Below are 72,089 nucleotides of genomic sequence, written 5' to 3'. Positions count from 1 at the left end.
AAGGGAAGTTTTTTTGCTGGAGTCTTTCTAACTCTTGCCCCGTTTCCTTCTGTAATTGCTGTGTATTGGTGTTTGCTGAATGACCACCTGTATGTATTTTGTTTCTACTGTATATTTGTAGATAGTGTATCATATAAACCACATTTAATTACAAACCATGGTTTATCATAAATATTTTCTCCTGGGTTACCTCAGCACAATAAGACCATGCATGCTCTTGACAGATTACCATGATAAATTACCAAAAAAACTGAACAGCCTGGTATGTCCCACCCCATCACACGGCTGAATTGGCTTCATGGATTTTCATTTCCATATTTAATCTCAGTCATTGCCAAGCGGAGGGTGACTTCAGATGGAAGGTTCTGGATGTTAGTTGTCAAGTTGACACTGAGACACATGAGAACTTCAAAGTCTTAACAGGATAATAATAAAAAAGTTAGTTCATTTTCTTTCAACCAGAAGAATATCTTAACTAGGGACCGGGCCAAAAAAAACATCTCTAAACAGACTGAAATTTGAGTTCCTGGATTCTGTGGTCAAACCTGAGCCATTTCATTGCCAAGTATGTTATTGAGAGGGTCCCAATAGAAGATATCACTCATCCCATCTTTGATTGCCCATTAGATGCTTCGGTCAGAGCACAGCCTTTGTAGCTGATAACTGATAGGCCAGGCCATTGTGACTTTGAATCAATGTTTGATAATAGTTAACACCTTGGACGAGAAAACGGAGGACTGTGAGTTCTAGTTCCACCTTAGGCTCAAAGGCAACCGGGTGCCTTTTGGCTAGTCACTTTATTCAGCCCGAGGAAAGCAGCAATCAAAACTAAAATAATGATGTATTACAGCAATGCGGAGTAATGTTCTGTACCAGCCTGCTACCGGCCCTGCAGCAAAAGCAGGGACAACCCCTTTACAAATGGCAAGAGGCTGGAATAAAGCCTGCCAAATTTATTCAAATAAAACAGAGCAAGACAAGACATGAACCAAGAAACAGGAGCTTTAAGAAACAGGAACTATCCAAGCGGTTGCCTTCAGCAAACCAGCCCTCCCCACACATTCCCCTTATATAGAGTTCAGGGCGTGGCTTCTTTCTGCCTCCTTCCGAGGAGCCCCATTGCCTTCCTCTGTTTACTCCTGATTGACTGCCTCCTGCGTCGGGCGTCCTTGAACAGGGCCAGCTGTGGGTCATCTTCATCCACGCTGTCAGGCTCACACAGCTGGGTCTCCGTGGTGACCAAGTGGGAGGGGCCTGGCTGAGGGCTCTCATCAGCAAGATCTTCAACCCCCTCAGCAAGGTCTTCAAGACCCCCCTCCTCCTCCTCTGAGTCATCCGACCCAACTGCCGAACCCACAGGCTGACCCTGAATCACAACAAGTAATGTGTTTATGGAGCTTCTCCGTCATCCAGGACTTGGTTGTCCCAAAGGTGCTTTTTCAGGAGGCCACTGGACTTTCTCGTTTTTCTTTGAAGACCTTTTGCTTCTCATCCAAGAAGCTTCTTCAGCTCTGACAGAGGAAGAATGTGGTAGTTTTGTGGTGCCTGCTGTATACAAAACCATGGGCTGAAAATAAAAATATGGAGTCACCTCAGGAAAGACATGTGGCAAAGCTTGAAATTAACAGGGGCGAACGTGGCAGATAAGGACAAAGATTTTATCCTAACGGCTTTGAAGTCTTTCCTGCAAACTGCATCCTGCTATCCAACTTGGATGACTAATTCCCCGCATTTATATTCAGGCATCTGACTGAGTTTAATCCCAGATACATGGTTAGAAGCCTGAAGCCTCTTTTTTTTTCTTTTTTCTTTTGGATTTTGGAAGACGAAACGGAGAGAAGAACAAACAAGAGACCGCCAAATATGGATTTTTCTTTTGGCGTTTTGCTGACATTTATATGTCTCTTTTCTAATTCGTGCTTTTATCTCCCTGAGGTCCTTCTCCCAAGCTGCAAACGCGGGACTCTGTGACTCTAACGTTTATTTTCCTTTCCAAATTATTACTTTTCATTTGAAAGGCGCAGGACTCTTTATTACATTGTGGTATTTGGTAGCCAAGCTACGTATTTTGGATGGTTTTTTTTTTTTGCATGCAGTTTCAGAGGCTTATTTTTCTTTTTAAAAAATGTTTATAAAAGTCTTCTGTGCTGAAACCTTGAGTCAAAAAGTCATCTGCTAATTTTTGTAGATAACTGGGAGGACCTTTTTTTTTTAACACCACCCCCTCCTCCTTATTTACATTGTATTAACTCATTTAAATGTCTCCAAAGTAGGCAAACCTTGCCTTAGGCTTTTCAATTAGAACTCAGATCCTGTTTGATGACTCTTATCCTTTGATTATTTACATGGGACCCTTCAGTCCTTGGCGATAAGGAAGATGTCAGTTGGGGGGGGGAGGATAAGGGCCGACATGAAAAAAGGAGGAAAAGCTCCTTTATTCTCTCTTGAGAGATCTTTTTTCACTTTTCAGACTTTATTTAAGATAGCTGTGATGCTTCCAGGAAAGGGAGAGAGAATACCACCTTGCTCAAGCTTAACAGGTTCACCACAAGGATATTATCCTGTCTGTAGTTTGCCTGTGGTTATTCCGAGACTGAAATCTATATTTTAATGACGTTATGGTGCTCAGCAGTTTGTGGAGACTAAAATATTTCACTTGCTGTGTTGTTTGAAGACGGTACAGATCTGAAATATTCATGAATATGCATTGAGCATTTAAAAGCTGGAGAAGCGGTACAGTTAGTTTCTCAAGCTTTATATATATATATTTGGAATACCTTGCTAGGCCCCTAACATGGGACAAATCTTATTTCCTGTTTCGGTCTAACCCAAGGCCATCCACAGGCAATAGTCACAGCAGTGACAGCTCATATTTGTGTAAATTGTTTGGATTGCTAACAAAGAATTAAAGGGAGACAGATAGGATCATTTCAAACTTATTTGTTCTCATCAGTCAGCCATACCCTTCTGAGATTTGAACCTGGGTCGATTGCACCTTAGGCAATTGTTCTAACCTTTAGGCCACTGGCTCTTTCTCGCTTTGTTAGCTGAGAAGCAAGGGAGATATGTTTTAAATGTTTGTTAAGTATTTAGATTACCTTACTGGGCCCCAAACACGGGACAAATCTTATTTTGTATATATATATATATATATACACACACACACACATATATACACACACACATACACACACATATACATACACACAAACATATATATATGTGTGTGTGTGTGTGTGTGTGTGTGTGTGTGTGTGTGTGTATGTGATGGCAAAAAAGAGTTGGAAGAACAATCATTCTTGAACTATATTTAGGCAAGAAAAGCCAAACACACAGGAGTATGTGGTACCCGGCTGAATAGTAGTAACTGTGAGAGGGATCTCGGAGTCCTAGTGGACAATCACTTAAATATGAGCCAGCCGTGTGCTGCTGCTGCCAAAAAAGTCAACACAGTGCTAGGCTGCATTAACAGGGGGATCGAATCAAGATCACTTGAAGTGTTAGTACCACATTACAATGCCTTGGTAAGGCCACACTTGGAATACGGCATCCAGTTTTGGTCACCACAATGTAAAAAAGATGTTGAGACTCTAGAAAGAGTGCAGAGAAGAGCAGCAAAGATGATCAGGGGGCTGGAGGCTAACACATACAAGGAACAGTTGCAGAAATTGGGAATGTCTAGCTTAATGAAGAGAAGGATTATGGCGACATGATAGAGGCGTTCCAATATCTCAGGGGGCTGTCCCAAAGAAGAGGGAGTCAAGCTATTCTCCAAAGCACCTGAAGGCAGGACAAGAAGAAACGGATGGAAACTAATCAAGGAGAGAAGCAACCTGGAACTAAGGAGAAACTTCCTGACAGTGAGAACAATTGATCAGTGGAACAACCTGCCTGCAGAAGCGGTGAATGCTCCAAAACTGGAAGTTTTTAAGAAAAGATTGGACAGCCATTTGTCTGAAATGGTATAGGGTTTCCTGCCTGAGCAGGGGGCTGGACTAGATGACCTCCAAGGTCCCTTCCAACTCTGTTATTTTGTTTCTCAAATCTCGCTTTTTTTCCTACTTTTTTTGATGCCATGGACCGGTTCTGTGGACAGCAGTTTTTCCACGGAGTGGGTGGGGGCGTGGTTTTGTGGTTCTGTATGTGCACGGATGGGGCTTCGCTTTCTTTTGTGGACTGGTTCCTGGCAGGCTCTAGACCAGTGTCGGTCCACGGACTGGGGGCTGGGCTTCTTCAGTTCTGACTGGACTTCCTTTATTTTCCTTGAAGATGTTTCGCTTCTCATCCAAGAAGCTTCTTCGGTTCTGACTGGACTTCCTTTGTTTTTCCTTGAAGATGTTTTGCTTCTCAGCCAAGAAGCTTCTCTGGTTCTGACTAGACTTTCTTTGTTTTTCTTTGAAGACATTTCACTTCTCAGCCAAGAAGCTTCTTCAGTTCTGACTGGACTTTCTTTGTTTTTCCTTGAAGACATTTCGCTTCTCATCCAAGAAGCTTCTTCAGTTCTGAACTGTTGGCCAAAGATTGGGAAGTTGGACCTGTGCTTCACCATTGTCATGTCAAACTTCAAATCCAAGGAAATTTATCGGTTCCTGGCACCTAACATGTTTAAAAACTGTTGTAATAGAGAAGATTGAATGAAGTCCATCACTTCATATGACATGCAGTTTAAGACATGCTATCTTAAGGTCCCATTTCCTTGCCTTTCTGCAACATGAATGAAAATGGTAAGCATCTTATAAGCTTAGGGTAAAAGGAAGGCTTTCTTTAAAATATTACAAAATAAAAGTATCACTGTGATCTTTTTAATGTCATTTGAGGGACCTTCAAGCCAGACACTCCTAAGTAAATATTTCAGCTGGAAAGGAATCATTTTATGTCTTCTTGAAGTCACATGAAGTCTGACCAAAAAATAAAATAAAAAAAAAGTTTTTTTGGAGGGCTTGGAAGCTAACTGTGTTGGATCAGAAGAAATGCTAGGCTATTTTAACTTTTTAAGAAGGAAAAAAAAAACCACCCAGAATTTTAATTGTGCTATTTTAGAGAACTTTGAAGTCTCAAGAGCTTCAAAATTATTCCCGCTGTTATTGTTATTGTATCATTTGTATACTTGGCATGTTATAATTTAATCAATGGATTTCTGTCACTGGAAGTTTATGATCTAAATGCTGATGGGTAGAAAAGAAAAATTAAAAATGAAGCAATATGTACCGTACAGCTTATCAGCCTTCAGCAGCTTTTGTCGCCGAGGAGCGTTCAGTGAGGGAGACAATTCTATAAAAACTATAGTAAAAATAAAAATAGGATATGACTTATAATATTCTATAAATTAATGTAATTTGTAATGTTATAAATAGAATATTATTAAACTTGCCCTCAGAGCTTGTAGGTGCTTCACCACTGCAGGTTTTTAAGAAGAATCTGGACAGCCCCTTGTCTAGGGTCTCCTGCTTGAGCATTGGGTTCGACTAGATGACCTCCAAGCCCCCTTCCGGCTCTATTCTGATTGGTTGGTTGATTGATTGAAATGGACTAGAGTCTCCTGCTTGAGCAGGGAGCTGGACTAGAAGACCTCCAAGGTCCCTCCCAGCTCTATTCTGATTGATATTAGGTGGCATAGTGAAAAGAAACAATGCTGAACTGAAAATACTATTATATAAACACCCAGATCACCACCATGTTTGAAGCAGAATACCCTCGGCTGCTTTAAGTTTTGTTAAAGGATGCTCTATTTGTTTTTCTGAATTACCTCTCATATTTTCAGAGACCTCGGCCTAATTGTTTGGTATCCCAGCACATAAGAGTCATGACTCATCAATGCTCCTACCGTTTTCCAAACGGTGGGTTGTGTAGCCAGGACCGGGATTGTATTTTGCGCAGACTAAAAGCTGGGTTTTCAACTCTGGATGACCGAAAATATGAGGGTTGTTTGTTTTGCAAAAAGCAGAATTTTGGAGTGCAAGAACGAGGAGAGAGTCGACAAGATGGGAAGGCATCCCGTTAGACCTGATTGCCGAGAAAGGAATAACATTTTAACGCAATGGATTGTCACACAACCTGGCAGCAAAAGCCGCTGCCATTGAACATGCCTGAGGCAAGATTGAAAGCCAACCTTTCTGGAAATACAAGAATTACTGAGAGCGAATATTTCTACTACGGAGTTGAGGCGAACCTGCAATCACAGGGTATTGGAAGGAATTCTTGGGGTAGAGTGAAAAGAGGCATCAGCCTAGAATCCCTACGTAGCCACAACAGTACTAAATCCAATTTCCCTTGAATTCTGTTGACGCATATCTCACTCTAAGCAGGTGCTGAGCTTACGTGAGGAGATTCCTGTGCTTAGGCTTTTAAGCAATAAATCTGATTAACTGAACCTGTGGGCTGACACGACATTTGTGCCTGACACGACATTTTGTATGATCGTAAAGTGGCTGGCTGGGGAATTCTGGGAATTGAAGTCCACAAGTCTCAAAGTTGCCAAGTTTGGAGACTCTTGATTAAGACAATTTGAGCAAAATCTGCAATGAGAGGGCATTATGACCTTCTTACATGATAGTATCTAATGACTATGGCCCTCACAGTTTAAGGATTGATCTTATATTATAGTTAGGCCATTCTGTGTTTAGCTTGTTGGCAACTGTCAGATTGCATACCAATTTGTGGTTTAAAAATAAATTTTATTATTGTTTATTCTAGAATTCTAAACTGGATATTCATTGACTGTTTTTAAGTTGCTCTGGTCTTTGACTGTAATGAGCGTTGACTTGAGTTGAGTTGACTTGACTTGACTTGGGTTGACTTGATTTGAGTTGAGTTGACATGAGTTGACTTGACTTGACTTGAATGGGAGGGGATGAATAGAGAGTCACGTCCATTCCTGCCTTCCAAAAATGGTTGCTGGGTCATTCTTTGACTGTACTTCTGGGCAGCATAGATAAGTTCTTTTTGTTGTTGTTGTTGTCGTCCCAATAACAAGGAAATTTTAAAAAATGGCAAGAGAATTCCCAGTGTATACCACTTTGAATCTCTAGGCAGATGGATTAAAAAAAACCCTCATAAAGAAGTCCAGTCAAATAACTTGAATTTATCTAAAGGACTATTGTTCACATGGATGCTTTTTCCCCCCCAAGCAATAGTCAATTTCTGTAAGCAGAGAAATAAAACTGTGTACACGAAGAAGGTGTTCTCACGTGTACTCAGAAGAATTAGATTTGTAGCAGGAATAAAGAAATGCAATATTCTGGACTTAAAGGCACAATGGTGTCAAGTTTATAAATATCCTTGGGGTGCTACAAGGCAATAGAATGACATTTGCAACTGCTAAAATTAAAATTAATTTTGTTAATAAAATATTTTTCTTTTTTTTTATTTCTTATTTTGTAACTTTCCCAATAGGGGACTTTTGAAGCAACTTGGTAGAAAATGGTGCTTTCAACCTGTATAGATTTATCTTGCATTTTAAAATCCAATAGACGTCTTTTGGGACTAGGACCAGTATGCATTAAGAAAGAAAAGAAAAAGAAAAAAAATCAGGGTAGCAGTGATAGTTTGAAGAGTTAATTGCTAAACCACCTAAAGTGTACAAAGAATGTCATTTTATGCAGCCTAATCCATCATATTTCAGAGAGTTGGGTGATGGATTAATAAACACTGTAAATCTTACATGCAGACAAAATATTTATAATAAATGGACTGCAGGCTAAACAGCCCTTGCCTTAAATTAATATAAGCCGTATCCAGGATGGGAGAGGCAGAAGGGCTACAGGATCACAGTAGCATGGATCTTACTGTCCAGGAAATCAGAGTAATTTCCTGACTTGAAAATGTCTAACCTGTATTGTGGGCTCTTCTCTTTGATTACAATTCCCATCTCACAAGCCAGAGAAGTGTGTCTCTTCGAAGTGGCTCTGTGGTCTCAGAAAGCGCCAATTTCTTCTGTTTCTCCTTGTTCCTCTTTTCTCCCTAAAAGGAAACTAGTTAGAAGGAAAGTCCATGAAACGTATGGAGAACAATCGTTGTGTATGTGTAACAAGTGGGAGAAAGAAAGAAAGAAAGAAAGAAAGAAAGAAAGAAAGAAAGAAAGAAAGAGAAAGAAAGAAAGAAAGAAAGAAAGAGAAAGAAAGAAAGAAAGAGAAAGAAAGAAAGAAAGAAAAAGAAAGAAAGAAAAAGAAAGAAAGAGAAAGAAAGAAAGAAAGAAAGAAAGAGAAAGAAAGAAAGAAAGAAAGAAAGAAAGAAAGAAAAAGAAAGAAAGAAAGAAAAAGAAAGAAGGAAGGAAAAGAAAGGGAGGGAAGGAAAAGAGAGGGAAGGAAGGAAGGAAGGAAAGAAAGGGAGGGAGGGAAGGAAGGAAGAAAGGCTTTCATCTTCTACAATAATCCGCCATGAATGTTCTCACTTTATTCATGGTGAAATCACAGAAACCTTCTGTTAGCATTCCACATGCACGACCTAGTTAGACAACTCCTCATTCTTTGCCAAACAGAGCGTGTGTCTTCCCTGAAAAATCTGGCTTGATTTCCCCCCCCCTCAAATTTCCAAAGAAGTGCAAGGAGAGAGTAGTCCAGGAGAAGAAAGGGGTTTTCCTGCTTTGTTGGTAGAACCCCAGCCATCTCTTCCTTTCCCGGGCGAGCCCAAAGCAGAAAAGACCACCCCTCAAATTCGGGGGCAGCCTGGTATCCCAGGAGGCTACATCCTCCTAGCACGTCAGAGCAGCAAGATCTCCATAATCCCGTCTTACGGGCATCGGGGCAAGACATTTTGGTGCACCAAAGACTCAGCAAATCCTCTGGGGCTGAATGAATCTGAGTGACACAGAATCGGCAATAAAAGAAAGACAGGGTCAAAAATGCTCAAGAGTGCACGATGCAAGGATGAAGAACCAAATTTAGATTCCAGGGGCTGAAAAGCAAGAGCAGAGGAGGTTGAGGTTGACAGATCCGGAGAAGGGAGAAGGCAGGATGGCAGCTGACTACATTCCAGCATCCTGGTCAAAGGGTTTGTTTTTTTTTTAAATCACAAAAGCTTCTCGGCCCTCAGCCATGCCTCGTTGGTGCTGGCTGAACCTGGGTGCAGAGTCAACTTATTCTGAGACTCAGTTTGGCTTATTTTCAATCATCTAAAATAGGATAGGGTAGGGTAGGGTAGGGTAGGGTAGGGTAGAGTAGAATAGAATAGAATAGAATAGAATAGAATAGAATAGAATAGAATAGAATAGAATAGAATAGAATAGAATAGAATAGAATAGAATAGAATAGAATAGAATAGAATAATTGGAGTGGAGTAGAGTAGAGTAGAGTAAAGTGTAGAATAGCATAGCATAGCATAGAAAGAATAGAGTAGAGTTAGAATAGAGTGGAGTAAAGTATAGAGTTAGAGTTAGAGTAGAATAGAATAGAATAGGCACTTCTAGCTACAGCTTGTCATCCTGATTTGTCACTTTCTCCATGGAAGGTCATTTTGCACTCCGTTGCAGAACTGTCTGCTTCTCTATTTGGTTAACGTGGTGAGGTCAATGCCATTGAAACAAAAAATGAACAGTAAAGGGATTAATTCAGGAATTCAGAATTAAGCACTCCAGAACTATGTATTTGAACAGAATATACAAAAGCTGTCCCTCTATTTTTGCAGATGTCCAAAAGCTAGCTTTTTTTTGCATCTATTTCAACTGTCTAGCAGCCTCAAATGTTATATTTGGGACATCTGTCTGCAAAAACCGATATATGATATTTGCAAAGAGAATGCACGTTTCTATTGGACATCCGTGTGTTTAGTGTCTGCCATAGACTTACTTACACATAATATTCTTCATTCAAAGACATAGCGGTATCATTCAGATCAGGATGGTTATTGCGGGTCCCACTTCAGCAGTTAAGCCTCTGCTCTGCTGATGGATCCAACAGAAATATTTGCAAATCTGCTGCTTGTTGTAAGAATATTTGCAGATATACACACTTGCAGGAATGGAAAATGACAACCTGGCTTCCCTAAGCAAAGTCATTGGGAAAGCCAGATTCAGTTAACAACTGCAGTGATTCACTTAACCACTGTGAATAGAGTAGAGTAGAGTAGAGGAATGTAGAGTAGAGTAGAGTAGAGTAGAGTAGAGTAGAGTAGAGTAGTGAGGAATGGAATGGAATGGAATAGAGTAGAGTAGAGTCGAATAGAATAGAAAATAGAAAATAGAGTAGGGTAGGATAGGATAGGGTAGAATAGAATGGAACGGAAGAGAACAGAATAGAAAATAGAAAATAGAGTAGGATAGGGTAGGGTAGAATGGAATAGAATAGAAATAGAATAGAATAGAATAGAATAGAATAGAATAGAATAGAATAGAATAGAATAGAATAGAGTAGAGTAGAGTAGAGTAGAGTAGAGTAGGGTAGGGTAGGGTGGGGTAGGGTAGGGTAGGATAGTGTGGAGTAGAATAGAATAGAAAATAGAAAATAGAGTAGGGTAGGGTAGGGTAGGGTAGAATAGAACAGAACGGAACAGAACAGAATAGAAAATAGAGTAGGATAGGGTAGGGTAGAATTGAATAGAATAGAATAGAACGGAACGGAACGGAATGGAATAGGGAAGGGAAGGGAAGGGAAGGGAAGAAGAGGAGAGGAGAGGAGAGAGTAGGATAGGGTAGGGTAGAACAGAACAGAATAGACACACAAGGAATTTGTTTCCGATGCAGTAGCTCTCAGTGCACATGCAAGCAACACAATCATCCTTATTGTCACCCCAATAATAGCGGGGAGAAAAGAAGATAATTAGAAGGATAAATGCTAATATTACGGCTGTACAACCTGGCTGAGGAAGATTTTGGACCTAAGACAATGCCGTGAGGATTCGGTGTTCAGCAGAGTGAAGGCACGAGGGGGGAAAAAACGTCTCTGTGTCTCATTTTGGGCTGCAGTGACCCGCAACGGCGTCCCTCGGGCAGGTGGTGTTGAAATGCCTTTGATGCAGCTACACCCACAACGAGTCCTGTCGGTCTAGTCGAGGCAAATATCTAGTGACGGATTTGCCAAACTTTGAAGCTGGCCTGTGGACGCCCAGCTGGGCTTTACGCTTTCTCCTTTTTCTCTCGTGTGGGGGGAAAAAAACCCACAAAAAACTGTCCATATTCTGGATGGGCAGATGGGCATCTTGGACTCACCAACCAGCTTGAGTAACAGACTTGTTTGCTCGGCGTAACTCTGCGTAACGCTTCTGGCGTCGTTTCCCTCTCGCAGAACAAACCATAAATAATGCACTGGCATAAAAATCTCCAGAGTTTTTAAAAACTGTAAAATACAAAGAGCTCTATTAACAGCCACTATGACACTATTATTATTATTTTTTAAAGGAGTTGTAAAAATAAATAAATAGTAAGACCAAAAACAAATATGCAGCCTCCTGTACCATCATGTTATTTTACCAATAAATTTTACAAATAAATAAATAGGCTAGGGACCAACTTATTAACATGGAAAGCGTTTTGTTTCATTTTTTTAATTTATTTTAAAAAAGATCTTCTGGCTGGCTCAGGAATTCTGGGAGTAGGGGGATGGAGTAGAAGACCTCCAAGGTCCCTTCCAGCTTCTATTCTATTCTGTTCTGTTCTGTTCTGTTCTGTTCTGTTCCGTTCCGTTCCGTTCCATTCCATTCCATTCCATTCCATTCCATTCCATTCCATTCCATTCCATTCCATTCCATTCCATTCCATTCCATTCTATTCTATTCTATTCTATTCTATTCTATTCTATTCTATTCTATTCTATTCTATTCTATTCTATTCTATTCTATTCTATTCTATTCTATTCTATTCTATTCCATTCTATTCTATTCTTTAAAAAACCTCCAGCGATGGAGCACCCACAACTTCTGGAGGCCAGCTGTTCCACTGGCTGATTGTCCTCACTGACAGGAAGTTTCTCCTTAGTTCCAGGTTGCTTCTCTCCTTGATGAGTTACTTGCCTGGCCTTCCGGTGCTTTGGAAAATACGTTGACCCCCTCTTTCTTGTCACAGCCCCTCCAATACTGGACTGCTGCTACCATGTCCCCCCCCTGCTCCTTTTTTCCTCTTTCCCCCATTGCTGATATTCATCCCAGACTGTTCCTTGGGTTTCTCTGTGGGGAATTGGCCATTCCAATATTTATTGTTGGCATGTTTACATTTGGGAGAGGCCTGATTCAGCAAACCCAGCGCATAACGATCCCCGTTTCGTGGGGATACTGTAAGTGGGGAAAGCCGAGCTCACATGAATATGTAATGCGCTTCTCCAGTTTCATAGCCTCATAATATATTATACTGGTGAGCTTCACAGGCATTTATTTCGAAGCAACTGCAGGCTCTGATTTAGAACTGCCGATAACAATAAAGCCAATTGCAATGCAGAATCCTCTCCGCTGACCAAACAAATCTCTCTTAAAAACGCACCTGCCATATTTCTTGAGCACATGTTAATTAAGTGCGGGTTTTAATTAATACATAATCAGCACGTTGAGATCGAGATTCAATTAAACCTGAAGAACATCAAGTGAGCACAATGCAGGAGCGGTTGTTTGGGATTCTCGTCGAATTCCCGTTGAGAGCCGGTGCGGAGAGACCATGTTCAGGATCCCAGGCTGATCTTGGGAAATGCCAACGTTTGTTTCTGAGCAGCTATTCTGCGCCTCCAGCTCGAAAACAAATTTTAATCAATGTGAGCTGGGTAGAGCTTTTCAAGATCCTACCGAGCCCGTTATTCCAACTTGGCTTTATTGATGTGGCAAACATTTTGATTTGTTTCTGTTACACCCTACCCAGATTTTAGCATCGCCCACCCTTCCTTACGCCTCCACGCACTAATGAACATGTTAGATCCTTCGATCGCGCGGAAACGGGCCTCGGTGCAGTATTTACAGCTCTGCTTTATTCTCCAGTTTATATATCAAAGTGTCAATGCTTTTCCCAGCCAAGGAGCAGAACACCTGCAGCGAAAGAGACGGGGAGATGAGGTTACAACGTCCCGGCTAGTAAATCAAGATACTACTCTGGAGGCATAAGACACTGACAACAAGGCCTAGACAGGAGGCCGTTTCACCTGGCAGCATAATGCGAGATAAATGGCTGGGGGAAAGCTTTCAGTATTCCGTACGTTAAAGACCTCTTTGGTTAGTAATTGTCCCAACAGTTATAAGGCAAGAAGGATGAGTTTTGATGCAGGCAGACCTGACTGATTAACTATGATATTGCATCAGGAAAATCTATATCTATCTATCTATCTATCTATCATCTATCTATCTATCTATCTATCTATCTATCTATCTATCTATCTATCTATCTATCTATCTAATCTTTTATCATCTATTTTCTATTATCTATCTATCTCATCTTTTATCTTCTATCATCTTATCATCTATCTATCTATCTATCTATCTATCTGTCTGTCCGTCCATCCATCCGTCCGTCCATCCATCCATCCATCCATCCATCCATCCATCCATCCATCCATCCATCCATCCATCCATCCATCCATCCATCTATCTATCTATCTATCTATCTATCTATCTATCTATCTATCTATCTATCTATCTATCTATCTATCTATCTATCTATCTCATTTATCTCTCTCTCTAGTCTATCATCTCTCTCTAGTCTGTCTATCTATCTATCTATCTATCTATCTATCTATCTATCTATCATCTCTCTCTCTAACTTATCTATCTATCTATCCATCTATCATCTCTCTCTCTCTCTCTCTCCCCCCCCCTCTCTCCAGTCTATCCATCTCTGTCTGTCTATCTATCTTTGCAAAACTCTACTCTAGATTCATTCCATTGGACAGTGGTGTTCCTTTCTACTTTGGCTTTGCACTTCCTGCAAATATATAATGCAGGTAGTCCTCAACTTATAATGGTATACTTAGTGACCATTTGAAGTTACAATGGCACTGGGAAAAAGTGACTTGGGACCTGTTTTTCATTCTTATGACCATTGCAGCATAATACAGCATAATGCGAGATGAATGGCTGGGGGAATGCTTTCACTATTTGGTACGTTAAAGACAAGAAGAATCAATATTGATGCAGAATAGGAATAGGAATAGGAATGGAACAGAACAGAACAGAACAGAACAGAACAGAACAGAATAGAATAGAATAGAATAGAATAGAATAGAATAGAATAGAATAGAATAGAATAGAATAAATGGCTGTTTATAGAGCAACCTAAGAGGTCAGGATATGGTAAGTTTACTTTCATTGTATTTTGCCCTTGACGTGGTCACTGCTTTCTTTTAAAATTGGACTCATAAAGAACAGAAAGTCTTCAACCACCTGATTTTCATTTCTAAAGCCAGTTAATTCTCTTTTTTTTGTAACTTTCCTACTTTCAGAGCAAACAAACCACCCTTTGTTTTATTTAACCACTGTTGCAAGTTATACAGGCCTTCAAAAGCAGGCTATTGTGAGCGAGTGCATTGTTTTTCACTCCCTACACCTCTCTCTGCCACCACAACAGCACAACGCACATGCTCCAGGTTGTCAAAATTCCTGTCCCCCTTCAGAAAGAGGAGGCATTCACCTTCACTCCCCCCAGCGAAAGAAAGGGATACTTTGGTGCAAAAATCTTTTAAAATATCCCTCCCTGAGGCATAGAATCAAAATCACGTGAAGTCTTAGTACCGCTTTATAAAGGCTTAGTAAGGCCACCCCTGGAATATAGGGCATCCAGTTTTGGTCACCACAGTACAAAAAAGATGTTGAGACTTTGGGGAAAAGTGCAAAGAAGAGCAGCTAAGATGACTAAAACATACCAAGAACGGCTGCAGGAACTGGGTATGGTCAGTCTAGAGAAAAGAAGGACAAGGGTGGACAAGATAGCAGTATTCTATTTTGGGGGAGGGGCTGCCACAAAGAGAAGCGGGTCAAATTATTCTCCAAAGCACCTGAAGGCAGGTGAAGAAACAATGGTTGGAAGCTTATCAAGGAGAGAAGCAACCTGGAATTAAGGAGAAACTTCCTAACAGGGAGGACAATCAACCAGTGGAACAAAACCAGTGGAACAGAAGTTGCCTCCAGAAGTTGTGGGTGCTTCATCACTGGAGGCTTTTAAGAAGAGATTGGATAGTCAGTTGTCTGATGTGATATAGGATCTCCTGCCTGAGCAGGGGGTTGGACTAGAAGACCTCCAAGGTCCCTTCCAGCTCTATTCTGATTGAATCCAGTCATTATCCCAACGTCCACAACATGGATATTGTACGTATCTTCAAAAGGAATGGGAACACTCTCTCTTTGCTGAAAAAGCTTTTGTCTGAGGGAGACGATTTTTATTTTGCATGGAAGAACACATGGCTTTATAATTTACGTGTGTGATTACATACCTTTCAGTCACGGATGATGCTTTTTTTTTTCTTTTTCTTTTCACTCGGCCCTGTCTGATAATAACATTCCTGGGATTTTACCTGGAGAAGCAAACCAGTAAAGTGGAAATTTCTGCAAGCAAGGAAAAAGCAGCCAGATTGGGGCAACAACTTTTGAAAACTTTCCTATCTTTTTTCATTCTCTTCCCTCCCCTCCCCCTTTCTTTAAATATATATATATATATATATATATATATATATATATATATATATATATATATATATATATATATATATATATATATATATATATATATGTATATTCTGAATACCTTGACAATCACCTGGTATTAAATTCCTGATTCTTGACTTCAAAGACATCCAATTGTTCTACTCTTTTTTTTAACAGAAAACATGGAATTTTTTGGGTAGACGTTCTCTGATTACAACAGTAGAGCTCTTTGTGTGATTATGAAGATCTGTAAACCTCACTCAAAGCGGTTTTCTCTGCCTGATTAACACATATATTTGTAAATATGTGTTGGGTTCTAAAAAGTGCATTTTTTTAACAGCCTGTTTGCTCAAGAGAGTCCAAATTCCCCTATGGCCTCTTTTATATATGTTCAAGATCGCTTGCAATAGGGCCTCTGTGTCCAGCAAGCCCATGAAAATGTACTGGTAGAGAATTTTTAGAGCATGGAATCATGGAAGGGACCTCAGAGGTCCTCTAGTCCAGCCCCCTTCACAAGACAGGAGCCTTATATCAGCCCAGTCAAACAATTGTCCAGTGTCTTCTGGAAAAACTTCAGTGTTGGAGCATCTGCAATTTCTGGTGGCAAGCTGTTCCACTGATTAATTCTTCTCACTGTTAGGAAATTTCTCCTTCTAGATTGGATCTGTCTTGAAGGCTAAAAAATATGTTGAGACTTTTGAAAAAGTGCAGAGAAGAGCAACGAAGAGGATCAAAGGCCCGGAGGCTAAAACATATGAAGAACGGTTGCAGGAATTGGGTATGTCTAATCTAGTGAAAAGAAGAATTAAGGATGACATGATAGTCTTCTGATATTTGAGGGGCTGGCACAAAGTAGAGGGGGCATTTTACAACAGCCAGAAGTTATGAGGCTGTTGTAACTCTTAACCAGTCATAAAATGACTCATAATAAGTCAAGGACCACCTGGAAACCTATAGTAGATTGTTCCCTATTTTTGTAATATCTCTCTTCTTTTTCTTCTTTTTTTAAAACCGGAAATCTCTTTGCAAGTTGTACCTTCATTCTTCACACCTGTGTGCACTTATGAGCCCCTCCCCCCTCCCAAAGTCTTCTCCTAATTTTATGAAACGGATGCCTACCCTTTTTTCGCTCACCCTCCCCGTTTGATTAACCCAAATTAATTTTTCCACTTTTGTGCCAGAGGCAGTTAACGAGTCTTTTGCTTGTAAGGGATTTGGGCTGATTGTAGAGAAAATTATGATTGCCTTCATTGCTAAATGGGTAAAATATAGGGAGAAACTACGGAGCAAATGTACCGCCATTTATTGTACAATGAAACCTGCGCAGAATAATAACCCCAGAATTATGCAGATTGCAAGGTAGAATGATTGTGGATCAAGAGGAAATAGAATTGTGTCAGAATCGAAAACGAGAGCAACCCCCTATTCATCCCCTTGCTGATTTCTTTTCATTCTTTCATAATTCCTTGATTCCATGTCTTTACTAATTGGTTGTAAATTTTGTTATATTTTTTGTGCGAGTATAGGAGCATAATAAAAAAAATAGCTATCCATCCATCCATCCATCCATCCATTCATCCATCCATGCCACACCTGGGGAAATCAGGCATTTCTAGCAGTTCAAAGGAGCGTAAAGATTTATTGAAAGCTTAGGCTCTCTGCAAGAATCTGGACAACTAATGGTCAAGGGAAATGAGCGGGAGATAAAAAAGGGTCAAAGTTGGCTGGACTTAGATCTCTCTTGACTTATGATGCATTTGACCCCTTCTTGGGCTCAGCCTGGTCATCTCTTACAGAGATGAATGGATGGATGGAAGGATTTTAGAAGATAGATAAATAGATAGAGATAGATAGATAGATAGATAGATAGATAGATAGATATAGAAAGAGATAAAAAGAGATAGATATATAGACAATAGATAGATGAGAGATGGATAGATAGACAGACAGACAGACAAACAGAGATAGAGATAAATAGACGGATAGATGGATGGATGGATGTATGGATAGATAGATAGATAGATAGATAGATAGATAGATAGATAGATAGATAGATAGATACATAGATAGATAGATAGACAGACAGATAGACAGACAGACAGATGGAGATCGATAGATGGATGATGGATGGATGGATGAATGGATAGATGGATAGATAGATAGATAGATAGATAGATAGATAGATAGATAGATAGATAGATAGATTCCCCGGCACTTGACATCTATCTATCTATCTATCTATCTATCTATCTATCTATCTATCTATCTATCTATCTATCTATCCTTTTCCCTTCCCTTTTCCATCCCCTATCTTTCCTATATTATTATTGTTGTTATTGTTGTGGTTGCTATAATAATAATAGTAGTAGTAGTAGTAGTAATGAGAGGCATTCAAGGTAGTTTGGGCTTAGATTTCTTGTGGGCCCACAGGGATTTGTGACTGATGATGTGTTTGACCCCCTCCTCCTTTGGGCTCATCTCCTACAATCCATCCATCCATCCTAATTGTATACACCCACTTAAAAAGAAAGAGAAGTTTAAAATTGAGATGAATGTCGATGACATAAACCAAGATGGCAGAGCAAACCAAAATCGAAGGCTAGGCAGCCTGTCTGTCTGTCTAAAAAGTAAAATGCCTTACGCCAAGTCAGGCTGCTGGTATTTCAGCTTGACTGATAGTTGTCAGGAGGGCTTGGAGAGATGGTATTTTTGGTATTTTTATTTTAAACTGAAATATTTAATGTCATTTACTGTTCTGAGAAATATCCAACAGATTTGGATAGCTGGGTTTCCCTGAACTGAACAGTTGGATGAAATTAAGACTGTTAAAATGAATTAGCCATTTTGCTATGGCTTTTTTTTTTGCCAAATGTATCTTCTCTGCAACCCTGAAAAGTATTTTGGGAAATCTAATGCACTGTTTTCAGAGATTTGTGTGACAAAAGTTCTTCTTCTCAATGTCCAGGTAGGAAGTTTGCAAAGTAGGTTTAGCTTTTGTGATTTAAGTTTACACCACAAACCCATGTCTTCTTTCTAGGAAATTAAAACATTACAAGTTTTGCTTCTTGCTGATGTGTCATTTTGACAGGCTGATAAAAAAAATAATTGCTACAGTCCAAAACCTTGGAAAAATATAAAATACCCCCCACATGTTCTATTCTCTTCTGTTCTGTTCTGTTCTGTTCTGTTCCGTTCCGTTCCTTATTTTCTATTCTGTTCTGTTCTGTTCTGTTCTGTTCTGTTCCATTCCGTTCCATTCCATTCCTTATTTTCTGTTCTGTTCTGTTCTGTTCCGTTCTATTCCATTCCATTCCTTATATTCTGTTCTGTTCTGTTCCGTTCCGTTCCGTTCCATTCCATTTCATTCCATGCTGTGTTCTACTCTACTCTACTCTACATTTTTAAACATGTGTGATAAAGATGACCCATGTGACTTTCACCTAACCCTAACATGCATCTACTCTGATCAAATTGAGGCGTGCAATGTAAGCCAAGCTTTTTTTTTATCTGAAGCTCATTTTAAGACCTTCGGCATAGTATGGTCTTTACAATAATCCTCCAGTGGTTTATCAGAAGAGGACATTCAAGCTCCTTATTGCACAGATAGTTTAAGTAATTGATATTAATTTTATTTCTGGTAAAAAGGCAGTGTGGGCTTAAGAAGCATGTTATTTCCTTCATAACCCTTAACTACTTTAGAACTTTAGAAGCATCCGCAGTGAATAACAAATCCTTGAACTGAATCCAGTGTGAAGAAGCAGCTGGGGTTAAATCACTCTCTTCATTCTGCAGAAAGTTTTAAATGGGCTCTCTTAGAATTGAGTTAATCCAAAATAAGGACATTATCAGAGCTGCTCTTTACTCAAGAAATGGGCTACTTGCTCTCGTTAAATTCTGATTATCACCTAACACAAGCTTTACCGAGAAAGAGTATCTCATTATATTTGATGACCCAATCAGTAAGTTCAGGTATTGGAGACGATCCATTGATCCCCTACTACACAAACAAGAATCAGCGCCGGCCAAGTTTTTAAATTTAAGCGAGTGTATTGACAACTCTTAAGCTGAGTCCTGAATTCCCAAGTTCCTGATTTGGGGTCAAGGAGTAAAGCCAAAATAATCGTGCTGGAGTAAAGAGCAAAACCCATCCCTTGCCAAGGTTATTTGAAGAGTGAAATTCTCTTCAAATGAGAACTCGAAGAGAATTCTCTCTTGAGATTTTCAAGCAGATGCTTTGCCAGAGAAATTGAACAACGTGTAAATTTGTTTGTAATAATGTGATAGCATACGTGTAGACATGTCTTGCAGAATTTGTGTTCCTATGGAGGTCAAATTCCTTCTAATACCATTTATCTTACTCCACCTATTTGCATTCTAGAGACCGTGTCTCTGGGTGTACTTTCATCTGCTTCAAATTTACCCAAAGAGAACATTTCCGAGGAAATCTTATACCACCATGAATAAAGGAGTAGAACACAAATCAGCAAGTGATAGAGAGAATAATCAGACAGCATATCAAATTTATATATTAATGGCGTAAGGTTGGGAACTAAAATCTATAAAGCATAATGCTATCGTCTCAGTGCAGTATAAATGATTTTTTTTTTTACAGCCAAAAGTTAGCATATTTAAAAGAGCCAGAAAGAACACACTGCTCAGACAGTGTATATAAAAGAAGGCAATAAAATGTCCTCACACCCTGCTTGCTTCTGTTGGGAGATCAGAAAATCTCAGAAAATCCCTGCTGTACTTTTTCTCTAATTCCATTCACGTTTTCAGAATGTATAATTATATAGGCAAGAGTTTCTAAAGCTGTATTTTGAAAACATGGGTCTCCTTTGTGTCACAGTCACAGAGTTAACACACAGGATGGGCGTTAAATTGTTCTCAAAAACACCTGAGGGCAGGACAAGAGTAGAATAGGATAGGATATAGAATAGAAGAATAGAATAGAATAGAATAGAATAGAATAGAATAGAATAGAATAGAATAGAATAGAATAGAATAGAATAGAATAGAATAGAATAGAATAGAATAGAATAGAAATGGAGTAGAATAGAAATGGAGTGGAATAGAGTGGAAATGGAGTGGAGTAGAGTAGAGTAGAATAGAGTAGAACAGAACACAGAACAGAACAGAATAGAATAGATAAAGAATGGAAATGGAGTGGAGTAGAGTAGAGTAGAGTGGAGTAGAGTAGTTTAGAATAGAGTAGAACAGAACAGAGAACAGAACAGAACAGAATAGAATAGATAAAGAATGGAAATGGAGTGGAGTAGAGTGGAGTGGAGTAGAGTAGAATAGAGTAGAACAGAACACAGAACAGAACAGAACAGAATAGATAAAGAATGGAAATGGAGTGGAGTAGAGTGGAGTGGAGTAGAGTAGAATAGAGTAGAACAGAACACAGAACAGAACAGAACAGAATAGATAAAGAATGGAAATGGAGTGGAGAAGAGTAGAGTAGAGTAGAACAGAACACAGAACAGAACAGAACAGAACAGAATAGATAAAGAATGGAAATGGAGTGGAGTAGAGTGGAGTAGAGTAGATTAGAATAGAGTAGAACAGAACAGAGAACAGAACAGACTAGAATAGAATAGAATAGAATATTCTCCATTGGCCCAAGTGTGATTGGACACACAAGGAATTTGTCTCCACTGCAGAAGTTCTCAGTGTACATACAAGCAACAAAGTGATAAATCATAAGATACAACCAATAAAGTAATAGTCATAAGATGCCAACAGGAGAAGGCAGTAGGAAAGATGAGAAGGATAGTAGTAATACCCGGACACGGCTAAATTTCCTTAGGCATACGATTCCTTTTCTTCCTTTGGTTTTGCAGAAGCAGTAACATTCAGCACTTTTTTTACAAGCGAAAAATGCAAAGAAGACAATGCTTGAGGGGTAGAGAAAGCTGGGATGAGATCTCCCAGCTACAAACCTAACCAAGATTAGGCTACACTTGAGTTACAAACGAGCAACAAACCCTTTTTACGCGCAGTTATTCCATAATGCTTGTTAATTTCAATTTGGCTTGGCTGGAGGATTCCAGATGTTCCCAAATGGTACTTAATTGATGTTATTACGTTTAGGATTAAAGCATGGCACACATTATTAGATAACTCTCAGAGGAACAATCCATACAAATAATGCCAACATAAACGAAGGCAAATATAAGGAGCTACAGAATATGGGTGGTTTTATATAAAAAGCTATCTTTAAAACGAAGACCGACCCTGGTTTTTTTTCCCCCACTTACAGCTTCGATGTACAAGGAGGTTCCAAATCTATAACACTTTCCCCCCCCCACACACAAAAAAGTGTGTCTGCCTTTCACACTGGTGAGCGGTCCTCGGTTGCCCTCCAAGCTTGGTTGTTTTCTTGCAGACATTTCGTTACCAAAAGATCACAGCACACCGAACATCACAGTGATCATGTCAGCTAGTTTGAGTTATGAAACGTCTGCAAGAAAGCAGCCAAGCTCAGAGAGCACCAAGGGCCCCTCAGAATAATAGAAGAGCAGAGTTGGAAGGGACCTTGGAGGTCTTCTAGTCCAAACCCCAACTCAAGCCGGAGACACTACACCATTTCTGACAAGTGGCTTTCCAGTCTCTTCTTGAAAACCTCCAGTGATGGAGCACCCACAACTTCTGGAGGCAAGACGTTCCACTGGTTGATTGTCCTCACTGTCAGGAAGTTTCTCCTTAATTCCAGGTTGCTTCTCTCCTTGATTAGTTTCCATCCTTTGCCTCTTGTCTTGCGTTCTGGTGCTTTGGAGAATAAGTTGACCCCCTCCTCTTCTTTGTGGCAGCCCCTCCAAGATTGGAATGCTGCTATCCTGTCCCCCCCCCCGGTCCTTCTTTTCTCTAGACTGGCCCTACCCAATTCCAGCAGCCGTTCTTCATATGAAACCCCTAATTTCAACCCGGATCTTGGGTTTGCCTTCTTCCAGAAGACATCTCCAAGGCTTCCCGGAAACACAAAGACTAACAGACATCCGCTTGAGAGGCACCCATCTAACTGTAGGCAAACAGTTAACAGTAACTTTCATCTCTTCCACTTATTTAAAGATAATCACGTTGACAAAAACACAAGGAAGAGATGGATGTGCAGCTTTAGTAGACAAGTTGCTCCTTATTGTTAATGTCACTAAATGATTAATATTATAAAAAAAATACAAAACAAGGCTTTCAAGTTTCAGATGAATGCAAAACAAAGCCTGCAATCCAAACCCGGGAAGCGAAGATCTTGCTAAGATAAGACAACTGATCTTAAAGTTATTCCTTTTTTATTTGACATTTTTTTTAAAGGCGCCATTTGCTTTTTATTCAACGGTGCAAGTATGCAGTTAACTTAAAGCTTCTCCAGTTCTCCAGTTTGCCCGCGTTTCTAATGGGGCCTCAAGAAACGCAGATTGTACAGAATAAAATATAAACAGAGTCCCTCTTTGAAAGATGATGGATAGTTTCTAAATTTGATAAATAAATAAAAGGAAAAATAAAAATAAAAATGCAGCTGCCTGTTATACAAACTTCCTTGTTTGAACATTTTTTTTACTTCATTATTTCCCCAAATATATAGTTTTTTTGTAACTTCCCTGAAATATGTGTGTGTGTGTGTGTGTGTGTGTGTGTGTGTGTGTGTATTCGGTGAAGCTAGTAAAACATCATACTGATCATACTGTATCTAAAGTCTGGAATTTCTGTTAACATAAGGTTTTTAATATATTATCTGCCCCTCGAGTTGTTAAATAGGGGTAGAATTTTAGAATACCTATAAAGCATTAACAGATCGTTCTGATTTGTGTTGCCTGAAATATTTTATTTATTTTCCATATTTAGAATCCCTCCATCTTTCTCACAGAAGGAGCCTGGGCAGTATAGAAATAAAATGTTAAAAATGTTCATTGCTTATTGACTTGAACTCAACAGTGGCTTTGAAACCTCAGATTGATACAAGGAGTTTTAATAGGCAGCACCAATTGAATATTATTTCTCATTGTTTAATCGATTTTATTCGGCTTGTAAGTCACTTGCTTTTGTTTTTCTAATTTATTTCCCCCCTGCAATACCTCTTGGCAATGGGTCTTGAATATCTCCTGAAATATAAAAAGTACTAAACTAAGAGCCATGCAAGAGATCACACAGCAACTTGTTTCCTGCTTCTGACACAAAAGCAGCAGGCTTTTCTGTACGCAACAATGAACAGGCTACTACATAAGTAGAGCTGGGACTTCTGTTTTGTGTTTTATTAATTGCACAAGGCTGCTTCTCTATCTTTCTTCTGTATTATTTGTTCTGCAGGAGTACATCTGATTTCATTTGCTTATTATGTCTGTATGCATGTTGTCCTCGTGTTGCAACATTTCATTTAGCGACCGTTCAAAGTTACAACGGCGCTGAAAAAAAATGACTCGTGACCATTTTTCACACTTAACGACCGTTGCAGCATCCCCAGGGACGCGGGATCCAAATTCAGAGGCTTGGCAACTGACTCATAGTTGTGACGGTCGCAGAAGTGTCCTGGGGTCACGTGATCCCCTTTTGCGACCTTCTCTTAAGCAACGTTAAGGAGGAAGCCAGCCGTTCTTAACAACCGTGTTACTAATTTAAGAACTGCAGCGATTCGCTTAACAACGGCGGTTGAAAAAGTCGTAAAACAGGACCAAACAGCCCTTTAACAACAGAAATTGGGGGCTCAGTTGAGGACTTGCCAGTATAAATATTCTGTACCTGTCTCACTTTCAAATTTACCTGGGCAAATCCACACCTGACCTGAGCTCAGAAAGCAGTAAAGATACAAACCCAGCCTCGCCAATTGTTTGAATCTTTAATGAGTGTCACACAAGAGAAATGTTGTGTTTTGCAAGCGCTGAAGACACCTTAAAGTTTATTTCAGGCGGAGAGAAAGTGTTAATTCCCGCCCACCCCCCACCCCGCTTCCTTTGCCTTCCCATTTATTTCGTACCCTCTTCATGCAGGTTATCTGCTCCAAACATCGTTTTGAAAAGATAGCCTTTGGCTTCCGTGTTTAAAGTGTTGTATTATTTTTCCCCCTTTATTTTAAATCACTTTTAAATGGGTTTGTGTTTTTTTTTTTTTTAGTCCGACCTGCTCGGCTCTTGCGCAGAAAATTGTACAGATTACCTGAAGTGAAAACTAGAGCGGGCAAATGTATTCCAGCTTGATAGCCTGTGACTTTAAAAAGACTTCATCTTTAAAAGTGTGGAATTGCACGCTCTCGACATAAATTGTTTATGTAAATACTCGATTCCCATAGTAAATCTTGAGTAAGAAAGTCCCCCCCCCGTTTCGGACCCGAACGAAAAGAGACGAGAGACTATTATGGGGGAGGATGTGTTTTTTTGGATTTGCGCTATTATATTTGCTTAAGTCAAAGGTTCCCAAAAGGTCCAATTTGTCTCGTTTCGAAGAGCGAGTGTGGTCTATAAGTGTGGGCTTCTTCTGGCTGTTGTTTTTAAATTTGCCACTTTCTTCTGAGTCCCTCTTAGTAGTAGCCGTTGAGTTCCAAATTAGTGGCGTTTCTCCCTAACCTCTTCTTCATTAAGTGTTATTGGAAGGTGAGATGGCCAAGCCATCTTGACAGATGCGAAATAAAGATTGATAAATTGTGACACCCAAGGGCTCCACTGGTGACCATAAAAGGCAGGAGTCTTCCAATAAATTGAGAAACGCTTAGATAATAGGCCAGGGATGTCCATGCTTTATTTTAAGGGATGCTTTTTTTTTTCTTTTGCTTTTTCAATTCGCACCAATGCTGCAAATTTTTCTGGACTTGTTTGGCTGTTGCCTTCACCCGCTCCGAAGGACTTAAATGGCTGCATTCAGTAAATGCTGCATTGCAAATCAGAGTCTGTTCCCCATCCATTGATGGACTGGACAACGCCAGAATAGATGGTTAAGGATCTCACTAGAGGGGACCAAACAGAGAATGCTGCCCTAACTAAATGGCGAAGCACCTGGGTGTAAGTAGCATCTAGAGTTGCCCTTTTCTAAATCCAGGAGAGAAGCAACCTGGGACTAAGGAGAAACTTCCTGACGCCGAGGACAATTAAGCGGTGGAACAGCTTTGCCTTCAGAAGTTGTGGGTGCTCCAACACTGGAGGGCTGGACTAGAAGACCTCCAAGGTCCCTTCCAGCTCTATTCGGATGGATTGAAATAAATCAGCCCCTCTTTCTTTTCAATGTATTTTGCTGGTTTTTGTGCATGTGGGCTGCACGTGCGTGCGCCTGCACACGTGTATGTATGAATGCCTGCAGGCACACAGAGATACGAAATAGTCCTCGGCTTACAACAGTTCATTCAGCGACCATTGAAAATAGGGACTCATGGCCTTTTTTCACACTTTCAGCATCCCCTAGGCTCACACGATCAAAACTGAGGTGCTTGGCAACAGGCAGGTACAGGGTCCCGGGGTGTCCCGTGATCCCCTTTGGCGACCTTTTGACGAGCAAAATCAGTGGGGGAAGCCAAATTCTCTTAACAACCTTGTTCCCAACTTAACAACTGCCCTGATTCACCTAGCGACTGTGGCAAGGGAGGTTGTAAAATGGAGCAAAACTCACTTAACGGCCGTCTTGCTTTCGCAGGAGAAATTTTGAGCACTGTTGTGGGGGTAAATTGAGGACTATCGTTTACAAGGTAGGTCTCCAGTGCTCAGGCAGAGTGAAACAAATCTCCTGAACTGTCCCGCTGCTTAAAATATTGAAAAAATATCTATACAAATCCTGCCACATTTCTGGAGCACTCTAACCTATATGGTTTAAGACCAGCTGGGCATATGCAGCTTCTAGGATCTTCCTAGAGTGATCCAAGTTATAGATACTGAGGGGAACGCTTCTTAGATCTGACCTATACCGTAATTGCAGAAAGTCTACTAATCTTTGCAGAGGAGATCCGTGCTTCTTTGGGCTACAGTGCAAAATAAATGTTTTTCCCAATTGTTGTTGTTAGTTGCAAAGTCATGTCCGACCCATCGCGACCCTATGGACAACGTTCCTCCAGGCCTTCCTGTCCTCTACCATCTTCTGGAGTCCGTTTAGGCTCACGCCTACTGCTTCAGTGACTCCATCCAGCCACCTCATTCTCTGTCGTCCCCTTCTTCTCTTGCCCTCAACCTCTCCCAGCATGAGGCTCTTCTCCAGTGAGTCCTTCCTTCTCATTAGGTGGCCAAAGTATTTGAGTTTTAGCTTCAGGATCTGGCCTTCTAAAGAGCAGTCAGGGTTGATCTCCTCTAGGACTGACCGGTTTGATCGCCTTGCAGTCCAAGGGACTCACAGGAGTCTTCTCCAGCACCAGAGTTCAAAGGCCTCAATTCTTTGGTGCTCAGCCTTTCTTATGGTCCAGCTTTCACAGCCATACATTGCAACTGGGAAAACCATAGCCTTGACTATAGGCACTTTTGTTGACAGGGTGATGTCTCTGCTTTTTAGGGTGCTGTCTAGATTTCCCATGGCTTTCCTCCCCAGGAGCAACCATCTTTTAATTTCTTGGCTACGGTCCCCATCTGCAGTGATCTTGGAGCCCAGGAAAATAAAATCTGTCACTACCTCCATTTCTTCCCCATTTCTTTTTTCCAATAAGGCTGACTAAACCCGTGTTTTAAGAAATATACCTGGTCATTTGTACTGGGGGGATGGCAAAATCTGGTGTCCCTGCTTTAAACTGAATCATTTGAGAACATTTAGATCAGGAATCCAGGCTGGGTCTCTGTCGCCCATCTAAACGCAGGACGAAGCTGGCCAACAGGATGAATTCTCTCATTCTCGAGATCTGACTTGGTTCAAACATTTTCCTTTGAAGATTAAGACATTTCAGGAAATCTTATGCTTCCCCCCAACCCCCCATCCATTTTCTCCCGACTCTCTCTGTGCTTCCCTCCTCGGCTTATGCACATACGTGCAGTCTATGAGTGCACCGCTTCTTTCTGTCTGGAATCCCTTGCCTTTCATTTGGCAAATTCAACTTCAATTAAAATTCATGCAGCTGCAGTCACCGTTGCGATTGCTGGTAGAAAATTACGGTCAGCCATGTGTTGTTGAATAGATGTTGCAACGCTGCACACCAATTTAAAGCAATGATTTGGCCTGATCCATAGGTGGGATTGCTCTTAGATAAAATGCTAGATAGTTAGATAAAGCCTTGGTAAGTCCACATTTGGAACACTGAATCCAGTTTAGGCCTCCACGATGTAAAAAAGATGTTGAGACTCTAGAAAGGGTGCAGAGAAGAGCAACAAAGAGGATCAGGGGACTGGAGGATAAAACATACAAGGAACGGTTGCTGGAATTGGGTATGTCTAGTTTAATGAAAAGAAGGTCTAGGGGTGACATGATAGCAGTCTTCCAATATTTGTTGGGCTGCCACAAAGAAGAGGGAGTCAAGCTATTCTCCAAAGCCCCTGAAGGCAGGACAAGAAGCAACGGATGGAAACTAGTCAAGGAGAGAAGCAACCTAGAACTAAGGAGAAACTTCCTGACAGTTAGAACAATTAATCAGTGGAACAACCTGCCTCCAGAAGCGGTGAATGCTCCATCACTGGATATTTTAAAGAAGAGAATGGACAGCCACTTGTCTGAAATGGTATAGGGCTTCCTGCCTGAGCAGGGGGTTGGACTAGAAGACCTCAAAAGGTCCCTTCCAACTCTGTTATTCTAGTCTAGTCTAGTCTAGTCTATATTCTATTCTATACTATCTCTTCTCGTATTGTATTGTATTGTATTGTATTGTATTGTATTGTATTGTATTGTATTGTATTGTATTGTATTGTATTCTATTCTATTCTATTCTATTCTATTCTATTCTATTCTATTCTATTCTATTCTATTCTATTCTATTCTATTCTATTCTATTCTATTCTAAAATCACTTGTGGGCCCCAATATTTCTGGCACCACGGACCAGTTTCGCGGCAGACAATGTTTCCACGGACCGGGAGAGGGGAAGGTTTTGTGCTCAACCAGATCCTGCGCGTGTGCAGAGGAAGCTTCATTCGCTTGCCCACCACTTGTGCTGCCCGGTTCCTAACAGGCCACAGACCGGTAGCAAGACCACGGCCCAGGGGTTGGGGACCCCTGCTCTAGGGACATTCCGGATTTTGTTCCCCAATTTGTAACGCATTGCCAGTAGAACTGATTCTTGTTTCAGCGGATGTAGCATTGCTATATTTTTATTGCTCATCCAGCCCGAGTATTGGGCCTCTGACTAACCTTTCCTGCTTCCTATTGATAGCCTACTTATTACTGAATAAATATATGGTGAACACATTCCAAGATCAAGTGGAATTGGGTCAGCAGACACATCTGCTGAATTTTCAAGCAGTCGTTTTCTGCCAGGGAACCTGTGTTCAAATAGTTCTACTAAAGAGAACTTGTGTTTTCCCTCACCCGGAATCTATCTTCCATTGCCCTCCAATATATATATATATATATATTCCTTTTTCATATCTCATCCACTGTGTTTGGGAACCCACTGATTCTCAGGAATCATGTGTTTTGCCATATGTTGACAACTGAAGTATACTGCGAAATGGTAGCGTGTTATCGAGCTCCATTGGTGAAGGACCCGCAACTTGTGAAGGCAAGCTGTTCCACTGGTTAATTGTCTTCTGAGAAGACGATTAGGAAGTTAGGACATTTCTCCTTAATTCAAGGTTGCTTCTCTCCTTGATTAGTTTCCATCCATTGTTTCTTGTCCTGCTTTCGGATGCTTTGGAGAACAGCTTGACTCCCTCTTCTTTGGAGCAGCCCCTCAAATACTGGAAAACTGCTATCATGTCTCCCACAACTTAATTTCGTTGTGAGTTACACAATGACAATAAAGATTATTGTATAGTATTGTATTGTATTGTACTGTACTGTATTGTATTGTATTGTACTGTACTGTACTGTATTCTATTCTATTCTATTCTATTCTATTCTATTCTATTCTATTCTATTCTATTCTATTCAACAATCTGTCTATTCTATTCTATTCTATTCTATTCTATTCTATTCTATTCTATTCTATTCTATTCTATTCAACAATCTGCCTATTCTATTCTATTCTATTCTATTCTATTCTATTCTATTCTATTCTATTCTATTCTATTCTATTCTATTCTATTCTATTCTATTCTATTCTATTCAACAATCTGCCTATTCTATTCTATTCTATTCTATTCTATTCTATTCTATTCTATTCTATTCTATTCTATTCTATTCTATTCTATTCTATTCTATTCTATTCTATTCTATTCTATTCAACAATCTGCCTATTCTATTCTATTCTATTCTATTCTATTCTATTCTATTCTATTCTATTCTATTCTATTCTATTCTATTCTATTCTATTCTATTCTATTCTATTCCAACTGTCTGATAAGCAAATTCAATGGGGAAGCCAGATTCATTTAACAATCATGTTACTAAGCTAACCACTGTGTGATTCACTGAACAACTGTGGCAAGAGAAGCCCTAAAGTGGGGCAAAACTCACTGAACAACTGTCTTGCTTAACAACAAGAATTTTGGGGCTGAAATGTGGTGCTAAGCCAAGGACCGCCTCTAGTTCCAGAGCTTAAAGTCATCCAGATAACAAATCCCGTAAGAGCTGTGAGCCAGCAAAATTGCATTCAAAGGTTTTTCCTGAGCTGGGAGGTGGGTCTTGTGTGTGCCAGGCATCTCCCCCCCCCCACCGTAGGAAAAATAATACACCTAAAGACAGAACATATTTGCTAAAGTGTGAATTTAATTCCCTGCCAGAGCAGCGGTCATGGGAATAAAGGGAACGGTGACTTTCCAAGGGTTGCAAGGAAGTGGAGTCCTAAGCACATCAGTTCTTGCTTGCTGCTGACGTCTTCATACTGTCATGAGTGAGTCCAGCAGGAGAGGTGGGCAAAGCTTACCAACCCTAATCCTGCATTTTCAGGGTTACTCATCAATGCCATTTATAGCAAGAATCTGCCGTCAGACTGCCAATGCATGCAGTCGCTTTGTAGCTTAACTCCTGCTAAGGAGATTTGGGAGTAGCACAGCTTTCCTAACCTGGAGCCTTCAAATATATTCCAAATGTGACATGGAAGATAGAATAATAGAGTTGGAAGGGACCTTGGAGGTCTTCTAGTCTAGTCCAACCCCCTGCTCAGGCAGGAAGCCCTAGACCACTTCAGACAAATGGTGGTCCAATTTCTTCTTAAAAACTTCCAGTGTTTTAACACCCACAACTTCTGGAAGCAAGCTGTTCCACTGGTTAATTGTTTTCACTGTCAGGAAGTTTCTCCTTTGTTCTAGGTTGCTTCTCTCTTTGATCAGTTTCCATCCATTGTTCCTGCCCTCTGATGCTTTGGAGAACAGCTTGACTCCCTCTTCTTTGGGGCAGCCCTCTGAGATATTGGAGCACTGCTATCATGTCCCCCCCTCACCCTTCTCTTCATTAAACTAGACATACCCAATTCCAGCAACCATTCTTCATATGTTTTAATCTCCAGTCCCCCCTAATCCTCTTTGTTGCTCTTCTCTGCACTCTTTCTAGAGTCTCAACATCTTTTTTACATCGTGACGACCAAAACTGGATGCAGCATTTCCAGTGCGGTCTTACCAAGGCTTTGTAAAGCGATATTAACACTTCACGTGATGTTGATACTACCGGTATCCCTCTGTTAATGCAGCTTAGGACTGTGTTGGCTTTTTTGGCAGCTGCTGCACACGGCTGGCTCTTATTTAAATGATTGTCCTAATGTGAGATGGATACAGCAAATGAAATTGCCTTAAGAAAAATTGCATTTGATTTTGGATTGCCTCCCTGGTTATGCAACAAACTTTTCAAGAGCTGCCAGGAAGTTGATGCCCATCTAAACCATGTCAAAATCTCAAAACTGAATTGTAGCATCTATTTGTGTATCTCTCTGTCTCTGTCTCTGTCCATCTGTCTGTCTGTCTGTGTCTGTCTGTCTGTCTGTCTATCTATCTACGGTATCTATCTATCTATCTATCTATCTATCTATCTATCTATCTATCTAATCTATCTATCTATCATCTATCTATCTTATGTCTGTCTATCTCTGTCCGTCCATCCGTCCATCTATCTATCTATCTATCTATCTATCTATCTATCTATCTATCTATCTATCTATCATCTATCAGACTATCATTGAATTCTCTGTCTCCCATCCTTCCAGGGACAATCCAGTTAGATTAATTGCCAGGGTCCTCACCTATAATCACTCTTACACATAATCTTATAAGGACATTTGTCCTCATAGCTGTTCACGTTGTTTTCACATTTGAAAATAAATACCTAAATGGGGCACTTTGGTTACAGGGAGGGCGAGAAATAAATAATCACAATTGAACGGCAGGGATGATAAAAGGTGGATGGACGAAGGGAGCCAAATTTAAAGCAGCGTGGGGGGATTTGCATATTTCAGTTCTGCTTTACGGCTTCTTTTAGCAGAGTGGGATTAATGATCTGCTAAATTATGAGCGTGGTTGGCCAACGTCCGGGATTTCTGCTCGCTTTCTCTCTGCAGGGCTAACTTGGGCCTGTCCCCCCCCCCCCACACACACACTTTTGAAGGCCTACAGAAAGTGGACTCCAGAGGAAAGAAGGGCGTGTAGCATGACGAGGGCCTTCTTGTCATTAGGAGATGCCGAATTCAGCCCCGCCTGTCTGGAAGGCAGCTCCGGGCACAGAAAGCTCCCAGCCTTGTCTTGACTAATGAGATGACTCTGAAGGTTAAGGAGACTTTAAAGCCGCACACGCTCCGGGGAACCAAAAAAAAAAAAACAACTAACCAAAGCTCTCTGAGGTTGCTGGTTGCTCCCAGCCTTGTCCTGACTAATGAGCCTTTTCATGAAATCACACGGCTACGGATCGGTCTCGGAACAGATCCCAACCTTTGTTGACGTTGGCTTCTTCTACCAAAGGACATCTTGATTTGGAAGACAAAGACGAAGCTGAGGAGGGGAGAATTCGGCTTCTGGCGCCCTTTGGCTAAAGGACCTGGCTTTCCCTGAGGCTGGCAGTCCTCCGCTTATGGCCAGGATGTCTGTTGCTAAGTGAGACAGCTGTTCAGTGAGTTTTGCCCCGCTGGTTTTCTTTTTCTTGCCGCCCTGATTAAGCACTGGTTGGGTTTGTCACCCATTTGTAAAGTGAAATCTGCCTTTCCACCCCCCACCCCCCACCCAGGATGCTGCGACCATCATAAATACGAGTCAGTTGCCAATGGTCAGGGGTCCCTTTTTTCCAGGGTCGTCGTAACTTCGAATGGTCAGTAAATGAACGGTTGTCAGTTGAGGACTGCCTGTATCTGGTTAGGCCCCTTGGCCCACTGGAGGACTCTTTGGGAGTAGGGGGGCTACCCTCCCCCCCCAAGGTGCACCGTTGCAGCCTTTAATATGCTGCTCCTTTATTTTTACCGACTGAAATGATAGAGGGTCCCTTGTCTGAGCAGGGGGTTGGACTAGAAGACCTCCGAGGTCCCTTCCAGTCTTTAGTATGCTATTTCTTTACCTACTGAATTCAGTGGGAGTTATACCCGCGCACAGCGTCTGAGGTGGAGTTACAAAAGAGCTCTCATTGTGTAGAATTATGTGGGAGATGTTCAACCCTCTGTTCAACTGCTCCCACTGAAGCCACGAGACCTCAAAGCTCCAAAACTTTATTGTGGCCACGCTACGTCCCGAATGCTCGGAGTTGGGGAAGAGCATCAGTCAGGCAAGGGGTCTTTATCCCCCTTCAGAATGTGGCATATCTTGGCGAAGATGTTGAGACTTGGGGGGGAAACGAGCAGAGAAGAGCAACTAGGAGGATTAAAGGCCTGGAGACAAAAAACATACGAAGAACGGTTGCAGGCTATTTTATTTTATTTTATTTTATTTTTATTTTATTAAATTTATATACCGCCCTATTCCCGGAGGACTCAGGGCGGTGTGCAGGGAAGATTAAAACAAACATACAAAAATTAAAATCAGATTAAAACAATTAATTAAATAAAGTCCCCGAAATTTAAAACTAAAGCCGAATAAAAATTAAAACCCCTCAGCCTGGGACAGACAGCTCAAAGAGCCAAGTTTTCAGGTCCCTGCGGAATGAGCGAAGGTCGGGGGCAGTCCTAAGTTCCATGGGGAGCTGGTTCCATAGGGCCGGCGCACCCACAGAGAACGCTCTTCCCTTGGGAATAACCCGCCGGCATTCCCTAACCGGCGGTATCCTGAGAAGGCCCTCCCTGAGGGAGCGCACGGGACGAAGGGAGCTTGATGCCGGCAGCAGGTGTTCCCTCAGATATTTTGAGCGAGTGCATTGTTTTTCACTCCCTACACCTCACTCTCCCGCCACAACAGCACGACACACAAGCTCCAGGTTGTCAAAATTCCTGTCCCCCTTCAGGAAGAGGAGGCATTCACCTTCACTCCCCCCCAGCGAAGGAAAGGGATACTTTGGTGCAAAAATCTTTAAAAATATTCCTCCCTGAGGCATAGAATCAAAATCACGTGAAGTCTTAGTACCGCTTTATAAAGCCTTAGTAAGGCCACACCTGGAATATAGGGCATCCAGTTTGGGTCACCACAAATTGCAAAAAGATGTTGAGACTTTGGGAAAAAGTGCAAAGAAGAGCAAGTACGATGATTAAAAGGCCTGGAAAGAAAAACATATGAAAAATGGTTGCAGGATTTGCGTTTGGCTAGTCTGGAGAAAAGAAGGACCAGGGGGACATGATAGCAGTACTCCAGTATTTGAGGGGCTGCCCCAAAGAAGAGGGGGTCAAGCTATTCTCCAAAGCACCAGAAGGCAAGATAAGAAACAACGGATGGAAACTAATCAAGGAGAGAAGCAACCTGGAACTAAGGAGAAACTTCCTGACGGTGTGGACAATCAACCAGTGGAACTGCTCTCCACCAGAGGTTGTGGGTGCTTCAACACTGGAGGCTTTCAAGAAGACACTGGGCAATCAGTTATCTGAAATGGTATAGGATCTCCTGCTTGAGCAAGGGGTTGGACTAGAAGACCTCCAGGGTCCCTTCCAGCTCTATTCTGATTGATTGATTGTATTTCTTTGGCTTTTTGTAATCCTACCACGATTTGACTTGAGCCTCCCGGTGAAAGGAAATTTAGTGGTGGTTATAAGGTGTTTGTTTCACAGCTCAAGTACAGCACATGTTTTGAGTGTCTGGCCTTGACTTAAGGATGGATGAAAGCAGAACATGTTTCTCTCTCCAATGAGTAACTATGAAGTGTGGTTACACATCTCGATGAGCGAAAACAGCTTTGAGCTCTTTCCGGGGGAACTTCAGTTGTCATGTAACAGATCATTCACAGAAACAAAGGATTTAAGCTCCAGGGTTAGTTGAAATTTCTTCCTTCTCTCCTACCACCTGAATTTAACAGCTCTCCTCTCATCTCTGCAATAGACAATTACCAAGCATTGTGTTTTACACAAAGATGATATCCATATAGGTAAATTCATATAATATAAAGCAATAGCGATTGATTATTTTTTGTGATATCTGTCTGTCTGTCTGTCTATCTATCTATCTATCTATCTATCTATCTATCTATCTATCTATCTATCTATCATCTATCTATCTATCTATCTATCCCTATTTATTTATTTATTTATTTTATTTTATTTATTTTAATCCCATTTATATCCCGTCCTTCTCTGAAGACTCAGGGCAGCTTACAATCTAAGCGCAAATCAAATGTGCTTAGCAGTAGCCTTCATCCTATGTATATGCCTGCTTATTAGGGCTTTCCCCCCCCCCAGCGGCATTATTACAAAGTCAGCTTATTGCCCCCAACAATCTGGGTCCTCATTTTACCTACCTGGGAAGGATGGAAGGCTGAGTCAACCTTGAGCCTGGTGGGATGCGAACCTGCACTAATGAGCCTTGGTGGAGCAGTGGGCTGATGCCTCCTTAAGTAACACCAGCTGCCTGCAATTAGTGCAGGTTCGCGTCCCACCAGGCTCAAGGTTGACTCAGCCTTCCATCCTTCCGAGGTAGGTAAAAGGAGGACCCAGATTGTGGGGGGCAATTAAGCTGACTTTGTAATAATGCCGCTGGGGGGGGGAAAGCCCTAATAAGCAGGCATATACACAGAATGAAGGCTGCTGCTAAGCTTGTAAGCCGCCCTGAGTCTTCGGAGAAGGGCGGGATATAAATGGAATTAAAAAAAATTGCAGGCAGCTGGTGTTACTTAAGGAGGCATTAGCCCACTGCTCCACCAAGGCTCTCTGTCTCTCTGTCTCTGTCTCCCTCTCTCTCTCCCCCTATCTCTCTCTCTCTCTCTCTCTCTCTATCCTCTGGGCCTGATCATAGAAAGAATAACAGAAAAACAAAACAGTCTAACAGAGTTTATTTGTGAGAATTTGTGAGAGAAGAAAAGAGGTGTGTTAAACCTTGCAATTATTAAACTTATCAAAGTATAAAATAGTGGAGAAAATGGGAAAAGGAGAGGGAAGGATAAAGGGGAAAAAGAAGAAATACATCAACCTCCGGCTCCTTTCATTGTGCAGTAGAATGAAAATGGTAACACGGGAGCCTCAGCTTATTATTTTTGCAAACTTAATATGGACTAGCCATTTAAGACTCCTCCAATTGGCAAATTTTTTCAAGCGGCTAGACTTCAACAACTAGTCCCATTTACTTTCAGGTTTCTCGATCCGTTCAAACTTTGACCAAGCACTCAAACTGATGAAAGGTCACCCAACGGATCTTTAATACAATCACCACATTACGGCTCGTTTATAAAGACTGAGATTTTAAAACCAAGTTATTATCATTTCAGCTGTCAACAATTCCGTTATCTCTGAAGACCTAGGGACAAGACGCCATTGCATGGCCCAAAAACAAGCCGACGTATTTTAACGTTGCCGTAGACATGCGCGCAACAGAAGAGCAATGGTGGGGCCTATTTGTGTCTCAATGAAGATGGAAGTTGAGTTGCCAGTTAATGAGCTGGCAGCGTTTGTGATCTCTGGGCTGGTTGCCAGAATATTTTGTACAAAAGCCAAACGTTGGGGCCTGGTTGCCAGGTTTGGGTAATTGTAAAACAGTCGCTGCATTTACACCGAGGGTTTAAATTGAGACGCTTATTAAAGCTAATACTGTGAGAGTTTAGCATGTTCAGATGTCTTACTTGGTGGCATCACTGCTTAGGCATCTTTCTAGCCATTCCCTACAAGACCCAGAGGGCAGAAACGGCTGGTTTTATATATCTTGCTAAAGCGTGATAAGGACTGGTTGATATCTGCCTCTGTGGGCAGATTTCAAGACCCATCAGATAGAAAATGATTGACCCAGGCAATGGGCCTTGTCTATCAGAGCACCTGTCCACCTGTCTCTTTGGAGACTTGTATGCCCCCATCCTCACTTAATCGAATTGAGCCCTTAAAACTTGGCTCTTCCCTGATCTTTGATAAGAGGGGTTTATAAAGGCAGGAAGATGGGCATCAGAAGCTGGAGGTGGAGTCAAAAGAGCAAGTAGCCTAGAATCCTTATGTAGCCACAAGTAAAAAAAAAACCTTCATTGGGTATGGCCCAATAAAGGAATTTGTTATGGGCAGTCTAGAGAAAAGAACAGGATAGCAGTCTTCCAATATCTAAGGGGCTGTCCCAAACAAGAGGAAGGGTTAACTTATTCTCCAAAGCACCAGAAGGCAAGACAAGAAGCAATGGATGGAAATGAATCAAGGAGAGAAGCAACCTGGAATTAAGCAGAAACTTCCTAACAGTGAGGAGAGTTAACCAGTGGAACAACTTTGCCTTCAGACGTCGTGGGTGCTCCATCACTGGAGGCTTTTAAGAAAAGACAGGACAGCTACTTGTCTGGAATGATATAGGGGTTCCTGCTTGATTAGAGGGTTGGGCTAGAAGACCTCTAAGGTCCCTTCCAGCTCTATTCTGACTGATTGAAGTCCAGCTCCCCTTGAATTCTGTGGACCCTTATTTTAACTCCAAGGAGGTGCTGGCTATTAGTTGTGAAGATTCCTATATGTAGTTCACGTGTGGAGCTGGTGTTTCATGCCTGACCATTGGTGTGTTCCTGGTATGATGTTTGTTTTGGTAGCGTTGCCAATTTTTCCCCTTTCATTTGCACTATTCTATTCATTTGCATCATTCTGTTTTTAATTGCCGCAAGCCCCCCAGAGTTACAATGAAGTTGGACGGCCTATGAAATCAGTCACTCATCTAATCCATCACTCAATCTATCTTTGAACCCTGGGCTGAGATACCTATTAAAAGAATTCAAGCTCATCTCGTTATTCATTTGGGCTTTTAATTTTCCACTTGCATCCCATACTGATTTGTCCTACCGCCCTGCCCGTTTGTTTCCTTCTTTGGGGTTACCTTAAAAAAAAGTTTTTTTCGGGGGGGGTGTTTCTCTAATTTCCTAAATATACTTTCATTGGTTCTTCCTCCTCTCCTGAACTCTAATTATTTCCAGGTGCATCGTTTAGAGAAAATGGGGTAAATTATCTCCATCTCTGTGCCTTATATTCCCTGAGATTTCTTTCCTTGCCAGCTAACTAGCTTCTGCATGATATTAAGCCATAATATACGGGAGGGAAGAGTCAGTCGTAGCATAAAGTGTTGAACCGATACTTTATGCTTCAATATTGCAGGCAAACCTAAAAAGGTCTATTCCAGGAGTCAGCACAGGGATCTCGACAGTGTCGTGTTTTAACTCGGCCACTGAGCAAAAAGCTAAAGATTTTTATGAATTGTAGAGGAACCTACGAAAAACACAATATCCTCGCTGTAAAAACATATGATAGGTTTGCTGCACGTTACATACTGTAAGTTTACACCTTTGTCTATTGATTATCTGGATATTTGCAGCCTAATGTCGTAGGACAGACATGTCAAACACAAGGCCCCGGGGGCCGGATCCGGCCCACGAATTGGTTTCATGCGGCCCGCGAAGCCATCCTGGAAACAGTGAGGGAAGGGCCCCCACTGCCTTGGCCCTGGCCCAGAGACCCTCCTTCTGCCAGAGACCCCCAGATCTGTCCCACTCCTGCCCAGGCCCCCACAGGCACCCTGGATGCCAACGATGTAGAGCTGGCCACGCCCACCCAGTAGGCCATATGCACTCTAGCCACGCCCACCCAGTAGGCCACGCCCACCCTGGCCACACCCACCCGGCCCCCTGAGGGCAACCGCAATGCTGATGCGGCCCTCCATGAAATTGAGTTTGACACCCCTGTCGTAGGACTTGGCGTTATGTATGGAGTATAGATAATCCTTGACTTACCACGGTTTGTTACTGACCGTTCACAATTCCGGCACGGACAAAAGTGGCTTAGGACCGGTTTTTTCACACTTACCACTGTCACGGCATCCCCCGCGGTCATGTGATCCAAATCCAGACACCTGGCAACTGACTCATATTTATGATGGTCGCAGCGTCCCGGGGTCCCGTGATCACCTTTGGCCACCTTCTGACACCCTTCACTTAAAAACCGTGTGACCAACTGAACAGTGGCCGTGATTCGCTGAAAAAACTGTGGCAAGAAAGGTCCCCAAATGGGGCAAAATTCCCCTTAACAAATGTCTCACTTAGCAACAACAACCAGTCAGCTCAATTGTGGTCGTACATCAAGGATAATCTGTATTTTGCTTTTATTTTATTTTGCGAAGCGTCGTTGCGATCTATGATTTGATCGGGGATGAGGGAACACCTGGGAAAGGGGGGGAAATATAGGCATCAACTTGTGTGCCAGAAATTTTGGCTCAATCATCGTCGTACGTCGAGGAGAACTTTTATTTGTTTCCTAGCATTTTTCTTTTTGTCCCCATCACTTGGCAGGACTCAGCTCTACATTTTCCGACAGGGAGTAAAATTGGAAAAAAACTAGGAAGAGACTCTCCTAGGATTCAATTACAATTAACAGCAGGGCAACTGAGGTTGGCTAAGAATCAGCCATTGATAGGAATAGAGAGGTCCAATGTAACAGGATATTTAGTCCAAGTTGAGTTGTCTTCTTACAGTCGTATCTCCGAGGAGTTTCTTTTAAAGGCTTCTCTTCTTAAAAGACACAGGAAGCCCCTGCTGGGAATAGGGTCCCCATCGTGGGAACACCATGCTGATTAGGGAGGATTGGCAGACAATGTAGAGCAGGGGTCCCCAATCCCAGGGCCATAGCATGCCAGAAACTGCTCCGTGCAAACAAGCGAAGCCCCATCCACAGGATGCAGGTGTTGTGATTCCTCACCAGCCAGTGGATCCAGCAGCTGAGTCTGAGGAATCAGATGAGGAAGAGGAGGGGCCTGGAGTGATATTAGAGTCAGAGGAAGGCTCTGAGGAGCTCGAAGACTTACAGTCAGATGAGGAGCCCGGCCCCTCTACTCGCCCTCAGGCTGAGACACAGCTGCGCTGGGAGCCTGAGTTGAACAGTGATGAAGCACAGCTTCGACAAATCCGGGATGCACGAAAGCGCCGGCAAGAGAAGCGAGTAGGACAGAGGAATGCAATGGGGCGGCTCCAAAGGCAAAGGAGAAGGCATTAGGAAGCTACATCTTGGCTGCATTATAAAAGGGAAGGCGTGGGAGGCAACCGTTCGTGTTGAGGATGGAGTTTCTGTGGACTGTGTTTGTTTACCTTGGACATTGACTCAGGTCTGTGAGAATAAAAAGGCTTGGTTTTTTCTTGTGGTTCGTGCCTGTTTCTTGGAAGAGGGGTTTCTCCTTGTGAGCGTAACAAGGACTCACATAGGCTGGGACAGAACAGCAGGCAACGTGCGAAACCAGGCGCTCCTCTCCGGTGTGTAGAAAAACTTCTTTCCGTGGAAGTGGCCCCGGTGCCCGAAGGATTGGCGGCCACTGATGCAGAGGTTTAAGGGTTTTTCTACCCAGTGGCCTTAAGAAAACAATTTTATGTCTGGAAACCAGGCAGATGTGAAGCCTGCTTAAGAAACCCATTGCAGGCGTTCTTGACGTCCAGCCACAACTGGGCGCAAAATTTCTGTGGCTAAGCGAAATATTTGTTCAGTGACTTTTGCCCCATTTTATGAGCTTTCTTGCCACATTTGTCAAGGGAATTCCTGCAGTTGCCAAGTTAGTCACACAGTTGTTGAATGGCTCTGGCTTTCCCCCCTTTTGCTTGTCAGAAGGTTGCAAAAGGGGATCACGTGGCCCCCGGGGATACTGCAGCCATCCTAAAGGCACGCTAGTTGCCAAGTGCCTGAATTTTGATCAGAAGAACAGAGTCATTGGGTTGGAAGGGACCCGGAGGTCCTACAGTCCACCCCCTGCCAAAGCAGGAGGTCCTATACCGTTCTGGACAAATGGACAACATTCGCGACTTCTGGAGGCAAGTTGTTTCACAGGTTGATTTTTCTTACTGTCAGGAAAATTCTCCTTAGTTCCAGTTCTCCTTGATTATTTTCCATCCATTGCCCTTTCCTTTCCTTCCTTCCTTCCTTCCTTCCTTCCTTCCTTCCTTCCTTCCTTCCTTCTTTCTTTCTTTCTTTCTTTCTTTTCTTTCTTTCTTTCTTTCTTTCTTTCTTCCTTCCTTCCTTTCCTTCCTTCCTTCCTTCCTTCCTTCTTTCTTTCTTTCTTTCTTTCTTTCTTTCTTCTTTCTTTCTTTCTTTCTTTCTTTCTTTCTTTCCCTTCCTTCCTTCCCTCCCTCAGTCCCTCTCCCTCCCTCCCTCCTTTCCTTCCTTCCTTCCTCCCTCCCTCCCTCCGCTCCCTCCCCCCTGCCTCCCATAGAATAATAGAATAACAGAGCTGGGAGAACATGAAGGTCATCTAGTCAACCCCCTGCTCAGGCAGAAAACCCTATCCATTTCAAACAAATGGCTGTCCAGTCTCTTCTTAAAAACCTCAAGTGTTGGAGCATTCACCACTTCTGGAGGCAGGTGTTCCACTGGTTAATTGTTCCACCAGCAAATAGTTCTTTTGCTGTGGCTCTTAACTCACCAGGACCAACTAAGGAAGGAAGTTGCTACTCTCCCTTTTGGTGCTGTTCTCTGTGATCTTCGAGAAATCAAGCAGGATGGGTAAAATGCCAGAGAATTAGAGATGGGCAAATGGAAAAAAAAAGAGAGGACTTGGGTAACCAGAGAACTATCGGCTTGAAATCAATACTGAGATTGCAATTGCTTTGTGAGCATTTTGAAAAGTCGCCTTGGTTGGCAGGAACAAATGTGGGATTAACAAGAACAAGTCCTGCCATACCAGCCGGTCTCCATATTTGAAAGTGACCAGTTTAGTTGGCCACAGGAATGTAGTGGACATGATGTCCTTTGACTTTGCAAACCGTTCAACAACGTCTCTCGTCAGATCCTGATAGACACGATGACAAACTGCACGACCGCTAGATGAATACAAGGATGGTTGAACAACTGCATCCCTCGAATGGATGTCAAGCTAAATGAAATATTTTTTTGAGCGATAGACGACAGGTCCTGCACTGCTCAACGTGTTTGTAAAGTGGCTTAGATGACAGGTTGGAAACATGATTATTCAATCTGAGGAAAAACAAAAACAAAAAATAGGACAGCAAAGAGACGGGGATGACAAGATCTGGGCACGTGCAAAATTCTTTATTTCAGTTGAAGAGATCAAAGGCATGATTAGAGAACGGGGAAGATCATACTGGGAGCACTTGCAGATCAAAACAAGCCAACAGTATAATGAAGAGGGATGGAGGGGAGGGAGGGAGGGAAGGAAGGAAGGAAGGAAGGAAGGAAGGAAGGGGAGGAAGGAAGGACGGACTAGCAATAGCCTTAGACTTATATGCTGCTTGACAGCCCTCTTTAAGTGGTTTACAGAGTCAGCCTGTTGCCCCTAACAATCTGGGACCACATTTTATCAACCTTGGAAGGAAGGATGGAAGGCTGAGTCAACCTTGAGCCAGTCAGGATCGAACTTCCTGGCAGTGGGCAGAGTCAGACTGCAATGCTGCATTCTAACCACTATGTCCTCAAGGCTTGGGAAGGAAGGAAGGAAGGAAGGAAGGAAGGAAGGAAGGAAGGAAGGCAGGAAGGCAGGAAGGAAGGAAGGAAGGAAGGAAGGAAGGAAGGAAGGAAGGAAGGAAGGAAGGAAGGCCGTTGTTGCACCAAAAGAAGGACAGGGTTGGTCAAATTCCGTCATTGTTCTTCTCTGCTCTCCATTGGGCAGATCACAGCTAAAGTACTGTGCAAGTTCTGGACCCCACATTTTTGGAAGGACATTGATACCCTGGAGTATGTCCAGAGGAGAGCCATCAAGATGATTAGAGATCTGGAAGAACAAGGCTTAAGTATCTCAGTCAGGAGAAGACACTGGGCAGAGAGGATCCTTGTCTTCAAGTATCTGAAGGATTGTCTTGTAAATGCTGGGGCAGAATGTTGTAGAGATGTTTCAGCACAACAGAACAAGAAATGGTGGTATAAGAAAACATGTTTTGGTTGGGCTGTAGAGAGGCTTTCTAGAGACTTTTCAGCAATGCACAGGAGGCTGTGGACTCTCCTTCTTTGGATACACTCAAGTAGAGTCTGATCGTCATTTGTCAGGATCACTGATGGATTCCTGCCCTGAGCATTTTACAGAAGCTGATCTCTAAGAACTGTATATTTACTGTTAAACCTGGAAAAAAAATTACTTGTGTAGGGCTTTTTCTGGCCCACAAGAATTGCTCTGTCTAGGGATGGAGGCATAATAACCAGATGTCGTTGCAAGAGCCAGGTTGCAAATGTGCTGATTGAACATCTGGAAAGTGCGTGAAGGAAGCAAAAGGCTGAATCTATTGGAAACGATAACAAAACCCCCCAAAGAAGAGTTGTTAGAATGCCTCCCTTTAAAAAAAATCCAACTTATTTATATCTGTCTGTCTGTCTGTCCGTCCGTCCATCCATCCAGTGGTGGGATTCAAATATGTGAACAGCCGGTTCTCTGCGTGGAGGCCGCTTCCGGAAGTCCATTCTGGGCCTGGGCAACGAAAAATTAGCTACTGGTTCTGCAAACCAGCTGAATCCCACCACTGAGTTAACCCTTTTTTAATCTGGTGGAACAGGCAGGAGAAGACAAGTCTCTCAAATAACCATGTCCGGAGCCATGTAGGTCTTGAAAGTGACGACCGACACCTTGACCTTCAGCCAACACGTCAACTGGTAACCAGTACAAAGCATTGAAGTCATATAAGTGTGCCATTCCCCACACTTTCTAAAACCCGAGCAGGACCCAGATCTTCTTGGCATCTGCAGCCAGGCTCGCCTATCGACCTAGGGGAGGGACAGCAGACACAGAAACCACGGTCCGTGGGAGGTGAGCTGAGCTCCTACAACGATGTTTGCCCTCTCGTTCGTTTGCCCAGAGGGAACTTGTAGGAAAGGTCTCATGGCGTCAGCTGGGAAAGCAACGTTGGAACAATCTGCCGGGTCTCTCTCGTGAACTGGAGTACTTTTCAATCAGCTGTTGCCGTCCATATGTTTTCTTAATATATTTCCCTGGGAATATTTACTCCTGATTGGCCTCACGTGCCTCCCGTCTACTCCGGCTATATTCTTTCAGGGGAGTTCACGTTCCTCATCCTTTTCCAGAACTGCTTTGGGGGAAAAATAAAAATTGGTCCCGAATAGGCTTAAGATGAAGCGGTCGAATTCTCACATTTTTTTTATTTGTTTGTTTGAAGGAATCGCATCTGTTGATTCACTTAACAAGGGTGGCAAGGGAAGGTCGTAAACTGGGTCGAAGTTCAGTTAACTGTCTTCCTTAGCGACAGGGGTTTTGGGCTCAGCTCTGGCCCTAAGTCAAGGACTGCTTATATTTTGCTTTTACTTGGTATATCTAAGCAAATGTCTTTTCTGAAGAGTCACTCTGAGCTATAATTTGATCGGGGATGAGGGAACACCTGGGGAGGGTGTGTGTGTGTGAATTGTTAGGGTCACAAACTGGAGCTTGGTTTTTCTCAGTTTCCTGACCACCAGGTTGCAAGATGTAACACCAACCTTAAGGGAAAGGGTTGCGGCATTTCATCATCATCATCATCATCACCATCATCATCGTTAGAAGGGACCTTGGAGGTCATCTAGTCCAACCCCCTGCTCAGGCAGGAAACCCTATACCATTTCAGGCAAATGGCTGTCCAGTCTCTTCTTAAAAACTTCCAGTGTTGGAGCATTCACGGCTTCTGGAGGCAGGTTGTTCCACAGGTTAATTGTTCTTAACTGTCAGGAAGTTTCTCCTTAGTTCCAGGTTGCTTCTCTCCTTGGTGAGTTTCCATCCATCTTGTTCTGCCTTCTGATGCTTTGGAGAAGAGCTGGACTCCCTCTTCTTTGTGGCAGCCCTCTGAGATATTGGAGCACTGCTATCATGCCCCCCCCCATCCTTCTCTTCATTATACTAGGCATATCCAGTTTCAGCAACCAATTCTTCATATGTTTTAGCCTCCAGTCCCCTAATCATCTTTGTTGCTCTTCTCTGCACTCTTTCCAGAGTCTCAACATCTTTTTTACATCGTGGTGACCAAAACTGGATGCATTATTCCAAGTGTGGCCTTACCAAGGCATTGCAAAGTGGTATTAACACTGCACGTGATCTTGATTCTATCTTGATTCATAAAGGTCCCGATGACGGATAAGATGTGAGAATCTGCATTGGGGGGAGGATGTTTATGTGGAAAATAGGGATTGATATTGGCATACCCAGTGGGTTTCTTATTTGAGATGCCTAATGTGGTGTGGTTATAGACATTTGTCCTGGAGATGTCCGTGGACATTTGTTCTGACAGTGAGACCAATCAACCAGGGGAACGGCTTTGCCTTCAGAAGTTGTGGGTGCTCCATCACTGGAGGCTTTCAAGAAGCGACTGGAGAGTCACTTGTCTGAAATTGTAAAGTTGTCCTGCTTGAAAGGAGGGCTGGATTAGAAGACCTCCACGGTCCCTTTCAACTCTGTTATTCTGAGATCTTCAGCAACCGTGATCAGACTCCTTAAGGATTTCGTGGCTTCTGTGGCCGTTTTCAGGCTGTCTCAGTTCAAGGAGAATATTCGTAGCTCATTGAAATGAGCGCCAAGGGCCACTGATACCTTAGTTTATCATGGTCTCGTGAATTTTGGTGTCTTTCTGAAGAATTGTTTACTGTCAGTGTGGGAAATAATGTAGACTGTTCAGGTGAACATCCTTCAGTTCTTTTGAAGGCCAGAGTTTCTTCAGGAATGAAACAGGAGGAATGCAGTACCGAAAGCTTAGCTTATGCAATCTCCTGACCTTAAATAGCCACTACGTACGAACTACCCTAGTAAACTAATTACCTGTTATCAAAAAGACCGTTTTGATAAACTTGAGGGTAACGCTGCCGAATCAGCCAGTAGGACAACTTCCCCAGATTTGAAATACCCTGTTTCTGTTTATGTACCCTGACAATAGTGGCAATAGAAAAGTGTAGGCAACGACTTGTTATCTTGACTTTCATTCCGCCTGGCTTATCTCGGGTGGGAAAGCGAGAAAGCTCGGTGTGTCTAGGCCTGGCTTTCTCAACCCAGGCAGCTTTCAGTTCTGTGAACTTCAATTGTCAGCTAAAGTCCAGCTCTCTCATAGAGCCACCAAAGTTGAGACAAACTGGCCTAGGGAATGGGTTAATCCATCCTTTAAAAAGGTAGGGCTCTGATACATTAAGAGATCTTCCCGGAACCAAATGTGACACATGGTGACCCATATCTCTTTGGGGGGAAGGGGCTGGGAAGGAGGCTAATATCAGACTAAGAGTTCGGGGCTGGTCTTCCATATCTGCTGCCTTTCCACTTTCAATCCAGAGCTAGTTCTGGGACAGGTTCAGTCTTAGCTGAGGAACCTTTGGTGGCAAATTAGAAGACTTGGAGCAAGGGGCAAAAGATCCACAACCTAATTCTTACGAACTAAGGCGGACGTGCGTGTCCCAGGATAATGTTGCAGGATCCGATCTGGGTCGGTCCACCGGGACCAGAGGTTAGCGAGAAACTCCCTCAAAGGAGGGGCTTTGGCATGAGTCTGAAAACTTTGGTCCGGGTGACCGATCCAGATTGGATCCTGCAATCTGATTCTTTGCTATAACTTATCACTTCACGCTTGCAATTTGCTTGTAGGAGGTCATTAGCATGTAGGCTTACAAAACTGGGTGGCAAGCGCCTGGCGAGGAAGCAAGCCTTCCCCAATCCGTACTACGTGCCCACCTGCCTCTCTGTGCAAACCCTGCGAATGTGCATCCAGGGTGAGGTTTGCATCACTGGGTCACGCCACATCTTTTGTCATTGTCTCCCCCTCATGGCGGCCTGACCAGTGGCCTCTGCGACTCTGAATGCGCATTCCACACAGAAAGAAGCTTCTGTTTTAGCGGTTGAAGGGCAACCCCGTCTGGGGGCCTTGCTGCCTGCCACCGCCCTGTTGATGCTGCTGCCCGTAAATCAGACGTGGGATTGTGCTAAATGCAAGGCTCGGCTGGCAGGAAAGTAGGAATAGTATGTATCATGCTTGCCTTTCTATTACTCTCAAGTTTCTGTCGAAGGATGGAATGGAATGGAATGGAATGGAATGGAATGGAATAGCATAGAATAGAATAGAATAGAATAGAATAGAATAGAATAGAATAGAATAGAATAGAATAGAATAGAATGGAATGGAATGGAATGGAATGGAATGGAATGGAATGGAATGGAATGGAATAGAATGAGTTGGAAGGGACCTTGGAGGTCATCTAGTCCAACCCCCTGCTCAGGCAGGAAAGCCTATACCATTTCAGACAAATGGCTGTCCAGTCTCTTCTTAAAAACTTCCAATGTTGGAGCATTCACAGTTTCTGGAGGCAGGTAGTTCCACTGATTAATTGTTCTAACTGTCAGGAAATTTCTCCTTAGTTCCAGGTTGCTTCTCTCCTTGATGAGTTTCCATCTGTTGCTTCTTGTCCTGCCTTCGGGTGCTTTGGAGGATAGCTTGACTTCCTCTCCTTTGGGGCAGCCCCTGAGATATCGGACGAACCAGTGGGCCTGGAAGAAGCAACCCCTGAAAAAGTGGAAGCTTCTTCAAGGTCCAGTCCTGTGGTTTTTCATGAGTTGACCGAACCCCCCCCCTGCCCCAGAAACACTTCAACCGTTGGAGTTTCATCATCCTGGGTAAACGGTTTGCCAGGAGGGAGGCGAGAAGTAAATTCCTGCCATTCAGCTGCTCCCCAAGCTTTAAGCCCGGCTATGAATATCTAAACCAAAGTTCGAATGAAGGGCAGCATTTGCTGGCAGAAAGTCAGGCAGCTCACATGTTGGTTAGTATGTCACTTTGAACAGCCCTTATCTGATATTATTATGACTAACCCGGTGCTGACAGCATGGGGCAGATTGCCGCAGACATGTGATGATTATTTTAAGGCAAGGCTGGGTACACCGTGTGGCTAATATTAACCCATTCTTTCTGCAACGGCTTTATGTATGAATTTACAGTCTCGGAAGGAAAGGACAGAAAAGCAAGACGGGGTATTTACACCGAGGGTTATTTCCACGAAAACTAATGGCCAGCAATATTTATCCTGAACTCATTTGGCCTGCCGCATGCGCTACACGCTTTGAGGGGTAGGAATAAAGATTGGCAGGTCGGAGAGTGCGGGCCAGTGACTTTAAAAGTTCTTGTAAAAGAGCAAAGAAATGCCAGGTGCTTTTGGCCAAGGAAGAATCAATCAATCTATCTGTCTGTCTGTCTGTCTCTCTCTCTTTCTCTCTCTCTGTGTATACTAGTTTGATTGTTTCAGCGGTTGCTCTTTAAAATATATTGCAAAGTGCACTTGAATCACGGAGGGGGGAAATGTTTTCCGAACATCATAGAAATGTCAGGGAGAGAATGCAATGCAAACAACAGAGGCCACGATCTGTGTGTAGAGTCAAGCCAGAGGTGAAGGTACACGCCAGCAGCCTTAATAAAGTCTCTTGCGGTACTATAGAGGATTTCAAAAGTAATGCCAAATGCAGTGGTGTGCGAAACATATTGAGGTGAAAAAGAGACAATGGGGTGCGGCGTATACGGTCCTTCGCTTTGAATTTAGAGGCATCTAGAAGGATGCCACCCTATCTGTAGGGACTGGAGCTTTGCAGGAGGACTGGAGAGGTGAAAAATACCTTTATTGTTTACTCCAAGCAGTGATTTATTTTTTAATAGCAACTTTAAGAGGTGGAATTTAACTCCCAGAATTCCCCTGTGCTGGCTGGGGAATTCTAGGAGTTGAAATGGCACCCGTCTTAAAAGATGCAAATTACAAACAAACAAACAAACAAACAAACCCTGGCTTAGAGAAAAACAGATGGAGTTTAAGAGACGAAAGGAATAAGATTAAATGCAGAAGGCTGCAGGAGCTGTTCGGAGAGTCTTCAGAAAGAGGTTTTTAAAAAGACCTTAGAAAAGTTTCTGGTTTCGTTTGGTTTGGTTTTGTCACCTGTAAAGAAATATGCCCCTTTGCAAAAGATCCCCCAATTCCCCCCCCCCTTTTTGCAAGCTGTGATCCTAACAATGTGCAACATTGTAGAAAGTACAAATCAATTCTATAAGTTGAAAGATTGAATGAAGAATAGAAAATAGAATAGAATAGAATAGAATAGAATAGAATAGAATAGAATAGAATAGAATAGAATAGAATAGAATAGAATAGAATAGAATAGAATAGAATAGAATAGAATATCATGGAATGGAATGGAATGGAATAGAATAGAATAGAATAGAATAGAATAGAATAGAATAGAATAGAATAGAATAGAATAGAATAGAATAGAATAGAATAGAATAGAATAGAATAGGAAGGGACCTTGGAGGTCTTCTAGTCCAGCCCCCTGCTCAAGCAGAAAAACCTATACCGTCTCAGACAGATGAGTCTCTTCTTAAAAGCCTCCAGTGGTGGAGTGCCCACAATTTCTGGAGGCAGGTTGTTCCACTGGTTAATTGTCCTCACTGTCAGGGAACTTTGTCCTTAGTTCCAGGTTGCTTCTCTCCTTGATCGGTTTCCATCCATTGTTTCTTGTCCTGCCCTCCTGTGCTTTGGAGTATAATTTGACCCCCTCTTCCTTGTGGCAGCCCCTCAAATATCTGCAGGAGAATAAATTGAGATGGATTTCCATTTGCATGTGGTTTGGTACATCACCACTAGATGGCATCTACATGTTTACTGCCCTCTTTCACTCCATCTAGTGGTCATTTGCCTTTTTGCAGCTCAGATGGAGTAATCCCACTGAGCAGATCACTAGTGTTGTATAGAGAACTGCATATATTTCATACGTCTCATGTAGCTTCAGGGTTTCTTATCCATCCTCATCCTCACCTTTTCCCAGCCTTATTCCACATCCCTGTAGCTTTCCTTCTTCTTATTAACAATCATCATGCACAAGGTTTCTGCACTAGGCATGAAAGCAGCGGTCTTTAAAACCAATTTACTCATAGTGGAGAGGAATTAACTTTGCCCTCCGTGTCCCAGGCTAATGTTTTTAGAGGATGGCCTTTTTAAACATGCCACAGCCAGAAGCTCCACAAGACATTGGCTGCCTGGCAGTACATGTGACCAAGGAAATGTTGGAGAACAGCTGCCAAGGGAATAGAGGAAGCTTTTACCCTATTAGTAAGTGCTTCTGCAAGCTAAATGTCCGTGGAGATTCTCAAGTCACTCGGGTCAGGGTTGTCCCAAAGGTGCCTTTTTTTCAAGAGGCAACTGGACTCTCTTGTTTGTCTTTGAAGAGGTTTCGCTTCTCATCCCAGAAGCTTCTTCAGGTTCTGACTGGATGATGGGGAAGGGAAGGATTTATACTCCTGGCAGACTGCTGGTCATTTGCCTCCGTTTAGAGAGTCGTTGAGGCCACTTGGAGGTTTGTCTGTGTCCTCAAGGTCACTTGAGTGGTGCAAATGCGTATGGCTGCAGGACACAGGGCAGGAAAGCAGGCTCCACACCCATTTGCACCAGTCGGGACACAGACAAACCTCCAGGTGGTCTCAACAACCCTCTAAAAGGATGCAAACGACCAGCTATCTGCAAGGAATGTAAATCCTGCCATTCCCCACTATCCAGCCAGACCTGAAGAAGCTTCTTGGATGAGAAGCGAAACGTCTTCAAAGACAAACAAGGGAGTCCAGTTGCCTCCTGGAAAATGCTTCTGCAAATAATCTTGGGATCACATTCCCTTGGTCCTCCCCAACCTCCATGGCTCTCCCTAGCTCTCCCTTTACAATCCATTTTACAAGCCGATCACTGTTTGAATCAACCGAAGCTCAAGTCATCAGAAAAGGATTCCTTTGGAAAAGTGTAGGGGGGAAAAATGCCTGAGATTTCCCATTTTCACGCCAGCCAGGCCCCATTTGTTCTTTCCACGGAAATAAGGTTCTCGCGAAAGCGAGATGTATTTCCACTCCGAAGTTCTTTATGCCCTCCCCCGGTTAAAAGATGGATAGAAAAATAGTTCAATTAGGGAAAGGGCTGCACAGCAATTCATATGGGCTTGAAAATATGACACCGGAACGTACGAGACATAGGCAAAGGGATTTCTGAAAGGGGGCAGTTGTGTTCTAAAAATGTTTCTTTGCAGAAAAGAGGGCAGGGACATACATTTTGGTTTTTAAAAGAAGAAATAGAATGAAGTGAATCTCAGGCTAAGGAAAAAAAAACAACGATCCAGAAAAATTAACCAACGCTTTCCCATATTAAATCACTTCCTGGGATGTTCCAAAGCAATGGTGTAAATTTACAAGCACACGCAAACATTAGTTACACATATTTTCAGCATCGTGTGGAACTAAATACATTGTAGTTTCCACACCTCAAAGATAAAACTTAAACGCATAGAATTTCCATTTACCCCTTCGCATCTATTTGTACCCCCTAGCAGAGGCAATTGTAAATGAGAATTGTAGGCAGGTATATTTGCTTATTAAAATAAAAGGTATGCATTCAGGAAAACAATAATCTATCATCTCATTTTTTAGAAAGATATTTGTGGCTGAGCAACAGATCTGGTGCCGAGTTGCAAACGACGCTTCTGATTCGAGGGCGGAAAAATTATTTGAATGTGTCTAGATTAGAATACGCTGCCTACCTACAATTTTTTTTTAAAGCAAACAGGCTTTTAACAGAATAACAGAGTTGGAAGGGACCTCAGAGGTCTTCTAGTCTGACCCCCTGCTCAGGCAGGAGACCCTATACCATTTCAGACAAACAGTTGTCCAATCTCTTCTTAAAAACCTCCAGTGATGGAGTACTCACAACTTCTGGTGGCAAGCTCTTCCACTGTTGTGGAATTGTCCTTGCCGTCAGGAAGTTAGGAAACAAAAAGCAATATGGAGAACGCAGGTTCCCTGGAAAACTCATTTTGTCTGGCCTGTCACATTTTCTCTTCCTATTTTGTTAGTGCAGTTATTATATATGTATGTACTGTATGGGTGTGTATACAAACTCCCATGCACACATATATCGTCCGTGCATACATGCATTGTTGTTGTTCATTCGCTAAATTGTGTCCAACTCTTTGTGATCCCATAGACCACAGCATGCCGGGGGTGGGGCTGACCTCTACTGTCTCGCTGAGTTTGCTCAAACTCATGTTTGTTCTGTCAATGACACTATCTAACCAAGAGCCGTGGTGGTGCAGTGGTTAGAAGCCAGTAGTGCAAGCTGACTCTGCCTGCAGCCAGGAGTTCGATCCCGGTTCCAGGTTGACTCAGCCTTCTGTCCTTCTGAGGTCGGTAAAATGAGGACCCAGATTGTTGGGGACAAATATGCTGACTCTGTGAACCGCTTAGAGAGGGCTGTAAAGCACTGTGAAATGGTATATAAATCTAAATGCTATTCCTCCCTCCCTCCCTCCCTCCCTCCCTCCCTCCCTCCCTTCCTTCCTTCCTTCCTTCCTTCCTTCCTTCCTTCCTTCCTTCCTCCCTCCCTCCCATTTCCTTCCTTCCTTCCTCCCTCCCTCCCTCCCTCCCTCCCTTCCCTCCACCACAGAAGGAAGGTGGTACAGTGGTTACAATGCAGGATTGCAACCAAACTCTGCCCACTGTCAGCAGTTTAATCCTGACCGTCTCAAGGTCGACTCAGCCTTCCATCCTTCTGAGGTCGATAAAATGAGGGCCTAGAATAGATTGTTGGGGGGCAAGAGGCTGACTCTGTAAACCGCTCAGAGAGGGCTGTAAAAGCACTGTGAAGCGGCATACAAGTCTTAAGTGCTATTGCTAAGCCTCAGTGCTATCTCACCCCACCGCCCGTCTCCTTCTACTTTTGCCTTCCATCTTTCCCGACATGAGGGTCTTTTGCGGCCAAAGTGTTTGACTTTCAGCTTCAGGGAGTTTCAAGGCTGATTTTTTGTTTTTTAGGATCGACTGACTTGATCTCCTTGCAGTCCAGGGGACTCTCGCATACACGCATACAAGCCTACACGCACGCACGCATACCTACATACCTAGGCTTGCTTAGAAATTACGAGCCTGGCAGGAATTGTCGCCTGGGCTCCAGGAGGAACTCTCTACTCCTTTCTCGGTCACTCTTATATTTTTATGAAATGAAAATGGACCTTTTTCCGGTATCCAGCCTTGGGGTAAATGTTTCAAGAGTCTGACGGGGGTCGGAAAAGAGAAAAACCTCTTCAGATCAAAATTACCACTTCCGGGGCTGGAAGAATTAACGCCCCTAACGTAAAAAAAAAAGGAGGTTAGATCTTTTTTGTAAATTGTGGTGTTTTTTTTTTTTAAAAAAAACACACCTAAAATTAAACAAGATGTCAAGATATCACGAGTCCCGAGCTTGCTGCCAGAATGCACAATTTTACAGTAGTAAAAACAAAGCTTTGCCGAATGCCAACACACACACACACACACACACACACACACACACACACACACACAGAGCAAAGAATGTTTCCCTTTGTTTACAGGCCCTGTGGTGTTTTTTTTGTGTGTTATTGTTCTTTCCTTTTCCTCTTTTCCTCCTTAATGTTAAACAAAGGCTTTTTTTTTACGGCTTTGGCGTCTTCTCACAACTTCCCACCTGATCTGTGGCGTCTCAGAAACAACTTCCACTTTTGTTAAAGCCAGCCAAAGCTCAAATGGGTTCCAACTCGGAGCTGTGAATGTAGGTTGTGCAATTGCTGGAATATAAATGGCAACAACTCTTTATTTTAGGGTAGCGGACGGGCAATGAGTTTCTCTGGGCCGCCTGTTGTTGCAAGACAAAAACCTGGGTTTTCAAGAGGTCAACGCTTCCGGTGGCTTGTAGAAATGTTGTATTTGTGTGTGTGTGTGTGTGTGTGTGTTGGAGAGGGAGGGAGAGTGGGAAGATAGCCAAAAGAATGATGCTTCTTGCATTGCTTGGGGATTAGCAATCGATACAAACATTCGACCAAAAGATTTCCTTGCTGGAGAATCTAAATGTCCTTACCTGCTAGATGTCGTTTATAAGTTGAGTGGAGAACATTTGTAAGACCCAAGGTATAAGAAAGTGCACTGGATCTCCTTGCATTCTGCACACTGAGGTACGTTAACAATCAGAACACAGCTGGAAGGGACCTTGGAGGTCTTCTAGTCCAACCCGCTGCTCAGGCAGGAAACCCTCTACCATTCCAGACAAGTGGCTATCCAGTCTCTTCTTAAAATCCTCTTGTGTTGGAGGACCCACAACGTCTGGAGGCAAAGCTGTTCCACTGGTTAATTGTCCTCACTGTTAGGAAGTTTCTCCTTAATTCCAAGTTGCTTCTCTCCTTGGTCAGTTTCCATCCGTTGCTTCTTGTCCTGCCTTCAGGCGCTTTGGACGATAGCTTGACTCCCCCTTCTTTGGGGCAGCCCCTGAGATACTGGAATGCTGCTATCGTGTCCCCCCCCTAGTCCTTCTTTTGTCCAGACTAGCCAAGTCTAGTGAGAAATTTAGACGTTGAATTGTGTCGCTCTCTTGACTCCAAAACACTTTTCACCAAGGAATTATTGGTGACAGAGAACTTGAGAAGGGTGGAAGCTGTTTTCCCCACAAAGTTGCTTGCCTTTTCACGCAGAGGTCCCAAGATGAAGGCAGCTTCATATCACCACGAACAGATCTCTCCTTCGCTCTGATGTTTCCCTTTTTCCTACCATGCCCACTTAAGTCACCGAATTAATTAATGGAGCACATGTATTTCCAAACAGAAGAGTGAAACTGATTTAGTATTCTCCTCTTTATTTATAGACCTTTCGGCCCCGTGCCTACGGGGTTACCTTCACAGTTTCTTTTCTCTTTTGCATTGGATTTATGTACAGTGTGTGGCACTGGAAGCTGAGAATTACGCTTGTAGTTTAAAAAAACACGCACACACACCATCAGATCCATTTTATTCACTTCTCTAGTTTCTCTGTGGAGTGTCAGGGAGATGCAAGAGCTGGATGTAAAAATGCTTTTGCTAACTGAGCACGAGCATGAAAAATGCCTTCTCTTCTTGAGGATGACAAATATATGTTTCTTTCGCTCTCCGAGGCCGTTCTGGGAGGAAAAGGTGGAAGGTCTAATTGTAACGCCAATAGCAGAAAACATGCGTAGCTCAAGGGTTGAGCTGATGATGTTACTTAGTCGGGTCATGAAACATCTGCAAGAAAACCACCCAGCTCAGAGAGCACCAAGGACCCCACAATTCTCCTCCTCCTCCTCCTCCTCCTCCTCCTCCTCCTCCTCCTCCTCTCTGCAAACTCCCTTCTAGCACTGATGATGTTACCCAGTTTGGGTAATGAAACATCTGCAAGAAAACCACCAAGCTCAGAGAGCGCCAAGAACCCCACAATTGTTCTCCTTCTCCTTCTCCTTCTCCTTCTCCTTCTCCTCCTCCTCCTCCTCCTCCTCCTCCTCCTCCTCCTCCTCCTCCTCCTCCTCCTCCTCTTCCTCCTCCTCCTCCTCCTCTTCCTCGTCTCTGCAAACTCCCCTTCCTTGTAGCACTGATGATGTTACTTAATTGGGTCATGAAACGTCTGCAAGAAAACAAACAAGCTCAGAGAGCGCCAAGGACCCCACAATTCTCCTCTTCCTCCTCCTCCTGCTCCAACCCCCCTCCCTTCTAGCACTGATGATGTTACCTATTTTGGGTCACGAAAGGTCTGCAGCAAAACAGGCAGGCTCCGAGAGCACCAAGGACCCCATAATTGTGTCTCTCCTCTTCCATAGCCCTTTTAAGGAACCTGCAGTTAGTTGAAGTCTCAGTTCCCTAAGAATGCAAACTACTGGAGAATACAGGTTCAGGCAGTCCTCAACTTATGACCCTAATTTAACTCCAAATTTCTGTATCTAAGTGAGACATTGGTTGAGTGAGTTTGGCCCCATTTTACGACCTTCCTTGCCACAGTTCTTAAGTGAATCGCTGCAGGTGTTAAATGAGTCACCCGGCTGTTAAGTGAATCTGGCTTCCCACCTTGACTTTGCTTGTCAGAAGATCACAAAAGGGGATCACGGGACACCCCGGGATGCTGCAACCGTCATAAGTACATGCCTGTTGCCAAGCTTTTGAATTTTGATCACGTGACCACGGGGAGGCTCCAAGGGTTGTTAAGTGTGAAAAATGGTCACCAGTCACTTTTTCCAGTGCCATTTTTAACTTTGAATGGTCATTAAATGAACTGTTGTAAGTCGAGGACTGTTATTTAAAATATTTAAATATTAATACTTAAAATATTTCACCCTTCAGCTGAAATATTAACGAAGTAACAGAGATGGAAGGGACCTTGGAGGTCATCTAGTCCAACCCCCTGCTCAGGCACGAAACCCTGTACCATTCCAGAGAAATGGCTGTCCAGTCTCTTCTTAAAAGCCTCCAGCACTCACAGCTTCTGGTGGCAAGCCGTCCCCCTGGTTAACTGTTCTCACTTTAAGGAAATTCCTCCTTAGTTCCAGGTTGCTTCTCTCCTTGATGAGTTTCCATCCGTTGCTTCTTGTCCTGCCTTTCAGGGGCTTTGGGGAATAGGTGGAAACCCCCCCTTCTTCTTCTTTTGTGGCAGCCCTTTAGATATTGGAATAGTGTCCATACATCTTAAAGTTGCCAGAATTTATCCAGAACCAGTTTTAAAACTGGTCAGGAAAAATGCCTGAACAAATCCACCGGGTCTAAGAAAGGAAGTCCTCTAAAGTTTATTTTATTTATTTATTTTATTTAATTTTTATACCGCCCGTCTGCCGAAGGACTCAGGGCGGTGTACAGGGCAATACAATAAAATACAATATATAAAAATTTAAAAAAATATTAAATACAACAGCCCAATTCAATAAATTAATACAAAGCGTTAAAATACCCCTAAACCCATCAGACCAGGCCGGCTTGTTCAAATAAATAAAATCAGAATAAGATTGGGAAGCAAACCTTATCCTATGGGCTATTTAAAAGAAATCTAAATGTTATCTTTAAATTTAAATTTAATTTAAAAGAAAGAAAACACTTTTGGATTTTCTCCTGAGATTAGTTCATAAACAGGGAACCCTAATCTTAAAAATAAAAATAAAATCTCTGCAGTCATCCCTTCCCCATTCTTGGCAGATGCCAAGAATGTTTTGAAGAAAACTATCCATGTTATATATCGGGACGAGCTTACACGAGTTAACGCAAGGGATGAAAAGGCAGAGGAGTCCCTGGGAACAAGGACAAGCTCTTCTTGAGGAGCTCAGAAACTTTAGATGGTTCAACCCAGTAGAGTAAGGACTAAGAACATGATCTTAGTCCTCCTCACTCAGCTACTACATTCCCGACCGCATGTCTACCTCCTTTAAAATGGGCTTCGAGTTCCAGGCAACTTATTCAGTGCCCTTTCCATGTAAGTGTTTTCTATAAAAATAGATGGGGGCCGTAATGGTTCCTCTCAGCTATGCAAGAACAGAAGCGCCCATCCTTTGATGGGTCCATTCTGCATTCTACACATGTCATTTAAGCACACCGAGTGATCTCCGGACCATGTCTTTCCTTTCCCGCCCAAACCCCGGCTACGAAATCAGATTTAAATATTTTCATTCCTCAACAGTGGGAGCCGACTTAGAAGGACCACAAAGCCCTTCCAACTCATGATGGCCACGATCTCTCCCACTCGACAAGCGGACAGTTGCTGGCGTTGGGTATGTCTCGTTTAAGGAAAAGAAGGACCAGGAGAGACACGATAGCAAATGTTCCAGTATCTCAGGGGCTGCCCCAAAGAAGAGGGAGTCAAGCTGCTCTCCAAAGCCCCAGAAGAAGGCAGGACAAGAAGCAACGGATGGAAACTCATCAAGGAGAGGAGCAACTTGGAACTAAGGTGGAATCTCCAGAGAAGAATCAACCAGTGGAACGACTTGCCTCCAGAAGATGTAGGTGCTCCAACATTGCAAGTTTTTAAGAAGAGACTGGACCACCATTTGTCTGAAAATGGCAGAGGGTTTCCTGCCTAAGCAGGGGGGTAGGACTAGAAGACCTCCAAGGTCCCTCCCAGCTCTATTATTCTGTTATTCCGGATGTAGGCCTTGGAAAAGTCAGGGTTGTCTCAGTCTCAACATGTGGCTTGTAGAAGATGACACCTTTGTTATTTATGGGGGGGGGTTGCCTCTGGAAATAAGGCTTAAAATTGTCTGAGCCAAAGAAGAAGAACAAAGAACTATTGTTAGCTGGTTAGCTTCAAAGAAGAGAATAGAGAAGTTCCTAAGAATAGCTTATTGGATGCAGCCGGTGGCCCCTCTCACAATGCCTGACTAGATGCCTTTGGGAAACGCAGATGGAGCCGTATCAATCCCTTGCTATTATTCCCTTGAAATTGATTCTTCTCTTTCCTCTCCTGATTTAGCCTACGAAAATACATTCTCCCAGAGGTGCTTTTCTGCTTCCCTGCAAAAGTATAAAGGTCCATCAGCAGAGAGAGACCTGTCAAGGCTGTGATAGGGGAACAAAAGCCACCATTTGATGTTCAGAGGGAGGAGAGCCTGGTGGAGAGATCTTCGTAGACGTTCCCCTCAGGCTTGCTGGAAAGGGCTTTGGTCAAATGAAGAGGACCAGGGGTGACATGATAGCAGTCTTCCAGTATTTGAGGGGCTGCCCCAAAGAAGAGGAGGGGGTCAACTTATTTTCCAAAACACCAGAAAGCCGGAGAAGAAGCGATGGATGGAAACTCATCAAGGAGAGAAGCAACCTGGAATTAAGGAGAAACTTCCTAACAGTGAGGACAATTAACCAGTGGAACAGCTTTGCCTCCAGATGTTGTGGGTGCTCCATCAGTGGAGGTCTTCAAGAAGAGACTGGACAGCCATCAGTCTGAAGTGGTATGGGGTCTCCTGCTTGAGCAGGGGGCTGGACTGGAAGACCTCCAAGGTCCCTTCCAGTTCTCTTCTGATTAATTGGCTTTCTTATGAAGAATGAGAGAAGCAACCTAGAAGTAAGGAGAGATTTCCTGACAGCGAGAACAATTAATCAGTGGAACAACCTGCCTCCAGAAGTCGTGGGTGCTCCAACAGTGGAGGTTTTTAAGAAGAGGCTGGGCAAAGGTCTACGGAGGTTCTCCGTCATCCAGGTCATGGTTGACTCAAGGAGGTCCTTGTTTTTCTCTGGAGACGTTTCGCTTCTCATCCCAGAAGCTTCTTCAGTGAAAAAGCACTTTTGGGACAAGAGTGTGGACATCCATTTGCCTGGAATGGTATAGGATTTCTTGCCTGGACTTGAAACCCTCCAGCGTCCCTTCCGACTCTTGCAATCGGTTAAAATAATTCCTCTCCCCATCTTGACATCTTTTTTATCTGGATCCCAGTTTTTTTCCATCCCAACCACGCACGGCGTTAGATTAACCTTATCGTGTTTGCAAGGAACATTTCCCTCTTGCTCCATCAGAGCTGAAAGAGAGCTGTAAGGTTGCATATTCCGCAACTGTTCTCTGCATATTGAGTGCTTACTTGATATGCGCGATCGGTTTGGCCCCGGACTTTATCTGCTATCCAGCTTTTCCTATCTGAATCAAGTTTTGATGTTTAGCAATTGATGGCTGTTAGCCTTGAGTATGTCACCTGCCGTGCTATTTGGTTTTGACAACGTTTGACGGCTGATATTTGATACCTGACGCAGACCGAAGACACCAAGCGCTGCCAGTAGCTTCACGGCAGCCAAGCTGTGGGTGCCCGTGGGCCAAAAAAATGACATATTTTATCCCTGTAAATTGGAGCTTTCGTTCGCGGGAATGCAAACAAAACATTGCAACAGGCAAGCGAGGTCCAGGGAAAGGGAAGGAAAAAAAAAGCCAGCCGTGTTCTGAATGCATTGCCCATTGTGTGTGGGATTAATCGAAAACTTGATTATCCAGTTGGAGGGAAGGTAACTGTAGTCTTGGTGAATGCTCCCACTGTTTCCAGTGTCCCATTACATGGCTGGGTATTCTGCAATAAGGGAAGGGGAGAGGGTTATCTCCGCTGCGCAATATTTGTTTTATTAAACCGTTTCAACCTAGGTTGTGCTTTTTCCACTTCGTATGAAAAACAGAGAAGGGGGTGACTCCTCCCTAAGGGCAGAGGAAGAAGGCGCAAAGAAATAACGAAATCTATGCAGCGACGGGAGATCAGTGGGATCAAACCAAAGCCTTACGCAGGCGACCTCAATGGGTTCCCCAAAAGTTCCCTTGCTAGTAAGCGGGACTTTTGCTCGCCACCGTTGTTAAGGGAAGCGCTGCAGTTCTTAAGCTAGCTGTAAGCTCCTCTTAACTTTGCTCGTCAGAAGATCACAAGGGATGATCGCGTGACCCCGGGACACTGCGACCGTCCTAAATACGAGTCTCTTGCCAATGGGGATTGCCGTGAGGGTTATAAGGGTGAAAAATGGCCATCACTGTTTTTTTGCCAGTGTCGTATCTTTGAACAGTCGCTTAATGAACTGTTGTTAAGTTGAGAACTACGGGTATAATTTAATATTTTAATAGTACAGTAGTGGACAGGACCTTTTTAAGACTTCCAGGCATCGGACCCAAACAGAATACGGTCTTCTCACTTATTCACTTGACTCGTATACTGGTATAAAGAGACAACAGCTGCCGTGGATGCTGGAGGCCACAGACAGAGTCAAGATGTTGAGTTGACTTTGGTCTGATTCCCTGCTCTGGTCTTAGAATTGTGGAGTTGGAAGGGAGCTTTTCAAACTTGGCCGTTTTAAGATGTGTGGACTTCAACTCCCAGAATTCCCCAGCCAGCAGACTGGGAATTGAAATCCAGACATCTTAAAGGTGCTGAGTTTGAAAAAGACTAATCTAGTCCAGTTTGGTTGTTGTTGTTTTTTTAAAGTGTGGGTAGGGAAATCCATGACACTGTGCCTTAGAAATAGCTCTCCAGTCTGTCCTTAAAAACTTCCATTGATGGTCTAGATGGAGAGTCTCAGTCATCTAGGTCATAGCTATCCCAAAGGTGTTTTTTCAAGGGGCAACTGGATATTATTATTATTATTATTATTATTATTATTATTATTATTATTATTATCATCATCATCATCATCATCATCAGGAATAATAATATAATAACAACAATAAAACAACAAACAACAACAACAACAACAACAACAACAACAACAACAACAACAATAATAATAATAATAATAATAATAATAATAATAATAATAATAATAATAATAATAATAATAATAGAGTTGGAAGGGACCTTGGAGGTCTTCTAGTCCAACCCCCTGTTCAGGCAGGAAACCCTGTACCATTTCAGACAAATTGTTGTCCAATCTTTTCTTTAAAATGTCCAGTGTTGGAGCATTCACGATTTCTGGAGGCAGGTGCCTTGTTTCTTGTTTTTCTTTGAAGACATTTCACTTCCCATCCAAGAAGTTTCTTCGGCTCTGACTGGATGGTGGGGAATGCAAGGATTTATAAACTCCAAGTGGCCTCAACGACTCTCTGAAAGAATGAATGCAAAGGACCAGCTGGTCTGCAAGGAGTATAAATCCTCCCATTCCCCCACCATCCAGTCAGAACTGAAGAAGCTTCTGGGATGAGAAGCGAAACGTCTTCAAAGAAAAACAAAGTCCAGTTGTCTCCTGAAAAAAAGCACCTTGGGGTTCCATCCGTAGCAAATCCAATCTTCATAGGTGGATTCTTCTCATCACTATTCAACAGATCTTACTGCCAGGAAGTTTTTCTTTCTATTTAAATGAAATCTAGGTAGCTGCACCTTAGACTTGTTACTTCTGGGTTCAATTTTTTTTCAGCCATGGTAAAGACCCAACTTCTTTGTCAAGTATGTAAATACGTCTACCACGTTTCCCCTAAGTCAGGCTGAACATCCCAAGTTCTTCAATTCCTCTCTAAGCTTATTTATTTATTTAGCATATGGCACATTGTACAAGGACTTGAAACCTTTATGAACATTTTGCCTAGATTTTTTTTTTTAAAAACCCACACACAATGAAATATGAATGTTAAAAAGGTCTACATTCAGATACCAAAGTTGAGACCATCTAGCCCAGGGGTAGGCAACCTTGGCTCTTTTATGACTCGTGGACTTCAACTCCCAGAATTCCTGAGCCAACATAGCTGGCTCAGGAATTCTGGGAATTGAAGTCCATGAGTCATAAAAGACCCAAGGTTGCCTACCCCTGATCTAGCCATTGAAGCACAGCGTCGTTTATATGAAAAAATATATATCAGATATCGGACTAGTTATAGGCCTTCAGCTTCCAACTGGTCCCAACATGATCTACAGTTTGATGTGGGACCCCACAGTCACACTGGGGAGGGGGGGAGGATACTGTTCTCCTTTTATACAGAGTCCCAGGAGGTGCCAATAATATTCAGGGTTGTCCATTGCTGGCGTGATAGTTCAAATCCTGTCCCCTTTTGTGGGGGGGGGCATTGATATGTCTCTAAGCTATCAATATATTTCTGACAAATCGGGTGCCCAGAATTGCACACGGATGTGGTTTCGCCAATGGAAAGCAAAGGGGAAGAACAACTGCATGTGTCTTTGACGTAACGCTCCTTGCAGCTGCAGCCAAGAATTGCATTAGCCTCCTAGCATCTGTATCACGCTGCTGACTCACCCTCGTCTTGTCGTTCACGATTACCTCCAAGTTCTTCTCCTATGTCGTGTTTCCAAGCCAGCTTAGAGAATAACAGAATGACGGGGTTTGGAAGGGACCTTGGAGGTCTTCCACTCTGTTCTGTACCAGCCTGCTACCGGCCCTGCAGAAAAGGCAGGGACAACCCCTTTACAACCGGCAAGAGGCTGGAATTACGCCTGCCAAATTTAATGATACAAAAACAAACAAGACACGAACCAAGAAACAGAAGCTTTAAGAAACATGAACCATCCGAGCGGTTGCCTTCAGCAAACCAGCCCTCCCAGACATTCCCCTTATATACAGTTCAGGGCGTGGCTTCTCTCTGCCTCCTTCCGAGGAGCCCCATTGCCTTCCTCTGTTTACTCCTGATTGACTGCCTCCTGCGTCGGGCGTCCTTGAACAGGGCCAGCTGTGGGTCATCTTCATCCACGCTGTCAGGCTCACACAGCTGGGTCTCCGTGGTGACCAAGTGGGAGGGGCCTGGCTGAGGGCTGTCATCAGCAAGATCTTCAACCCCCCTCAGCAAGGTCTTCAACACCCCCCTCCTCCTCCTCTGAGTCGTCCGACCCAACTGCCGAACCCACAGGCTGACCCTGAATCACAACACAGTCCAGCCCCCTGCTCAAGCAAGAGACCTTACACCATTATTACACCATTTCAGACTAGTGGCTGTCCAATCTCTTCTTGAAAACCTCCAGTGATGGAGCACCCACAACCTCTGGAGGGAAGTCGATCATTTTCATTGCCAGGAAGTTCCTCCTTATTTCTAGAATTGCCTCTTCCCCTTGACTAGTTTCCATCTGTTGTTTCTTGTCCTGCCTTCTGGTGCTTTGGTGAATAAGTTGACATCCCCCCCCTCTTCTTTGGGGCAGCCCCTCAAATATTGGAAGGCTGATATGACGTCACCCCTGCTCCTTCTTTTCACTAGACTAGACATACCGAATTCCTCCAGTCTGAAAGAAGCATGAGGTATCCCAACTGGTGGGAAAGTGGAATAATTTTGTTTTGGGCTAAGGTCTCCAAAATTTCTCTCTTCTTCACATAGTCCATTTAAAAATTTTTTTAAATTGTGTATTTTATGTTTTTAAACTTTTTATTGTTGTGAGCCGCCCTGAGTCCTTAGGGAGAAGGGCGGCATATAAATTTAATAAATTCTAATTCTAATTCTAATGCCATTTCGTGTTCAGCTTTCTTAGCCATGTAGATCTGGTGGCCAGGTCTTCACAACGGAATAGTAATGGCTTGATTTAATTTGTTCCATCCATCCCAGAGCTCATACAACTCAGCTGACCTCAGGTAGGCTATAAATTAATATTAGTAAAATGTTCAAGATGAGGATTCTCTAAAAGTCAACTTTCAGGGGAGGAAGCCACTTCAAAGCTTCGTGCAATCACGAAACAACTTTGTATACGTCAACCCAGTTGGTGGCCATCATAACTTCTTTGGATAGCAGTCTAAGGACTGTCGAAGTTAATAATGTGTAATTCCAGCTGTGGCCTACAGATGTGGCAGAGGTTTAGGGTTTAGTTGTTTTGGAAGCTGGCTGTGCTTCGGGAGACTGTTTGCCTTTATTCTCAGTTTATATTTAACATATTCAACCTTGGAAAAATAGCCGGGCTTCTTCTGCTGTTCTACTGTAAGGCTGCAGAGCCATCATAATAACTACGAGAAAAGAAGCAAGATTTGGTTCTGGCTCATGCATAGCTAATAAAATGGCTAATTAAGGGATAGATTCTGCCTTATAATGCTCAGTCGAAATTCTCATTAGAGCATAATAATGTTTCTTTATTTCCTTTTTTTTTTAAGAAAAAAATTGCAGGACAGGCTCTGAATTGTGTCGTATTCATCTAGGTTTTCCTCTAAGTCTTATTATCCGAGTTCAACGGGGTTGGTGACAAGGGCGGTAAATACCAGCAGAACGAATTTCCTTGTGCATAGCTAAAAATAAGACGGCAACAGCGTTTTAAAACCTTTCACACGGATTACCCTGCGTGCTCCTGTGTCGGGCTGGCAAGGAGCAGAATGCTTGGAAGGCCTTGATCCAAAAACAAGACTCTTAGATGGATTGTATGGAGGCCACCTGAAAGCTCAGCAGCTGCAGAATTAGGAATTCTCCGTGCGAATCTTCTTCCGTGCAAAGGGGACTCCAGCTGAATTACAAAGCACAAAGTTTGCATTAACACAGCGCCAGCCCCTAGACTTATATACCGCTTCCCAGAGCTTTACCACCCTCTCCAAGTGGCTTACAATGTCAGCACTTGGCCCCCAACGATCTGGGTCCTCGTTTTACCCACCTCGGAAGGACGGAAGGCAGAGTCAACCTTGAGTCCCGTCAGGATCGAACTCCTGGCAGTGGGCAGAGTCAACCAGCAATGCTGCATTTCTAACCACTGAGCCATCCGGGCTCCTTAGATTAGATTAGAACAGAGCAGCGGTGGAGGGGTCTACCAAGGAGTTTGGAGTACTTCCACACTTCCTAGGTGGGGTGACTGCTGATCTCATGAGTCTGTTATAATTCAAATTTTAAATTGGGGGGGGAGTCCTTTTCTCCAATATTTTGCTTCCACATTGGTTCTTCTAGCTAGTAATGCAGTGCAATGGACTTAGACTTATATGCCGCTTCACAGTGCTTTACAGCCCTCTCCCCTCCTCTCCTCTCCCCTCCCCTCCTGTCCCCTCCTCTCCTCTCTTCTTTCTCTCCTCTCCTCCCCTCTCCTTTGCCTCTCTTCCCCTCCCCTTCCTCCCTCCCCTTCCCTTTGCAGCCCCCTCTCCTCTCCTCTTTTCTCTTCTCCTCTCCCTCCCTCCCATCCATCCATCCATCCATCCATCCATTCCAGAACAGCAAAATGTACACCAAGTAGCTTTTATAAAAATAAAAATAAAAGCACGCTGATCTCCTTTCCAGACACATACTGTGAATGAAATCTGCAAGGGAGTATACTAGTTGAGGCTTGTGGATCAGTATTTGCTGCCAAGGAAAAAGATTTATGTTCCTAAGGACAGCCACAAAAGAAAAATGCCACTGTATAAAAAGATCTTCATTTTAGAAGCAGGAGAAGAAGAAAAAAAAAAGCTCTGGCGTGACCTTGTTTTTTAGGAGGATTGCAAGGGAAGAAGGAAAGGGGTGTGGGGGGGATGGGGCGGGAATTAACACACCTCCTACCCTTAAAACTTTCAAAATCAAGCAGGATCAAATCGGCTGGGACCTGCTTGGGGTGTGTATGTGTGTGTGTGTGTGTGTGTGTGTGTGAGACAGATCACATGAACGGAAGGAGGGGTGCTTTGTGGTTCCCTTGAGAATGATTAGTAGTGGCAAAGTAACTCCTTGCAAGGCAGAGAAGATGAGAGGGGCCTCCCTCATCTCCTTTGAGGCTCAGCCTAATGGGACCCCAAAGTGCGTTTGGAACAAGCAGGCCACAGAATGGGAAGCCGGAAGACAGAACTATCCGTGGAAGGGAAGTTGCCACCAGAGGTTGTGGGTGCTCCATCCCCGGAGGCTTTCAAGAAGAGTCTCAAATGGTCCAGGCTGGGTCTCTTGCTCGAGTGGGGGGTTGGACTAGAAGACCTCCAAGGTCCCTCCCAGCTGTGTTATTCTTTTATTCTATAATCCCAGATCAATCAGTCAGTGGAACAACTTGCCACCAGAGATATATATATGTTCATTTCGCCGGGACCTAAAAACCTGGCTCTTTGAGCTATCTGGTCTGGACTGAGGGGTTTAATGTTTTTAAATTGTGATTTAATTTTTGCGGCTAGACTTAATTTAATTTATTTTAATTTTATATTGGATTGTTTTTAAATTTTGCCTTGTAAACCGCCCTGAGTCTTTTGGGAATAGGGCGGTATATAAACCGAATAAATAAATAATAAATAAATAAATACACACACACACACACACACACACACACACACACACACACACAGAGAGAGAGAGAGAGAGAGAGAGAGAAAGATAGTTAGATATAGATAGATAGATAGATAGATAGATAGATAGATAGATAGATAGATAGATAGGGATGATGGATGGATAGAGAGGGAGAGATAAAGATAGATAGATAGATAGATAGATAGATAGATAGATAGATAGATAGATAGATAGATAGATAGATAGATAGGGATGATAGGGAGAGACATATATATATTACATATATATATGTAATTTTTTTTTGCTTGCTAACAAAGAATAAAGGGAGACAGATATGATCATTTCAAACTTATTTGTTCTCATCAGTCAGCCATACCCTTCTGAGATTCGAACCTGGGCCAACTGCATCTTAAGCAGTTGTTTTAACCCCCAGGCCACAGGCTCTTGCTCTCTCTCTTTGTTAGCTGAGAAGCAAGGGAGATATGTGTTAAATGTTTGTTAAGTATTTAGAATACACTTGCTTGGTCCCAGACACGGGACAAATCTTATTTCCTGTTTCAGCCTAGCCCAAGGCCATCTACAGGCAGTAGCCACAGCAGTGGCAGTTCATATTTGTGTATTTTTTTTGGCTTGCTAACAAAGAATAAAGGGAGACAGATATGATCATTTCAAACTTATTTGTTCTCATCAGTCAGCCATACCCTTCAAACAAATTTTAGCAAGCCAAAAAAATTTTTTTTACACAAATATGAGCTGCCACTGCTGTGGCTACTGCCTGTAGATGGCCTTGGGCTAGGCTGAAACAGGAAATAAGATTTGTCCCGTGTCTGGGACCAGGTGCCGGAACTCACACACGTCATACAACCCGCCTTGCCTACCCTACAAGGTTCCATCCAAAAAAGGTGCCGGAACTCCGTTCTGAGCGTTCTATGAGAAAAAAAGTCCTGCATACATACATACAGATATAGATATAGATATAGATATAGATATATAGATATAGATAGTTAGATAGATAGATAGGGATGATGGATGGATAGAGAGAGAGGGAGAGATAGATATAGATATATGATAGATAGATTAGATAGATAGATAGATAGACAGACAGACAGACAGACAGACAGACAGACAGATAGATAGATAGATAGATAGAGGGAGGGAGGGAATGTGCTCACGCTCTCTCTGTCATCCTAGAAGCTAGTGGGTCAACACAAGCTTGGAAAGAGTGTGACTCTTTTATGTAACGCTGCCCGAGTTCGGAAAACCCTTCGCTGCTCCAAGCTGATTTTCCCCTTAAGCAGTGGAATATTCCCTGGGACAGGCTGATCTTTGAAAATAGTCAGAATATAGATGTGTGTCTCTGGGTGTGTGTCTCAAATTACTTGCACCATATTTTTGTCTACCTATTTAAATGAGGTGGGGGCAGCTGGAGGGAACAGCAACAGCAATTGTGGTTTGTTTGAGGCTTGTTCACTTGTTTCCGCCTTAGACGGAACACAGGGATATGCAGGCAGTCCTTCACTTTACAGCCGTCCACTTAGTGACCGGCCAAAGTTACAATGGCACTGAAAAAAAGAGACTCGGGACCATTTTTCACGCTTACAACCGTTGCAGCATCTCCCGGATCACGTGGTCAAAATTCAAAGGCTTGGCAACTGACTTGTACTTATGACGGTTGCAGCATCTTGGGGGGGTGTCATGTGATCCCCTTTTGCGACCTTCTGACAAGAAAAGTCAATGGGGAAGCCAGATTCACTTAACAGCCACGATACTAACTTAACAACAGCAGTGATTCACTTAACAAATGGTGGCAAGGAAAGTCGTAAAATGGGGCACAACTCATTTGACAAATGTCTCAGTTAGCAACAGAACTTTGGCTCAGTTGTGCTTATATGTTGAGGATTGCCTGTATGTTTACCAAATTAGATAGCTGGATGGATGGATGGATGGATGGATAGAGAGACAGACAGACAGACAGACAGACAGACAGACAGACAGACAGACAGACAGACAGACAGAGATGATAGGTAGGCAGGTAGATAGGTAGATGGAGAGACAGACAGACAGATGATAGGTAGATAGAGAGATGTAGATAGATGAGAGAGAGAGAGAGAGAGTTAGAGAGATAGACAAACAGACAGACAGACATAGATGATAGATAAATAGAGAGATGTAGATAGATGATAGATAGACAGACAGACAGACAGACACTCACATAGATAGACAGATATAATTGTTAAGTAGAGCCAGGCATTTTACTCAAAATTCCCTAGCTGGAATTTTTAAAAGCCCAAAGAAACAGAATAGACATGACTCCAAAAGGGAAGAGGTGATCATAGAAAAATCCTCCTTTTAAGAATTGCCAGGACAACCTCGGCATTTTCAGCCCAAACTCACAATTTCTCCCCTGCAAATTGAACAGGCAATTTGATCTAATTTCTCCTAGATACACCGAAGTGTTCCCTAACACGTATCTGAAAATCACTGTCTAATAATATATGGAGAATTGGTAAAAATCGCTATCGTGCTTCCCATATTCTAAAAGTGTCGCCCAATTGACAACTGGCAACTTGATTAATGCTATTTTCAACTGTCTTATCACCATCTGCCAAAAGCACTATAATTCCATGTACCTTTTTGGGTTTCCTAGCCCACACAGCCCCTCTCTCCTAATGGCTGATTGATGCAAATTAGTTTTCTTCAAAGTGCCAAAAGCTTCAACTCAAGCTGAAATGGAAAGAAATATATAGCCACATCTTTAAAAAAAAATTAACTGGAAAGAGGAGTAAAATAATCAAACAGCTCTGAAATTCAGGGTGTGGAGTCTTCACTTTGAACTGTTGTTGGTGTGGCTTTGCAGTTACAGGAGTCCTTGACTTACAAGAGTTTGTTTAATGACCATTTGAAGTGAACATAACAGAACATAACAGAATAGAATAGAAGGAATGAAGAATAGAATAGAATAGAATAGAATAGAATAGAATAGAATAGAATAGAATAGAATAGAATAGAATAGAATAGAATAGATATTGGAATATAGAATAGAAATAGAATAGAAATAGAATAGAATAGAAATAGAATAGAATAGAATAGAATAGAATAGAATAGAATAGAATAGAATAGAATAGAATAGAATAGAATAGAATAGAATAGAATAGAATAGAATAGAATAGAATAGAATAGATATTGGAAAATAGAATAGAATAGAATAGAATAGAATAGAATAGAATAGAATAGAATAGAATAGAATAGAGAATAGAGAAAATAGAATAGAATAGATATTGGAATATAGAATAGAATAGAATAGAATAGAATAGAATAGAATAGAATAGAATAGAATAGAATAGAATAGAATAGAATAGAAATTGGAATATAGAAATAGAAATAGAATAGAATAGAAAATAGAATAGAGAATAGAATAGAAATTGGAATATAGAATAGAAATAGAATAGAATAGAATAGAATAGAATAGAGAATAGAATAGAGAATAGAATAGAAAATAGAATAGAATAGAATAGAATAGAATAGAATAGAATAGAATAGAATAGAATAGAATAGAATAGAATAGAATAGATAGTGGAATATAGAATAGAACAGAACAGAAGGAATGAAGAATAGATCATAACAGAACATCCGCTCTCAAGAACCCAGTTGGATGAAGGGAACCACCTTCCAAGGTAGCAACTTTTGAATAGCCAAAGGCAGAGGGATAAGCATCAACTATATGGGTAGTTACATTAAACCATAACTTCGAATTTCTGGTGTTTTTAATACCGAAAATAGTAGGGCTTAATTTAAAAAAGTGATTGTCCTGATCTATCACAGGCTTCCATTCAGGATATAGAAGCCAAGAAAATTAAGTTGAAAAGGTAGCGGTAATAAAATTGATTTAAAAAAACAAAAACCCTGGAGACTTTTTAAAAAGTTTATTTTCTTTGTTTTTCTAATCCAACTTCCCCATCAGTAGCTGTGAGCCATTTTTCAGCCAAGCCATAACGTCATCATTCTGGTTTCTCCCCACCCTCGAATCTGTCCCTTCCCTCTTTATTAATTTTTGCATTGTTTATATACAGTATATATATATATATATATATATATATATATATATATATATATATATATATATATATATATATATATATATATATATACACATATATATATATGTGTGTGTGTGTGTGTGAGAGAGAGAGAGAGAGAGAGAGAGAGAATGTGTTCACGCTTTAAAGACTTGAAACTCATCCAGTGCAATAAGGAAAGAAAGAGAAAGACTTTCATCTCTGTTCATCTGCTTTTTGGGCTCCTTCAGTAAAATCTTCGTCTAGATCCTGCAATAAAGCTGATTTTTTTTTTTAATGTAAGCAAACTCCAAGAAAAGTTGTTTTTTTTTAAAAAAAACACAACACTCCAGAAGCTTCTGTAAATGCTGCTTATTACTTCAGAGACAAGGAAGGAAGAAACAGAGCAATATGTTTAGCTGATTATATTGCTTACTCTAAGAGCATCGGGGAGGATGGATCGAATGCTTACACGGATCTCTCCCATCTATTTCAGGGATGGCTGAAGTCCTGCTAAAGGCCAAATGGGTCCCTTTGCAACGAAAACTAAGCCCCTAAGATTAGGAAGAGAGTCTAAGCCTTGCAGTCAGTGAGATTTACAATCTGGAATGGCCAGTCTAGAGAAAAGAAGGACAAGGGGTGACATAATAGCAGTGTTCCAGTATCTCAGGGGCTGCCCCAAAGAAGAGGGAGTCAAGCTCTTCTCCAAAGGGCCTGAAGGCAGGACAAGAAGCAATGGATGGAAACTCATCAAGGAGAGAAGCAACCTGGAATTAAGGACAAACTTCCTGATAGTGAGAACCAGTGAGAACCAGTGGAACAGCCTGCCAACAAATTCGGAGTGCTTGGGTATGGTTAGGAGGGCGCTGACTTTTCTAGGCTGCCCTATCGATGTTTCCTGGTAAAATACATGGGAAAATCCCATTGGAGGAAAATTCCACTTAGGGTTAGGGTTAGGTCACCATGAACTCATGGAGCAAAATGGACATTGCCAACAAACTCAGAGTGCTTGGGTATGGTTAGGAGGGCACTGACTTTTCTAGGCTGCCCTATCTACATTTCCTGGTAAAATACATGGGAAAATCCCATTGGAGGAAAATTCCACTTAGGGTTAGGGTTAGGTCACCATGGACCTGGAGAGAAAAGTTTGAAGATCTCTGTGCTAAGTGAAACATTTAAGTGAAGAATGTTTGGCCCCATTTTATGAGCTTTCTTGGCGCAGTTGTTAGAGTGGATCACCGCAGTTGTTAAGTTAGTCACCCAGTCGTTAAGTGAATCTGGTTCTGACTTGGCTGGTCAGAAGGTTGGAAAAGGAGGATTAACGTGACCTTGGGACACAGCAACGGTTATAAGTATGAATCGGTTGCCAGCCTCTGAATTTGGATCACACGACCCTGGGGATGTTGCAACCGTCATAAGCGTGAAAAACAGCGATAAGTCACTGTGTTCGGTGCCATTGTAACTTTTGAACATTGTGAATGGACTGTCGTAAGTTGAGGACTACCTGTAACAGTTGGAAGGGATGTTGGAGGTCGTCTAGTCCAGCCCCCTGCTCAGGCAGGAAGCCCTATACCAGGGGTCGGCAACCTCGGCTCTTTTATGACTCGTGGACTTCAACTCCCAGAATTCCTGAGCCAGCATAGCTGGCTCAGGAATTCTGGGAGTTGAAGTCCAC

The sequence above is a fragment of the Vipera ursinii genome (assembly GCF_947247035.1).
Source record: "Vipera ursinii genome assembly, chromosome: 7".
Classification (NCBI taxonomy): domain Eukaryota; kingdom Metazoa; phylum Chordata; class Lepidosauria; order Squamata; family Viperidae; genus Vipera; species Vipera ursinii.
The sequence above is the reverse complement of the archived record's forward strand: the minus strand, read 5'-3'. Positions refer to the sequence as shown.